Genomic DNA, 72,089 nt, shown 5'->3' with positions numbered 1-72,089 from the left:
GAATCCTTTCAAGAAGGTTTTCAATTTATTTTGCCCAGATTCACCAGAGGAATCATTATCTATGGCAGTTATAGCCTTACAAAATGTATTTCTTAAATAATAAGACTTGACAGTTGAAATTACTCCTTGATCCATTGGCTGCAGAAGGAATGTTGAGTTAGCAGGCATGAAAACAATATTAATCTCATTGTACATCTCCATTAGAGTTCATGGGTGACCAGGTTTCTTGTCAATGAGCAGTAATATTTTGAAAGGAATCTTTTTTCCTTACCAGTAGGTCTCAAAAGTGGATGTAAAATATTCAGTAAACCGCGTTGCAAACAGATGTGCTGTCATGCAGGCTTTGTTGTTCCATTTATAGAGCACAAGCAGAGTGAATTTCGCAAAATTCTTAAGAGCCCTGGGATTTTCAGAATGGTAAATGAGCAGTGGCTTCAGCTTAAAGTCACCAGCTGCGTTAGCCCCTAACAAGAGAGTCAGCTTCTCCATTGAAGCTTTAAACCAGGCATTGAACTCTCCCATCTAGCTATGAAAGTCCTAGATGGCATCTTCTTCCGACATAAGGCTGCTTCAAGTACACTGAGAGTCTGTTGTTTCATGTAACCAACTTCATCAATTATCTTAGATCTTTGAAGTTACAATGACACAATACAAGAATCTGCAATATGTGCATATTTCGAGTCATTGTAGCTTTGAAGACACCTCCCCCCCAAAAAAGGAAAAATGGCATATGTGCTAAATCAAAACTATGTACTTTTTACATGGAAATGGTGAGCAGATGAGCTGCAAGCAGAAGAAACCTCTGAGGGAAACCTTCACCAAATTGGCTCCCCCACTGCCCTGCAGCCACCAGATGTTGAGAGTTGAGGATCCCCACCACCACCATTCCTCTCTGTCCAAGGCGTGCACCAAAGACCATGGCGAGGAGAACCAGCCCCTCTCCCATGCCCTGCAGCCACCACATGTTGAGGCCAGTGAATGTGCCTGGAAGCTTCCTCCTTCTGAGCCCTGCACACTTCCAGGGCCACCCTTGCATAATGACGACTATGGCGGGACACCGTGGGGAGACACATGGAGGGATACTCTCCCACAAATTCTGCTTACCTGACTCCAGAGGGCTTGGAGGAGGGTGAATGTTCGCCTTGTTTTTTGTCGTGAAGAGCTCCTCTGATTTCAGGGTGGGGGGAGCTGAGGACAATAGCCACTCATTCACTCCAAACCATGTGGCTCTCATGATCAGGGGGAACTGATGTTCCTGTCTTCCCCAACCTTTCAAGTGCTTCATAGAAGGGGCAGATCGCCCAGTTGCTACCAGACATCCTATTGTGTTGCACAACATGCTTGAATTCTCACCGCAGTGTCTTGTCCTTGATGCGGCATTCGACGGCAGTCCTGCTGTGACCTCAAGTCTCCATCTCCGCAGCCACCTTCTCGAAAACATCAATGTCCCTGTGGCTCTTGGTAAGGGCCTGCTGGACCGCCCGCTCACCCCAGTTCCCAAGCAGGTCCCTGGTTTCTGCTTCCTTCCAGGCGATACCTCTCTCTGGTCCCTTGGCAGAGCTCCCTCTGTAAACCCGAACAACAGCTTTGCCACATCAGCAGTTGCTGCTGACCCCTTCTTAACACTGAACTCAAACTGGCCATTTCCCACCCAAGGTCAGTTTTGGGTTGTTGCCACCCCCACAAAAAGGCTGCACTTCTGATTGGTCGACCCACAGCAAGTGGAGGAAAATGAAGCCCCCCTTTTTTCAGTAGTGGATAGGGCCTGATGCAAGCCTCAACTCATCAAATGGCAGCAAAAAACCATGGGGCACAGCATCACATCACATTCCCACTCATGTTCTCATATTTTTGTGGAAAACGAGAGACCTCCCCCCTGAATGATATGCCCACTAACATCTGGCCCAAAGTGTACATCTTCCTAGCTATACTCCAAGCAACCAGTACATGTTCGGAAAAGAAAACGGGGACATTTTGGGATTCCCCTCCTGATTAACCCAGGGAAAATTGCACCCGGTCAATACCATGATCAGAAAACATGATTGGGGGAATGTTTCGGGAAGGGCGGGCTGCAATGGTCGGTGGCTCAGCAGAGTTGAAAACTGACATGACATCAGATGCAGAGATCAGGGGGGTGGGCGGGAAAAATAAACTGGTTCTGCTCCCATGGTGTTTGCATGGTAACCCAGGACTTTTGAAAAGAATCACCAAATAGGTGATTTTTGGAAATCCCAGGATAAGGGAAATGTCGTGGGGCAAATCTGCTTTAGGGCTGGGAACCGTGCAGACTTCTTGACCAAACCGGGATATTTCCCTTGCTCAACCCATGTTATTTGGACTATGCAGAAATGACCAAGGATACTCAGAGACAGAGAGAGGCAGGCAGAAAGGGACTGAGGAGGGAGGATATTGTGCGTCAAACAGGCCTACTGAAAGGAGCCAGCCAGATGCTTTAAAAAGCACATGTGAAGGGTTCTGCAAAGTACCTGGCTCACATACTATTTTATCAGGAAAATTCTCCTTAAGCAGGGCTGGAAGAAAGCCAGAAGTAATTCTCATACTCTTTGCGGTACCAGGCAATCCTGCCAATGATCGTAGCTGCCAAGGCAGACTCAGAGCCTACCATACTCACAGGAGCTCAGTTTTATGGTGTGGACTTCTTTAATTCCATTCCCTATTTTGGGGAACAGTTTTATGTGGGTTGAAACAGCCACACTGGCTAAGGAAATATCCTTTTATAATGAAATATGCCTGAATTCCTGTAGCAGCCACTGTGTTACTCTTACAGTTCTGCTGTTACCCTTCAGTCCCAAACCACAGCTTCTTATTTTTCTCTGGATTACTTTCCTGCAAAGATCATCTAATCCCAATCAGTGGTACTCTTCTAAGCAACCCCTCCCTCCTGCACCATTTAGCCCCTAAAACTGCCACCTACCAAAGATCTTTGAAATCCTTCTCCAGCCCTGTGGTTCCAAGTCCTACCCCTCTTTACAGTTCTGAGCCATACCCTTCTTGGAAAGCCTTGAGCACTTTATTTCAGTCTGCCTCTTGTTTTATTTTATTTAGGTTCATTGCAACATAATAGTTAAAGAAAGCCCCCATTAAATGCTGTCTAATCATCCATCTTCTGTGAGCACAGAATTATTTGTTAGGGTATATTCTTAAATACTGCATCAGTCAAATGTTCTGGGGTTTTATCTATTTCTTATGGAAATCCAGTTCCAAAGAAAGCATGGAGCTTTTAAAATGTGCCTGAAACTGATCCACTTTTAGCACCCCACACATTTTATGCTACAGCATTAATCTCTCTCTTCTTTTCAGCAGTTCTTCTGCCCCACTGCTACGTATGCTTTTTTGCAGGCATTTGTAGAGTGTAATTAGCCAGAGGCACAAGGAAGGGAGAGAACAAAGAATATCTGAGCCAGCTAAATAAGACCCAGGCTAAGCACCTTCCCCTGAGTTTGGAGAGAGCCTTTGGTGATCCTCAAAGGACTCTTGTGGCTCTTTCGTGAACCATCCCATCAGCACCAGAACGTCTAGAATGTCCTAATTATTTGCTTTGGGATTCTACTGGAGGTCTCTTGGCTTGTTTCAATTGCAATTTTATGTGCTTTGGTCCTTTAGTGTGCAATAAACATTGGACAAAATATTTAAATTATTAATATATAAATGCTCATTTTTGAGCTGGCTTCATGAAGGGATCAAGGTGTTGCACTTCAGACTGTAGGCTTCAGGCAGAAATTCACATGACTGAATGCTCCTCTACATGGAAAATCTTTCCACATACCGAATGAGATATCAAGGAGGAAGGTCCTGGCTTGGCCTTCTCAACATTGTAGTCGCCTATGTGCAGAGGTTTTCTTGCACAGAAAAGCATTTGACATACAAGCAATACAAAATGGCACAGCCCTAATGGAAGTTTAGTACCTTAGTGAGAACTGAGCTAAAGTCTCCAAGGAAGTAGGCTGGCAGGCACAGCATTTCAGACACAGCAGCTAGTTGAGTAGAAGCTGATAACTACATTGACTCCTCCTTGGTTTTGTGGCATGAGCTAATTGTCTTCTGAAGGCTTTGTGGGCTGCCAGTTCTTTTATTCCATCATGTCAAATGTTAATCCTGCTGCTCTAATCCATCTTCACAGTTCATGAAGTAGAACTCCATTCTGTGGAATTCTGTTCGCAGCAAAAGGCTAAAGGTGATTTCTTCCTATTACGTTATCTCACATCTAGACACTTTCGTGAGCACATGAAGCTCCTTTATATTGAGTCAGAATACCAGCCTTCTAAGGTCCATACTGTCTGCTTTTACTGGCAACAGCTCTCCAGGGTCTCAAGCAGTGGTCTTTCACATTACCTACTTTTTAAAGATCACGCCAGTTAACTGCAACCCTGTCAGGTTTCCAAGGCAAGAGCCAAACAGTAATGGTTTACTATTACCTGGCTCTACATAACAACCATGCACTTCCTTGGTGGTCTCCCATCCAAACTTTAAGAAGGGTTGACCCTGCTTAGCTTCCAAGATGGAATGACATCAGGCTAGCTAGGACAGCTCCTGCTACCTCATCCTTTTCAGTGGAAATTATTGAGATTCAGTGAGGTATCTTCTGCATGCAAAATAGATGCTCTGCCACTTAGCCACAGCCCCTCCCTAAATATTCTGATAAATATAGTAGAGAAACACTTATCCTAAAAACACTCCAAAACTATAGTTTGGGGAGGGTAACCATGTTAGTCTGCAATACAAGATTTTCAGAGTACAACTTTTGACTCTCAAAAGCTTATGCCCTCCAAGTTCCTGCTGATCTCTAAGGTGATTCTGGACTCAAATCTAGCTCTTCCAAAATTACAATCAGCATCTGAAAAGACCCTACCTTAAGAATGGTAGGCATACTTGCTAACCTAGTTCTAGAGTGGTAGCCACACTCTTACTTTATTTTTATTGAAACGTTTGTGTTCTTCCAAAGAAAATTTCAGGGAGGCTTCATTAACACAATAACCACAGTTCAAAACTAAAAATGAGCCTTGTGTCACTTTAAAGGTTTAAGATGTCTCCTACACTGTATGCTGATGTAGAGACCTTAAGATCATTTTCTAAGAGATCTGCCCCTCTGTGCCCGTACACACACCCGAACCTCATGGACTCTGCATGATGTATTGGGCTACTTTGGTTGGTCCTAATAAAAGATATTTCACAGATTTTGGATTTTGCCATGGGCCACCAAAGCTATGTTTTTTTATTTGTCACAGTGTAACTACTTATTCTAAAAGGTCCATAATATTGTTGAGACTGTAGGCACTTTTGAAGTTTTGACAAAAGGACCTAGATGCTATCACAAAATGACTGCCATGGAAGACAATTACAGAAGACTGGGAGATCCCAAGCCAAGCATCTTCTTAGGCTGATTCCACATGGGCCAAAAACAGCAGTGTGAAAATGGTGTGAAAATGGTGTAAAAGGGTTTAAAACGGTGTAAAAGGGTTTATACTGTTTTCACACCGTTTTCACACCGCTGTTTTTGGCCCATGAGGAATCAGCCTTAGTGAATATGTTGTAAGCTGCTTCTGAATGTGTGCTCCCTGTAGATATAAAACTGACATCTTCTGCAGTCTTTTGGATCACTTTGTTTCCAAAAAGATGGAGTGTATTTAGAACTCAGTCTGCTTTGGAGAAGTCTGTTTTGAGAAGAAGTAAATGGTCACCAAGTGGCCCATTGGAGGGCCTTTCTACTTCTGACCTTGAACGGAGGTGGCTCATAATAAAAATTAAAAACATACAAAAATTACTTGCTTACAAATAGTAAATTTTTTTTACTAAGCTATGGAAACTATCAAAATTGTTAAACTTACCTCTTGAAACCTAAATTTCCTCAAAGGATCTGCTGAATGATTCACCTTTGCAACCTTTTCAAGGAAGGTGTCAGTTCTATTTATGCCTTGGGCTACAGTTAAAACGATCAATAAATTGGTTCAACAGGGAGGTTCCCTTTGAACTTCCTTTGTTGAACAATGCTAACTTTTTTCAATCAGCGAATCATAGTACCAGATCTGATCGGTTTTCTTTGCTGCTCAGCTAATAAATGCAAAACAGTTAATGTAAGATGTACCTTCCTTGAATCCATGGAAAACAATATTTTCTTCAAAGGAATCCATTCTAAGGAAACAACTAGAGGCTGCTTTCTACATTACATTTTTCTTACTGTCATGTGTGAAGTGTGCCAACAGTGTTTATTTCAGCTGTGTTATCATTCATGCCACAATATACACAGTGTACTTTGTGCATGATGACTTTCACATAGTATCCTAAGGGGATATTATCTCCACATAGACAGAAAAGACATCAGAAAAGGGACCTGAAGTGGGAGGAAAAATCAAGACCCACACTGTCCTGAGGGAAGTAGTGGTTCCCACCTCCAAAACACCCCATAGGTTTGAAGCCCATATTAGAAAACCAGTTATACTTGTGAGATTGCTGCAACCCATTTGGAAAGATGTGTTTTTTTGTCCCTAGAACCATCCTCTGAGGATCAAGACATTGGCAACAATCCATGAAGGATGGGAAGTTATAAACAAATTTCAGAGCTGGGATCACAAGTTCAGATAACAGAAATGATGACGCTGGGCGAACAAGTAACTGCCACTTCTCCTGTATAAAGAGGTGACAAGTATGCAGAGAAAACTCTTTAAGCATTTTTTTCTCTGAAGAGCTACCTGCCAGGCTCTGCAAAGGAGAGGAATGTTGCTATTTTAACATGAAAACAAGATCATTATTGCAACTGATTATTTCTGCAGGCAAAGTGAAATGTTGACATCCTCACAGATATAGAAGGGGAAAATTGTGAAATGCCACATTTCTGAAATCCCTGAAGATGGTTCTCAAGTTTCACCTTCGACATCCAAACCATCTATGCAGGGATCCAACTTGCAATAGCGTACTAACAGGGCATATCCAGCCTTAGCAGCACAGGAGAGAGCATAGCACATCCAGTGCTGAATACTAATGGTTGGTTGTTGGGCACCACTCACTTCAGAATTATCAACAGATGAATGTCTAAAGTGGAAGATGCATATGACTCTGCCACTAAGCATGCTGAATTCAAAGTAGGTATGTAAACTGCCCCACTTAGGGTTAAACTGGGCCTCTTGACCTTGGGAATAGAGTGTCAGGGTTCACTTCCATTTATATGAAATTCATCCTAGGTAACAATGTGGGAAAGTAATGCTACTTCAGCCAATGCCGACCTGCATAATATCTGTGCTCCAGATCTGGTTGAAGGATCCAGAATTAGATTCAGGAGAAAGCCACTCCACGTGTTTCAGAGACAAACTTGGAAGTTATAAGAAGAAGAATCAGAACTTAGTGCACTGCTGGAATTGTTTTAGGGTATTACTAAATGTTTAGATAAGGCCTATCTAATATCTAGCACTGCAACATTTATAGCATAATCCTAATCATGTGTATTCAGAAAAAAGCTCTTGAGTTCAAAGGAATTTTCTCAGCAATAAGTATGCTTAGGAATGTAGTCTTGATTACTAATAGCATAATCCACAAGGGGGGCCAAGAGTGTTGTGGGAACAGCGTGAACTTGGCACCGGTGCAGGGGCAAATGCACCAGTGCCAGGGAACAGCACCAGAGCATGATAGGGTGCTGATGCAACCACAGCAGGGGCACAGAGCACGCTCCTGGGGCAGGGGCAGAGTTAACTAGCTCCCTAAGCCTTATCAGCTGAGAATGGCCACTTTTGTTGGCACAAAGTTATGCTGGCCAAAGTTTTTTGTGGTAAAATTAGGTTCCTCGACTTATATTCGGGTCAACTTATACTTGAGTATATACGGGTAGGTGTGGCATAAAAGGGAATATTTTACTAGTCAAGAACTTATTTCATGAGAGGACTGCCCTGAGATGAGAAATATAAAGCAGACACTGTGTTCAATAGAACTTTCCCCACTCAGCTGAGAGTGTTCCAGTGAGTAGAATTGGACTTGCTTCTTGGCAGTCAGATTGATTGATTGATGGATGGATGGATGGATGGATGGATGGATGGATGGATGGATGGATGGATGGATGGATGGATGGATGGATGGATGGATGGATGGATGGATGGATGGATGGATGGATGGATGGATGGATGGATGGATGGATGGATGGATGGATGGATGGATGGATGGATGGATTGATTGATTGATTGATTAGCTTTAATATACCGCCCCATCCCAAAGGACTCTGGGCGGTGTACAACCAATCACATTAAATTATGATCAGTAAAACAAACATTTTAAAATACCAGTTAAAACGTAAATAGCAACCAGCTCCACCAGGACCTGACCCGGGTAGAGGCCAGCCATATCATGGACCACCAGCAAATTGGCCTCTGCTGAACACAGCGGTCGCACAGGGACAGATGGGGACAGATGGTCCCTAAAATATGAAGGATTATTAGGGATTATTGTGGACCATTCAACATATTGCAGCCATCAACCAGCAAGAAAGAGCATTGAAGGGGAGGAAACAATACAGAATCTAATGCTTTCTACCATAGATATGGCCAATCCTGGCATATACAGAAAATATTCTGGGGATAGTGGGATAATGAAGGCCTGTTGTCAGACTGTGCCCACTGTTATTGGTGAAAAAATATGGATTACTTTCTCCACACAGAGCTCCTGTCCTTTTAACAGCTGCCAGAGATACACAGAAAGTTAGCCGGAAAAGCTTTTCCCAATATTTTGTCTTCATAATGCACACTCCTACTATATTTCTCCATCTGAAGCAAGAGGTAGCCAAATAAAACTATGATCTTTTCTTTCTGCAGTTGATCCTTCATCACACAAGAAAACATTCTTTTACTCCTTGAAGTGGGGCAGAAGAGTTCAGCAGCTCTTAATATCATATTTCCAAAATCTTCTTTTGACAAAAATCTTTTTGGATTTGAAGTACTGAAGACCTTAGCAGCAAGGAAAATAGAGGGGGCATGGCCAATCAGCTGTCATTATCCAGTTGGATACCTGGATTTACGCACTGTTTGTTAACTCAAAAGTCAATCTTATTTAAAAATAAGTGTACAGAATTGCAGCAAGAGAGGCAGAAAGCAACATAAGAATAGTTGTATGGCCAATCCTCACAAGAATCACTGTGGTCTGTGTAAAGAGGTTATTTATTACACTATTGAACAAAACTTTTCTGCCTATAACCATCTGTGCAGCAATCAGAATTCCAACATGTGAAACCTTCCCAGACACCCAGATGCAGTGATGAAGAAAGCGTCACTTGCTATCAGCGAGCCAGCTACTGGAGCCCTGCCAGGGACAGAGCTGGTGAACATATGTACAAATCTTGTCCTTGATTTTAATGTCCTTTATTCCATCCAACCACACAATCAATAGACATTATCTCAGAAGACTATAATTTCACAAACATACAGTTCTTGTGCCTTTAGCTTCTGCAAAAATCTAGCAAGAGTTCTCTATCAGGGGGGAAAAATCATGTCTTAAATTTCTGTCTGACAGATTGCAAGCAAATCCAGTTTAAATAGTGGCAATTTTAGGAGACTCCACTTGTGACACAATATTAAAGCATCAAAGACTGATAAAATGGCGGGAAATCCCTGCTGATGCCTTGAGATCCTTGGGCAAAGGGCAGGGCAGAAACATGACAAATGTGTGAGCCAGGAGCAAGACTTTTAAAGCCAACCTCAAGGTTTGAGCACAACTTTGACCCCTCTTTGCCAGCAATCCTTACACATTTGGGAGAGTCTAGGCCTGTGAGTCTAGGCTCTTTTGTTTCTGGCCTAACAGTTCATGAAGGGAAATTCTGACAACTTGACACAAAAGTTCACAGAATGTCCATTGCTGAAAAGGCAATGCAATTGGATGTTAATTCATTAACAGGAGGACAAGCTATTCCATCCTCGTCAACAGAGGCCCACATCTGTCACCTGGCCTTTGAGCAGGCACACTGCACCCAGCTGCAAGTCCTTCCTCTGCTGCCCCTCCCTGCCATTTTCAGATCTGTTGCGTGCATACAAAAAATAACAAACACGAGCAAGGCCTGCAAATAATTTCCCGTTGGCTCGCACCAGCTGGGACCGTTTATGATTTTAATGACACGATAAGGGGCATGTCAACAATGACACAGCACGCTTTCTGTCAGGCACATAGAATCACCTGTCCACTTTCAGACATTACCCTCCCCACCTTTGTGTCAGAGGTTGAGTACTGCTATCACCAATGATTTTGGAAAAAATGTGTCAAATGCAGGTGGCTTCCCCAACTAGGGCTGCTGTACACATTGCTCACCAGAGCTGGAGCTTACATTTAAATGGCAAAGACCAATCTTACAGGGTCAGACAGGATGGGAATGTGCATTGCTCTAGTGAGGCTACAACTCGTGTGCTCTGAAGGATTCTGGAGCATGTTAATTAAGATGTCGATGGCTCATGTGGGTTGCCAGCCAGGCCTGTTTAGGCTCTGCTGTCACCTGGTGCAACTGAGCATGTGTCGCAGAGCACTTGGTCAGCCTTGTTTGCTTTCTGCAGAATGTGAACAGTAGTGATAGACAAACAGCCCTTCAAGAAAGTTAGTCCCCCTGTTTTTTTCCTTACATGTATATTCCACCTTCATGTAATTCAAGTTCCTCAGGGGTGTTTCATCCAGGCCCTGACCACACACCAGCTTAGTTTCAGCAAGGCTGATGTCTCTCATGTGTCTCTCATGCTCTCCAACCATACTCTGCTGCTGGTCCCCTCTTGAGGAACACCTGATAAGCTCCCAAAGGAACCCAGTAGCTTATCCCCCAAATGGTTTGAAGTCACTGTTGCAGAGGATTTCTGGATAGCACTCCAGTGCTATTAACATTTAGCAAGAAAAACAGTGAGGAAAATCCCCCCCGCCGCCATGTATCAGAGGTCGTTTCCGTACGGCCAAATAACAATGTCCTAGGGATGGAAAAAATACCGTCCCTAGGGTGCTGTTCACACTGAAGGCACTGCTGCAGCGTCCTCACCCTCCCAGTGGCTTATCAGGTCCTCACCCTCCCAGCGGCGCAAAGATGCCGCTTTCAAACCTCGCTCCTGAGCGCGGTTTTTGAAAAGCAGCGTCTTCCCGCCGGTGTGGTGCGAACAGCACCAGTGGGAAGACGCTGCTTTTCCTGTCCCCTCCACTCACCTTCCTGGGTTTCAATTCCCATTCAGATATGAAACATCCTACTTTGGGCCAGTCATACTCTCAGCTTAAGCTACCTCACTGGATTGTTTTAAGGATAAAACAGAGACAGGAGGAAGGGCAGCCTCAGAACTTAAAAACAGAGAGTGAGGAACCTCTTAGCCATTCTCCCTGTATTCATGAGTTCCTTCCACATAAAAAGACTGTGGTTGAAACTGATGCAGTTGCAGCCATTTCCAGGCTAGTGTTTTAAAGTTTCTCCCAAATGGGATTGTTCAATATGCAACAAATATTTAAGCCACCTTAACATTCAAATAATGTATAATTTTTGTATCCACATAAAAACATGACCCACAAAACAGAAAAGTTCAGCAATACTTTGCAGTGAAAGGGGAGGGGGCGTAATTTATCAGGAAAGTGGTAAATTTCTAAGAGGAAAGGTCAGCCTCAGATGCTTTGGAAACCACATCTCTCTGGCCAGGGAATAGAATCCCCCTCATCCTGTATGAGTGGAGCTGGCAATCGATAGCCTTCTTGTTAACTTTGCTTTCCCAAGAATCGTGCTCTTCTATTGAAACAGGATTCTGGGGTTTAGTTCTGGCTCAGATTTTGCTCTGGTTTGACCCCAAACAGGCCTCACAAAAATGTTTTTTGCTGCGTTCCCAATCTCAATCCACACACTGAGCAGCCCCAGAAATTGTTTTCAGTGGCAAAGCTTAACCCAGCAATGTATGAGATAAGAGAAAATATGGCTCTGAGCTTATACAGAGTGACTTTCCTCCCCTGGTGAGTAAACTAAGCTCCCTTATTTCTATAGGAATTCAGGAAGAAAGAGTGTCACATGACCGAACTTCCAGTCTGGCTTGAACCTGTGCACCTCTCATACATTGAGGTCAGCGTTCAGACCTGTGACCAGGCGAGGGTTCCAGAAAGAGCTGTTGTCAATATCTAAACCAGGATTTCTCCAGAAGCAGCAGAAGCAGGCTACAGCTGGAGGGGGAGGGAGGGGGGGGAGCCAGTTTGCATTCCTAGGAGAAATTAGATCAACAGAGATCTGGGCTCACTGATTTTTGCTTTCTTCACTCCTCTTTCTTTGGTCTTGATTGGGCAGTTTTAACTTGTGAACTCCACTTTTCCAAGTTTTCTGATGTGGGTCACTTCTGATTTATCTTTAAAAAATGTACCTCAAGAGACCCACACATTTAAATATGTAGGAGAAATGTTTTTTGTAGTTTGAAGGTCACTTTTTTCAAGTGTGCCACCTGCCCCTTGCAAAATTAATAATGCCTACTGAAAGGCTTTTGTGCTTTCCTGGGATATATTGTGTGTTCTGTGGATGGTGGAATGCTTCTGCCCAACACATCATTACTAAACTATGCTGTCTACATATTCTGTAAGGATTTATGTACGCGGTTACGTATGCAAATGTTCATATGCACCATCCTTCTTAAACTCAGTAAGCCCGGAGAAGCCAAACAGGAAACTGGAAAAGAAATCTAGTGTGCAGAGCTGGGAGAGTAAAAATGTAAATTTTAACACATGACACTGAAATTGCTTTTGAGCTTCACTTGCCATTTGTAGTTATAAATGGGTAATAGAGAGTGGAAAAGATTCATTTCTAAGTAAGTTGAACATTTCAGCCAGTTTTATATTTGCATTGCAGTGATTCAAAGTGCCTTTTGGGTCATGTGTGAAAATGGTCTAGCTTCTGGGGAACCATATGCAAAATCCAAGTTTGTAATATAATGTTATTGTAATGACCATTACACTTTCCATACGCCCATTCCAATGGATTCAATTTGGAGTGAGAACTTGCCTAACAAAAGCAGTAATATCAATTTCCTTGGGGTTTTTTTTTTTTGAGGGAATGTTCCTTTTTCCATAGTCCAGAAAACCAAGTATTTAGGGTAGACCCACACTAGCTAATACTATGCAGCAGGAGTCAAGTTGCTTCATCTTGTACCCACAGTGATACCTTATGATCATGCCTACAGATTTCTAGATGTTATTTCTCAGCTAAAATGCACAAAACGTTATTCTTTCATGTCATAATGTTGAGGATTTCTATGAGCAGGAATGTAAATGGAGAATTAATGTCTGACTTGAGGTTCCCGGGTGCTAGGATGGAACGAGGGAGGAACTGGTCACCACGTGTTTTCAAGACAGAAGAAGCACTTCAGTAGTACAGCAAGGGACAAATTGAGGGGAAATGGTGGCTGGTGGAAGAAAATGTTGGCAGAGTTTCAATTTGTTTTGGCACCAGTCCAAATGTCTCTGCCTCTGCAGCAACTGTGACAGGGAAGCTGAAAATCTTTCCTCTGTAGATGCAGTCTACATTGTGTAGTACATAATGAAGCTGTTTCAGGTGCCTTTCAGGCTCACTGGTATGGGTATTTGCTTATGATATTCTGGAATATTAATATTAGCAAATAAAACTCACAACATGGTCTACCATTTATTTGATTTAATATCCCGCACTCCCTGGCAAACCATGTTCAGAGCACAGTGAACATGAGCTAATGAAAGTTAAATGTCCTTATTGATTTCAATGGCAAAGTTATAAGCATATGTTAAACTTTCCCGTTTAAATCACTGGGACTTGAAATTTTGGCTGCATGTGCTGAGGCTTTTTGCTTCCAGCATATTGCAATAATTAGTGCATGTGTATGGTTTCAGACTGCAATCTTGGAAGCTAAAAACATGAGCGTATAATGAGCAGGATCATTATCTGAGGAGTGTCATAGGCCAGCTGCCAGAGAGGGTCATGGAGACCTTGGCTTCTACACCCTGTTCTTGGACCAGTTGGCCACTATGTGAGTCAAGCTGCTAGACTAGATGGACCACTGGCCTATCCAGCAGGACTCTTCTTATGGAACCACGGAGTATTTATAGCAGTAAAACTAGCACAAGGCAACATTCAATTGGACCAGATACGCCAAGTCTGTTGCTCAAGATGATTCACATCAATTATGCATGAGCCTTCCAAACTGCTTCCTGCATGTCATGTCTGCATACATTTTTATCAGTGTCTAAATAACTCTGAATACAGTTGTTTCTACAGAATATTCTAGAAAGGGCCATCTTAGTCTGTTGTGCAAATGTAAACAGCAGACTGGTTGCCATAAAAGTTTATGCTAGGATAAAATTTTGCTAGTCTCTAAGGTGCCACAAGACTCCTGCTTGTGGTTTCTGCAGTGACTCTTTCCTTTACTGTGTGCTGGGTGATTACTTTAAATTCTATGAAAATCAGGAGGATGAGATAATTGTCTCACTTCTGTTGCTTAATCACCACACAGATGCTGGTAGAGATGGGGCAGGAATGCATGCATAGAGGAGACCACCACACACTCTGACTGGAGACCACCACAGTCAGCATGCAAAATTTAATGCATGGCATAACTACAGCAACCTGTCCCTGAGGACTCAAAGAGGATCCCCATCAAATGAGTGTCAGGCTCTGGGGTTACACTTTGGAATTGTAATCAGGGTTTGAAGGTTAGCCAGGCTTAGCCTCAAACGTGGTACAACTGGCAAAATTGGCTGAAACAAGTTCTTATTTAAAGAAAACTGTCATGTTGGATCAGAGTCAGCAAAATTCTTCATTTAGCCCATATCCTGTTTCTAACGCCTTTATATGGACCATAATAACTGGCAGTAAACGAATAAACAGTGTGTGTGGGGGGGGGGGTGTCAGCGGAGGGGGGGGGAGACTGATCATGCAAATCCTTTAGCTTAACAGTGCTGTCATAAGTTCTCTCCGTTCAGGGTGCTTAATTACTACTATGCAATAAACCCAGTGGCAATTATGCACACTTAACTTGGGAGCAAGACACACAATTTATTGGCATTTATGTCTGAGCAAATGTGCACAGAAACAGGCTGTGAGCTGTGTTGGTCATGGAATCAGACAATGGCCTCTTAAGTTTTCCAATGGAAGCCAGGGACTAACAGCATGTAGTCCTTTTTGCCTGTAAAACATTAAACATCTAATGCTTGGTGTGTGTGTTACCACTGCTGCTCAGGTAACATTAAGTGATTTCAGCTCAGGCAACAAAGTGAGGCGCAGGAAGCCGGTGTTCTTCAAAAGTAAGTATTTTTATTCGAAAACAACAGCTCAGGCAGGGGAATCACGCCCTCGTAGTCAAACGCAAGAACTTTTAGACACACAGATCAAAGGGGGCAAAGGGGCAGGTAATGGGGCAGGTCCCTTACCTTACAGCAATAAAGAGAACATCAACACATAAGAAAAGATACAATTACAACTTTATAAATGGGACCATGAGATCTCGCTGTCAGGAGTCTTCCCGCAAGACTTTACGAAAGTGCTGAAACAGAGAGTGGAGAGTGTCCATTTATAAAACTGGGTGAGGCTGTAAACCCAGGTATCTGGTTATCAGATGGGCTGCTTCCTTGAGCTATGTCCTGAGGCTCCCGCACTTCAGTCCCGCAACAAAAGAAAGTTCAAATGGTCCAATGGCGATCTTGGCACGTTCTTCAACGGCTGGGATATCTGGGGTGCCGTCATCAGATTCAATTTGTAATCCAAAAAGGGTCTTTGTTCTTGCTAAAGAGATCTACCAGGTGTTGGCCCAAACTAAATTTCAAGGTCAGTTTCCTTGGCTCTTAATATCAGCTGCTACAAGCTATTGCTTTTTCTAACAGATATAAATATCAAAAATAACATTTCCTAATTTAATGAACTTACAATAAAAGGGCATAAGCAAAATATCCTAACCGAGCATTAACAAACCTTAAATCAACTGGAAAACCTAGCTAAGATATAAGTCTAAACATTGGGCAAATAATAAATTCAACACTGAGGGGCACACATTTAAATCCAAAAAGGGATAAAAGCAAGAGGGAAACCATGTAAAACATTGGCACAATTACATATACACGTCCTTTCCAGGCCTTATGGAGACTTTTGGGTAACACTGGTCTCCTTGCTCTAGTCCTTAACCAGTGTAGTTCAGTGACAGGCTCAGGAAAATATTTTTCATATTTTCCTGGCGGTAACATGTGGATTATTACATTCACAATTTGGCGTCAAGTACAGACTAGGAAGATGTTCACACAAACCTAGGAAAATCTCCAGATTTGTAGAAAATCCCCCCCCCCTCATTTTTTTGTCTCAAGATTTCAGTCACCATTTTGCCAAAGGGAGGAGCCAATACCTGCTACCACATGAGCCAGGCAGTCAGAACAGGAAAATAAGCAGGCAGGGAAGGAAAAGAGGGAGCTCCTCCCAACTACTGCATGAGCCAGGTTTGCTGAGAGGAGCAGGAGCTGTGGTGCTGTAAGCAGGCGAGGAAGAGCTGGAGCTGCCACCCCACCACCAATGTGTGAGGCAGGCAGAGGCAGTGATGCTGCAGCTTGGAAAGTAGGAACCCTCCTGCCACCACTGGAGCTGGTATAAAATTCATTCTGTGCGGCTTTTCTTTTCCCTCACACTAGCTGGGGGGTGTCATGTTAACACATTCTGGTGCACATTGCTCTCCAATGAAAAGAGAAAGATTCTGAGCTACCAAGGAACAAATTATCATCTGCTCATCAGTTGCCCATTAACAGTGATGAGCTCATTCACAGTAATCAAGACAGTCAGGCTGGCAATAATATATATCCGCCAAGTTATCTGATGAATTAGGATCTGGTCCTCCAAAGAATATGCCACAATAAGATTGTTTGTCTTTAAGGTGCCACATGGCTAAATTGTTTTTGCTACAGCAGATTAACAGGCGTTTGGAATTTGTAACCACAGATTAGTTACCATTCAATCAGTTGTGCTGTTTTTATAATCAGGATGGTAAAATAGTGGGTACTGTGAAAGTCTTCCTGTAATACTTAATGTGTATAAGTGTTTTTTATTAAAGCAAGGTTGTAAATTAGTTGTAAATTAACAATTGATTAAAACTGTATCATTAATTTTGTTAGTAAATATATTTATTTACTATATATATTACAGAAAGCCTTATTATCACTTAACTAATTCTAAAGATGGCTGCTGTATAGGTAGAAATACCCAAAGAATGGGATCGGGTTCAAATAAATGGTATTCTTCTACAGACCTGGAGAACACCTCCCCACCCCCCTCCAATCTGCAGAAAAATGTCTGCAGTGAAATGTTTGCAGAACCACCACTGCATTAGCCAGGTGGATGGGTGGAGGAGGAGGGAGAGGATGGGAAGTCTCCACAGCCCCCTGCCATGTAAGTCAGGCAGGCATTGTTGGCAACACTGCAGGTGGAAGGGCTCGTTGGTGAATGGACCCATGGATCCACAAGTGACCCATGGATCCACAAGTCTCACAGGTCCCCACTTGTATTGAATAAAGATACTAACGCATTCATCAATATTAATTGAGTTGGATGTGTTTGAGGTGGACACAGAACATTTCTTTCTCTCATTCTTTGTCTCCCCCACCCCCAACATTTAAAACTACAGATGTTCAATAGGGATTGGATCCTGTCAAAAAGATCTGCATGCACAAGGGAGATCAATTTATCCCTTGAGCAGCAGCTTTCCATCTCCCCCCAACCATGGCTGGGGTGGGGGGGGAATGCCCCTTAGTAGCAGTATTTCAGGGGTCATCTTAGGCTGCCTCAGGAAAAGGGGGTTGACCTTTCATTCGGTCTCTGTTATCTGGAGCAGCAGTGGTGTAGGAGGTTAAGAGCTCATGTATCTAATCTGGAGGAACCGGGTTTGATTCCCAGCTCTGCAGCCTGAGCTGTGGAGGCTTATTTGGGGAATTCAGATTAGCCTGTACACTCCCACACACGCAAGCTGGGTGACTTTGGGCTAGTCACAGCTTCTCGGAGCTCTCTCAGCCCCACCTACATCACAGGGTGTTTGTTGTGAGGGGGGAAGGGCAAGGAGATTGTAAGCCCCTTTGAGTCTCCTGCAGGAGAGAAAGGGGGGATATAAATCCAAACTCCAACTCCTCCTCCTCCTCCTCTTCTTCTTCTTCTTCTTCTTCTTCTTCTTCTCCTTCTTCTTCTAGACAATTATCTCTTTCTGTGTGTATGTATTTAAACTTCTAGGCCAGTGAACATATTTCTCCTCATACAATGGGGGAATCATACTACCCTTTGACCATGCAACATTTAGGGTGGTCTGTTCCTTTCTAGGAAGAGCTCCTGGACTTGTAGTTAAAACAACACTGACCTTGGCTCTACACCCAAAGGAGTAGATAGGAGACCTTCACACAGCCTACAGCCTAAACAATACACACAGTGAGAGAGTGAACTGCTGGGAAGTGTTTACATCTCCTTTTTCTCTGGACAGTATAACCTCGTTAGCCACTCCAAATAAGGGAGATAAGCAGCTGCTCTTGCTCATCCTTTCTTTTCTCAGATAAAGCAAGCTGGTACATCAGTATGACTTTTCCATAGGCAGATGAATACTGACTAGAATGATACATTCAGTGGCTATTTGCAGAGCAAAAAATCAACAGTTATAGGGATGGGACTTTTCTACCCCTATTTTCCCCCAGACACTGAATAATCCCACATAGCTTCCACAAGTGCCTAAGTGGTGTCCATATCTACCGCCCCCCATGGGCTACTTCAAAGGAGGATTAGTGGGAAAGCCAGTTAGAAAGGATAGGATGACCATTAACTTGACCAGCATATGGGTTTAATGCCCAACAATACTTTACTGAAGCCATGGACTTGCATCTGATTGTTAAAAAATTGGCCAGTTTGTTTTAGTAATTCTGTTGATATTTTGAATTTTATCATTGGAAGTTAAGTTGCAGCTGTTGAATTACAGTGACTGGATGAAGCCCACTTAGTGAGTCCTTCTCATTCTTCCTAGATGTTATTATATGCCTTTGCCGTTACCCTAAAAACAGATAGATGTACCCAAGCATGCCATAGTAGTTAAGTGCAGATTATAAAGTCTGATTCCCTGCTCCTTCACATGCAGCTTGCTGAGTGACCTTGGGCTAAACACATTTTTCTCAGAACTCTCAGCCCCACCTAACTCACAAGCTGACTGTAGAGTGGAAGGGAGAAGGGAAGATGTTTGTAAGCCACTAAGAGAAAAACCAACTCTTCTTCTAGGTCAGATCAGAACTTATTCTGTGAGATCTAATCTTTGTTCTTCTACAGAGCTTGCCAGCAGGGCGCCAAGTTAATTCTACATATCTTGATAGTATCTTGATAACATCCCCCTCCCCGCCCCCCGGTGTGAATTATAGCATATCAATATTACATATAGGAAATTACCACAGTGAACAAAACTAGATTAAAATGGGCATTGTAAAAGACATGGAAAAAAATTGGAATGCCAGTACATCTTGCAGTTTCATTCTGAATCTCTGAGAACTCTTACTTTTCAGAGGAAGAGAAGAGTCCCTGTTGTATCTTTAATTCTAGGCATCAAAAAAGGAAGCAGACAGGAGCACAGTTTAACATGTCAGATTCTTTCTCTGTGAGATGCTGCATAAATAATTGCTTTTCTCCCTGTTCCTGCCCCCCCAATCATAGATTGGACTAAAAAGTGGAGGTAGTCCCCCTGTGCAAACACCAGGGCATTACTGACCCAGGGGTGACATCACATCGCCATGTTTACTAAGCAGACTGTGTTTTCCGAGTGGTTTGCCATTGCCTTCCCCAGTTGTCTATACTTTATTCCCTCATTTTACCAATCTCCAAGGATGGAAGGTTGAGTCAAGGGACTGTCTCTCCTACTATGCCCCGAAGATTGCTCCACTTGGCAAATGAAAACCTGCTGGTTGTCCCTGGCTCAAAATATATCCAGCTAGCCTCAAACAGGGCCAGGGCATTCTCTGCCCTGGCCACAGCCTGGTAGAACGCTCTTCCTAGTGAGACTCAGGCTGTGAGGGACTTGTAAGACAGAACTGTTCCACCAGGCACATGGTTGAGGCAGCTATAGTTTCCTATCTTGGCCTTCCCTTCTGCCATTCCCCACTATTTTACATCTTTTATAGGACATCATCCCACCTTTTCCCCTTGATGGTTCATAGTAGTCAGCACTGTAGGTTTTAGTAAATTGTGTATTGTGCTTATTGATTCTAAATTGATTTTGTATTTTAAATGTTGTTAGCTGCTTGAACCCATTAGGGGAAGGGCGGGATATAAAACTAATAATAAATAAAATAAAATAAATAAAACTTTGAGCTGGCTATCTGTAAACATCTTCCATCGGGATCGAACTCAGGTTGTGAGACTGCAGCTTACCACTCTACGCCACAGGTTCTAGAACAGTGGTTCTCAACCTTCCTAATGCTGCGACCCTTTAATACAGTTCCTCATGTTGTGGTGACTCCCAACCCTAACATTTATCCATTTTACAGATGGAGGACACTGATGCAGAGAGTCTTAGGCAACCCCTGTGAATGGGTCGTTCGACCCCCAAAGGGGTCCCAACCCCCAGGTTGAGAACCTCTGTTCTAGAACAGTCTAAAACATTGGCCTGGACTAATGGAACTGAATTGTCAACACTACACTACTTTCTCTCTAATCTTGGTTGATTGCATATCTGTTTAGCTGACCATAGAAGCCCTTGTGTCAGTATTGTGCTTGTGATAGTTGGAACAAGGTCAATGCAAAGGTCACTGGTTGACCTCTAATGACTTGGTGTCCTCTTAGCTCTACCGATAACAGAAAGGTGGGAAGCACAAAGCATTATTTGCTTGAAGCTGGAAAGCACTTGCTATTCTTGGCAATGGTAGCTGGAAAATTGGAAGCTTCAAAAGAATTTGATTCATTTGTTTGGGAGGCAGCCAGGCATCTGGGATGCAGCTGAGGAGAAAGTGTGTAAGCAAAGGGAAACCTCTGCAGGTCAATATCTGTACACCATGGATCTGAACAGCCTGTCTTCAGGGGTTATGATATCCCTTGGAAGCCTCTTTGTATCTCCTCCCCAAGAGCTTCTATAGTGTTTTCTCCAACCCATAATCCCACCTGTACAATATAACTCCTACCAAACTGCAGTCTGGGAGACCCAGGTTCAAATCCCCATTCAGTCACAGTTGGGTGACTTTGGGCCAGTCACACGCTCTCAGCCTAACCTACCTCACAGGGTTGTAGTGAGGATAAAATGGAGGAGAGGAGAACAGTTTAAGCTGTTTTAGGTCCCCATCAGGAAAAGGTATGGTATAAATTAAGTACATAAAAATACATGCAGTGTGCATGAATTCCTACTGTGTGTGTCCTGCTTACACCTTGTACTTGCACCAACATACTCAAGATAATAGCTGAGCATTTGATACAGGATACAGAATTATAGTAATTCTAAGAAAGAAACAAAGGCAACTTATAGAAAAACATTGTTGTTCCTGCACTTGTTTTTACTGCCACAACCTAATGATATTCTCCTGACACAATGTATCACTATCACCCAATTGATGTCACTAGAAAACAAGTGCTCCGTTTTTCTTACTCAGACAGGCAAGAGACATCATAACTTGCAGAAAGGAAATTCACAACCTGATAGCTCATCTTGGATGTCTGCTGGGCCAATATTTGTCATGTGCTCTTGTTAAGGCTGCTACACTACAATTAACAACATCTGCATAACAAGTTTCAATATAAAAGTTTCATAATTTTGGCAAATCTTTGAGTAATCTTAAAGTTCCAGTATCTGTTTATTTTCCTTGTTCTTTTCTCTTTGGGTGTAGCAATTTCTGGTGCGTAACTGAATGTACATACCGTGCTGAGTCATGCTGTCCACTGAACCTATTTTGTTGAGCATGATATCAATTGTCAGTGATGCCAGTCCTTAGAAAGAACGTTTTATGGTTCCGAAAATGTTGGCTGCAAATACAGAGTCAAGTGCATTTCATCCCACAGTCGTCTTAGTGCGGTGCTGTGACCATTACTATTGGTATGACTGAATTAACATCATGCAGATCCTACAAAATACTTTACAGCTGTAAAAGAAAACACATTTTCAACCAGTCCTTCAGAAACAATATGGAAGTGGCTGCTGACAATGAAAGGTTTATTATGCTATGTGCTAATTACATAACATAATCACAAAGTTGTCAAAGATTTTTCACATCACTTTCTAGTCTGTTTAACTGTTAGTAACCAGAGCATTTTCTGAGCAAAAAATTTTCAGGGGGTTCTAGAAGTTTGAGCAAAGATTCACTCTTTGCAGATTAGAACAAGCTACTAAGGAATATTTGTTCAATCGTGTCATGTCATTTTAATCCTACCCTTTCAGGAAAGGGAACAACTTCCATGCTCATCTCCTAGTCCTGATCCTGGCCAGTCCAGACCAGCTTGGCAATTTTTAAATCTATGTGCTGTTTTTATCGTTACAGAATTTTATAAAACAGATAGTTTTTAGTTGGACGTTGTGTGTGTATGAAGTGCTATCAGGTCTCAGCTGATTTATGGCAATCAGGTGGGGTTTTCAAGGCAAGAGACTAACAGAAGTGGTTTGCTATTGTCTTCCTCTGCACAGTGACCTTGATTTTCCCTGGTGGTGTCCCATCCGAGTACTCTGCTTCACTTCTGAGACTTGACAAGATCAGGCCACCTTGGGTCATCTGGGTCAGGACCAATTGGATATTAGGCTAGCTGCTAGCATAATCAGTCATGTCCTGTATTTGTCTGTGCACACAGAAAAAGCGCCTGTGCATGCCTGTGCACACAAGAAATGGTGAGTGAACACAACAAGACATTGCTCAATGAAGTATAGTTATCTTTGGCCCTTTCCCCACTTACCTTTCTCGGAGGGTTGCTGCGCGCAATTCCCAGCGTGCCAGCGCAATTGTGGCAGCTTCCTCACGACCTTCCAGCTCTGCGCAGAAGTCAATCAAAAGGCACACATTTGAGAACAGGCGGCAGGGAATTACGCCAAGGCTGGCAGGGGCGCAAGAGAGTGCAGAGTCGGTGGCTGGTTCTCACTGCCTGCCCTGAAAGTGGGGGAGTGCAGCTGGACCCCGCGCCAATTCACTTTTAGGAGAGTAGCCTTGAGGGCTTCTCAAGCACAAGGTAAGTGGGGAAAGGGCCTTTGTTGTCTCTTCTTTAAAAAACAAACAAGAACATTCATTGGACTTACAAAATTTTAAGCCAGTATTAAATATTCTGTATTCAGGCAGGGTTCCTCAGCAAGTGGTGATGTATCATCAGCATATTAAGGACACTCAACTCCCAAACTATGCATGATTTGTTCTAAGGGCTTTACACAAGATAAGTAGCAGAAAGGATGTGCTGCGCCAAACTTCATGCTGCCCTTTCCCTCCTGACCCTACAGCTTTCAAGGCATTCATACGGGCGTCTACTTTCAGGAGAAGGGCAATGAATGAGAGGTGTGGGAAACACATAAGGCAGACAGAGGCCCTGGAGGGTCACTTTGCTTGGATCAGACTCTGCAACTATCGGAAGCATCTGTAGTCATACTTATGCTGCCAAAGCAATTCAGCCCACACACATCCTGGATACGCAAGACAAGCAAGGAGTCAGTGGACAATCTTGGACTCACATCAACATGTCCAAAGGATCCTTGTTGGAAGAACTCTGCTGCAAACAGGCTAGGGTTTTTTTGTGATCCAAATCTTTCCTTGGTAATTTCTTCTTAGTGATCAGGTGTTCTTCCTCCCAATGGATCATACTGGAACTGGGAGGTGTTTGTCTGAAATAAAAAAGAGGAATGGCTAGAATTTGCTACAGTTTTTGTGCTATGCGGCCATGGATGGCTGGGGGTAAGGTATGCCCTATTTTGTGAAGAATCCAGGCCTCAGTAATAGACATATTTTTGTGGTCTCTCCTTCTGGTAACTCTACCCGTGCAACAGTTTGTATGACTTTTCTTCCCACCCAGATCCAGGAAGCTTCCAAACCCCAGTGTTCTGTACTACACACCTATACAGGTTCATGCTTTTGTCCCTAGCAAGGAATATGCACCTGACAAACTGTGGTTGGGCTATTCAGGCCAGTATTCCTGCCTCAAATGTATTGATTTCTGCCCCTTGCTGCCTTGGTACTAATTTTCATGGCCTACATACTTCTTTCTCCTCAAACTGGAGGCTTTATTTATTTACTCAGTTCTCACTCTACAAAATGATACTGGTTTTGCTCTGCTATACACAGATATACCCGGATGAATTAGATGCTGCAAATCAAAAATTTACAGTAAAAGGAAGAGATGGGACGCTTGAATAACTATATGTAACATAGTGTCTGCTCATTGTTTAACTGACACTCAGAAATCAAGGTCAGAGGTGAAAGGTAGAAAAACAGTAGTTCCTCAGTAGTATCTAATGTATTTTAGCCTTGCTTCAGGGTATTTCTAATGGCTCAAATTCAGCAGGTTGTATTCAAATCATCATGAATGGAATTCTGTTCACACAATGGGTTTTTCCCACCTCCTCCTCCCCGCTACACACCTTGTGCTCCCCTCCAAAACCAGATTAATCCTCCGGAGCTGGATGAGATTTGGGGTTTGTAGAGGGTATAGCTGGAGAGGCTGGAATATAGGGGAATCAAGGAGGGATGTACTTGCAGAAGACCTTTGGAAATATATTTTTAAAGGAGCACAGCAAAGAAGAAGGTCAGAACAAAGCCTGGGGACACCAAGAGCCCGGCCTGCACAGAATCTGGGGGTGATGCTCAAGGGCCATCTGTCCAGTCTCCATTCAGGCCATCTTCTGTCATCCCCAGGGCCTGGGGATGCCAGGAGCTGGCCTGCACAGAGGCCAGGGCATGGGGCTCGGAGGCGGCAGATGTCCCAGGTGGGCATTGTGGCCATCCACTGACAAGTTCCACCCCCCTCCTGAGCCGGCCAGCAGGAAGGTGGGGGCGGGGCTTGGTGGCATGTAGCTGGGGTGCACACTATTTGGTCACATAAGGGTGCCTGGCAGCGCCCCATGTGACCAAAACAGCGTTCGCCTCATCTGCATGCCACATAGCCCCGCCCCCTGTGACTAAAAGCCGTGCTCTCGGGGACATGGGTGCCCCGATGTCCTTGTGTAGGCCATATGTCTCAATCTTGCCTCATACCGTTGGGACTTCTGGTTTTCCAGGCTTCTGAAAGAACATACTAAAGGAAGAACTACATGTTACATTATTGCTTTTCCATTCTATAGCAGAAGCTATGATTTAAAAGGGAAGACCAACATGTGGGGAAAGGGGGGAAATTATGATTCCCTATATATTTTCCTTAGTGGGAGTAAAAGCAACTTGAGAGTGGAGATACTCAGCAGGAAAATGGCAACTAATAAATATAAAATATAAATAAAATAAATATGTCTGAACATGTGTAGATCACAATGGGTAGCCATGTTAGTTTGTCTGTAGTAACAGAAAACAGGCAATCGTCTAGCAGCAGTAGCCTAACACAATTTCTGGTAGGGTGCCAGCTTTTATGAGTCACAGCTCACTTCTTCAGATATCATGTGTGTTTCTGTGTTTATGCCAACTAACACTTCGTGGATCTGATGAAATGGGCTACAGCTTGTGAAAGCTAATACTTCAATAAATGTGTTTGTCTTTAAGATGGCACAAGACTCTTTACTCTTTTGGCTACAGCAGACTAACGCAGTTACTCCTCTGGAATCCAAAACATTATATAAAATTTCCAAACCTGATTGCCATGAATGGGATGAGTGTACACATCACAAACAACAATCCCTTTTTGAAAGTGCCTTCTACTCTGGGGGAAGGAATTATTTGTTCTCCGCTGGAAGTGGTTTATGCAGAGGATGACGCATGTCTACCACAGAAGCATAGATGAACTCCCTAAAGACAGAGAACAACATTACCTATTGTGACCCTTTGGTTTGCTGGAGAGTTTTTGCCTTTGCGAAGCCTAATACATGAGGCAGGTTGTGGTCTAGCTGCCAAGAAAGAGGGTTACAAGCCCTGAGGGAAGGAAGAAGGCTGCAGGCCCTTACGGGATCACCAGCTAGTAACCTGAATGGGGGCGGTGGGGGGGGGGGGGAGGCCCTGTCCCAGAGTGGGAGGCAGACTGAATGCCTTACAGTAAGCGTTGGCTGCAGAGGCAGCATCCATGAACTTTCCCAGAACCCTGCGCCAAAGACTGAGCCTCTGTTAGCAGAGTGCGAGGTCAGAAGGGCCCGGCGCCTGTTCCACCCCCATTGCTCTCGCAAAGGACGCCCAAGAATGGACAATGGAAACAGCAAATACTGGGGTCACAGTGCTTTAGCAAAAGGAGGCCCTTCTGGGAGTGATAGTGCTTGGCTGCGTGCATCCCACCTCGCCGGCAGAGGAGAGATGGGCCGGGCCGGAGGACGGGGGGGACCGGTGAGAAACCGGTTGAACCGCATCTGCTCGCCACCATCTCTTGCTCGCTCACTGTTTGCGTTTTTCGGATCTGCCCCAATCCAAGGAGCCCGAGCCCCGAAGAGCCCTTCAGGTACTCTGGCTGCTTCCCCGTCGGCGGAGGCATCAGACTACCTATTAAGCAATAGCTCATCCACATCACCAGGAGCCCCTGTGAAAGGTTCTGGGGGTCGTCACAGCGTGGCCGTGACCTTGGGTAGGGATTTCCGCGTGGGCTGTATGTGTACGTAAACCGGGCTCCCTCTGCAAGGTCAGGTCACTACGAGGATTAATTCCCCGGTTAATGTTACACACCCACCCACTGGGACCAAACCCCGGCAGGGCGCACGCTCTGCCTGCGGCAACTCCCGGCCCCAGGACTCAGCCAGCGAAGAGCCGGGAGGAGATCCCTCTGCTGCTTCGAGAGTCCTGGGCCGCCCAGTACTAGCGTCTCGTGTGCACCTAAATAATGGCAAACGGGGACGGGTGTCTGTCTGTTCCACTTTGCTTTGCTTACGTGGATGCGTAAAGTTGGATCGTGGCTAGCAGTGGCCTGACGATCCGAAGTCCGTGCCGCGTGGCTTTGCCAGGAGCGGCGAATCCCTCTTCCTCCCCTGCGCTCCGCTCCTGCCTTTCCCCTCTGCTGGCTCTGGGCGTGGATCGCCCTCCGCCCCCCCCCCCCCGTCCCGCTCGGCCCCACCCAGGGGCTCTGCAGCGCCTGACGCCTCCGGGAGCCACTTCGGAGCCACCACCCCTTGGGTTGAGTCGCCGGCGCCGCGGGCTGGAGAGCGCACGAGGGAAGAAGGGTCGCGGGAGGGAGAGAGGGAGGGTGAAGGTCGCCAGCAGCACCCACCCCCAGCGACAGCGCCCCGGCGGACCTGACACGCGTCTGCGGGGATCTGGCGCCTGGAACGGAGCAGGATCTTTAAGCTTGCCCGTCGACGGTGGCAGCGGGACGCCGGAGGGGCGGTCCTCGAAAGACCCGGCGACCAGCGTCCTCCTTGGACAGAGGCGCGAAAAGAGAGGGATCGCCCGAGCTGGAGAAGCAGGTGAGCTTCGGCTCCTTCCGCACCTTCTGTTTAGTAGGGACGTCCGACTGGACAGCAGTTGCCAGCCAACTTGCAGGAGAAAGAGTCACGCCAGTCTCAGCACCGGAGGCGGGTTCGAGCTGCCTCTTGAAGAGGGACCATCCTTTGTTGTGTCCCTACATGACACGATCTGCCTCTAAACTGCACGGAGTGGGGGTGAGGTGCTTAGGAGCGACAGACAGGGGCCCCACGTATTGCTGGCCTGGAAATATTTAGGACGTCAAAAAATAATCACCCCCACCCTTCATGGAAGTGGATCAGTTTTGGTTCTGATGCTTGCTTTCATCATCCTTTCAAAGCAGCAAACCCACAGCGCCTAATTTAAATTGGAAATGACAATTTAACAGGTGCTCTGATCCACCTTGGTTGGGTGAATAGAGGGATGATGGAAATGTGCAGTGAAAAAGAGACACTTGTTTCCTTTCAGAACAGAGAGGCAACTTTGCAAGGAATACCTGGTGCCCAGATGAGAGTTTGTGTGGAATGATTATAGGCAGTTTTACAGAAATAAAAGTTGGGTAATACCTGTTGATGAAGGCTAACCAAATACAATGTGCAAGTGGTAGAATTTTTCCTCAGATTGGATGTTGTGGGTGCGGGGAAAATATCTTTTATAAAAGAAAAAGATCTTTTATAGATTCATAAAACTTGAAGGACCTCCAGATCAGAAGGAAACACATTCACACCCACAAACAAAGTATTCTCAAGGTGGCATTTCAGGTGTGAAGAAGCTGGAATGGAAAATAGGGTTCCTCCTGGGTTGTAAGAGCACCTGGAGGGGAACAAGGATTAATGCCTTGAGACAGAAGAGACTAGAAATCCACATTCACTGATTCATTTAATGCGTTTTGGAGGGCTGTTGTTTCTAGTGTTGAATAAAGGAAATGTGAAAATTGGAACTGTGTGTTTCCGCAGGCTAAGAAGACACAGAGGTCTAGTAGTCCAAGGAAAGGAGAGGATGCACCACATTTTCTAGGCTTGGCAGGTGGGGGGGAGCAGGTCTCCTCCTGCAGGTGACTCACTAGCCCTTTAGCTGTCATCAATTTCTGCCACTTGGGGGAAGAAATGGATGGAGAAGCACAAGACAGCAGCCTCCAGTCTGTGGTTCTAATGGCACCCACTTCATAGAAGTTTGTTAGAAGAGCCAGAATGGCAGTATATTCCTCAAATCAGGATTTCTCCCACTGTGCCAGCCCAAATATAAAGAGGTTAGTTCCATGCTGGATGAGAACATATAATTTTAGGATGGGGTGGGGGGGCTGATGAAGACTTAGAGTCTGCTTCTTTCCTTTTCTCAGCTCTGCCTTTAATTTTCTGCACCACTGAATGGAACAGGGTTGGAAAAGGAGTGTGTGTGATTTAGAAGGGCATCGTTTCTGGGTCAAAATGAACTCTTATGGTCACTAGAAAGCTTTCCTGTTTGATTAGGGCATGTAATTATTAAGCCACTGATGTATACACACTGCCAAAATGACAGTTTAAAAATATTTAAATGTGGAGCTCATCCCACCCTAACTTTCTAGTAACTGAAAAAACATTTTCTTAAAAATAAAACTACAATCAAACATGCTGCATTCAAGTCCCTTGCTGGACTAGTCCCAGCCAATAGAATTCAACCTAGTGAAAGTACTAACTGCTTTGGAAGATGCTCTGGTTTTTGTAAGGAGGTCTGTGGATGTGGGGAAACTCTGAGACTCCATTTCTGGTGCCTGTGTGGTATACACTGATCATTGTGTGGATGAAATGCCATAACAGATACTGTGGTCAAGTAATTGATGACAAGGAATATGATGAAAGACAAACAATAGTACATTTCAGAGATTAAGGTGACTTGAAAGTGAAAATACTGCTTGCGCTAGATTCACTCATTTTTCTGCCTGTGGCTAATGGGGTTTTCTGGGTTTTGAATTCTTTCACATGCCTGAAATACTAATTTGTCATTGCAGAAGAGATAGTATGATGAAAGAAATAGGAGGGAAAACTGAGGGAAGGGATGCCTCTTTGAACCTCTTTTATCTGTCTTCAAAACACATTGTTTATCTCAGATTGGCAAGAAACTACTTTCTAGTAACAGCTGAACATCTTCAGAAAGTAGTATCAAGTATTTCCATGCTTAGTGCCAGGCACTAAGGAACAACACCCCTTGCCTGGTTTGTCTCTGTGATCCTGTAAGATACCAGGCAGATATAAATTTGAGGTTAGAAGCCAGTCTGTGTTTGGATACACACAAAGTTGATCTACTCAGGTTGAAGCAGCCTCCATGGGAGAAGTGGGTCTAATATTCAATCTCTGACAACCAATGAAAGGTCCAAAGATGCACGCACACACACACACACCCGTAACTTTTCAGTCTAAACTACTGCCCTAATCTTTGGAAGAAGAGTAAGAAGCCCCTCTGGAAGGAGAGTTGGGAGCATCTCTGACTGTGAAATGGCCAGGCAACTGTATGACGAGGCAACACAGTTGGCTGACACATGCACACATTGTGGCTGAGAAGAAATATCATTTCCTGGACCTGAAAATGTGAGGATTTCAGTGCTGGGTTACATCTGGCACACAGGGTATCTGGTGGGGTTTCTTTCTTGGTATGTTCGTTTTTTACCTTTTAGGGTTAAATCCTTGCATTTAAATAGATGCCTTTGTGGTTGATTTCATCTCATTTAATCAGACTGAACTTGGATTTAGCATGTCTGCAGCATCAGGATTTCATTTTGCATCAGCAAATGCCAGTGAAGCACGTGCCCTTCTGCCTAATATGGGCAAGTTCTTTGGTCCACAGAGTTTCTTTCATTATACAGAACATTGTATAACAGAAGCGGAGCCAGTGTTGTTGCATAGTTTGTTCCACTTCAAGATTTGCTCTGGAAACATCTTTTACTTACTTGCCATGCTACCCTTCCTCTCTAGAGAGGATGGAGGCTGAGCAGGTAAAGAGTATTGCCTTCTATTCTGCTTGTTACCCAGGCCATGTACAGAAATAAACTTTTACAGGCTGAAAGTATGCTCCGTTTTTCTCTGGCTTCATTCCCCAGCACTCCTTCAGCTTTGAATCTTTTACTTAAAGGAACAGTGTGCATATTATTGAGCTGTTAGACAGAAAAGATATGTGACCCATATTGGTAAGGAAGATGTGAAAAGTAGCATTTCAAGACATACAAGTTGTGGAATCTGGAATAGGTTACTTTAAAAGGAGGCAGCTGTCAGACTGTGCCTAATGCCATAGCACTGGAGTTCTCACCAGCTCAGCAAGAGATGAGTCAATTGTATAAAACTGTGAGTTTTTCAGAATTGTGCCCGGTTTGAAACCAAAGTTCAGCTTGTTGGTCTACCTCTAATCTTTCTACCATGTATAGATAAATAAATCATAATGTAACTCATCTTGGAGGATGACCTAGTTCTTGCAGAAGTGCTGGCTATGATTGTGTGGCTTATTTTTGGTACAGAAAAGGATAACTATAGCTTTGCAGGCTCAGCAAATATAAAGACATGAGCTGCAATACAATGCCTCTCACCCATGTAAATGAAGTTGCTAGCAATCTTTGATGTGGCAGTGGGGATGCTGTGATACCCACTGGTGTGTTTCTTCACTTATGTTGGTTTCTTGGGTCTTAGGGATAAAATCCAAAGTGGCTTGCATGGAACAGAAGAAAGGGGGGTTTCTGGTTGTTCCCTACCAGTAGACTGGCTAGCAAAGTGCTGAGATAATTTCATGCTGTTGCTTTTCAGCCACATGCCCTCAAAATGGCCATAGGTTCAGTTTTTCTATTTGTGTGGACTTGGCAACTTCTTTCTGAGACTATACAGGGTGCAACAGAAACCAAAAATAGCATCTCTTCTCAAAAGCCAAAAGTTGATCCTGAGTGCCGAAGTTACTTCTAAAGATACAAGGAGGCTGCATCTATCAGAGGAGGATTCTTGGTTTGGACACTGACAACTTTTTGTGGACATCCTAACATTTGGGGACAATACCTCACTTTCCTGTGGTGGCCCTTTTGCAGTGGAACCCATTACTGCTTTTCAACTGTGCCTGCATGCTTGTTGAAGTTGGAGATGTACTCAAATACCACCTCCCAGGCAAATATAGGAAATTTAACACACACACCTCAGTTATTGAAATCTGTGGGATCTTCTCATTGCCCTCCAGGCTTGTATGAATACATCACAGTTCCATCCTTTAATATACAATGATGGATCTCAGAAACCACTGCCATGGTAGCAACATGAATCCACTAGGAAAAAAACCCAGGTACAACAGCAGTGCAATATTGGGATCAACTATTTAAAAGCTTTCTCTCTACTTTCTATGGTTTTGGCTGCTCCTAATAATTTAAGATACTACTGTTCGTTTTTGGGTACCTCTAGAGAGCAGTACCTCTAGACATCAGATACCCCTTAACACAACTGTGGTTGTAAGTGGGAAGGAGTACCTCTAGACATCAGATACCCCTTAACACAACTGTGGTTGTAAGTGGGAAGGAGTAGCTGTGGTGGGCAGTGTATGGGCCTTTCCCCACTTACCTTAAACCCTGCGCTACTTGAGAAGAGTAGCGCGGGGTCCCCAGGCACTCCCCACGACAGGGGCAGTGACAGCGCAGCCGCCCCGACGCTGCCGCTGTCGCGCCCCCTCAGTGTGCAGCATCCCTGGCGCTCTTCTGAACGGCGCCGTCGTGGGGACGCCCGGGCGCGCGCCTGGGATGCCGCATAGGGGGGATCAAAGAGAGTGGGGAAAATTCAGGACTATTATTGGGCTTTCTCTCAAACCCTTCCGTACCTCGTCACATCACAGGCATCATGTAGTAGGGAAGGGACCCCTATTACAGCCCCAGTTTAGAAACTCTGGCAAGACAATGCCTAGATCATAGGCCAGGGTTTCACCACATTTCATATCACTATAACATCTTGGCTTCCCAAACTTAGTGTCTGCCCTATTGTTAGGGAGCAGTTGGAGCCAAATAATGTGTGGGGGACAGACTTGTACTGGCCATAATTGCACCTGTCTCAGAGGAAGAAGTGACGGCTAAGGCGCTGACACAGCCAAACAGGATTTTTTTTACTCTGCCCAGCCCCATACTCAGGGCCAAATGAGACATCATTGGAATCTGGGTCCTGTGTGCATTTGGTCACATTTCTGCCTGTTCACAGGTTAAACAGAGATAGAATGGGAAGATGTCTTGTTTGTTTTACAGAAATCAGAATACACAAGTGAGGGGAGCTAAACTCTACCCCATCCAATTCCGTACTTCACTGCAGACTGTTGCTTTGTCATCTCTGCTCCTTCAGTCTGGCTTGTTCCTGAGCCTGGCTAGGAAAAAATGCTCCATACCACAAAGTGTGGTGAGATAAGGAGGGAAAGAGGGCACAGTTTAGCTCTCCATCAGCTGTCTGTGGTAAAAAAGAGCGGAACCTAGGAAAAAAATTGATTTAAAAATCAAGAATCAACATGGTATGGCAGTTAGAGTATCAAATTAGTACCGAGAACTCTTTTTTATGTTGCCATTCTGTCATGAAGCTAACTGGGTAACCTGGGACCAGTTATTCTCTCTCAGCCTAATCTTTTGTTGTGAGGCTGAAATGGTGGAGGACAGAACCATTTATCCTACCTTAAGCTTCTTGGAGGGAAGGTGGTATAAAACATAAATATAGATCCTCTCCTCACATCTACTTTGGCCTTCAGTGTGGGAAAATATTGATGCACAATACAATCCTAGGTGAACATTTAACAGCAAGAGGTAATGAATGCATTCTTGAGAATTGTTTTTCTACTTCTTACATCCCATGGCAGTTGGACCTACATTAGGTTTCATTTTTGATTTGAAAAAAAAATGTGTATGAGCATAAAAACAGCCATTCCAGTTCTGACTGATGAGCCATAATAACTTCAGAACCCCCCTACTGGATCAGATCAGATCTAGTCCAGTATCCTGTTTCTCACTGCAACTAGCCAGATGTTCACAAAGGGCCAATAACAGAGGACTCCAGAATAGTGTCTGTGGGCACCATGGCACCTGCCAACACAATGCCCAGTGCCCACCAAGTGTGTTCAGAAAGGGGATGGAGCCAGGTGGTGCTCTTGCTTAGCACAGCTTTTGACAGGCCACTGGAGATCTGATTGGCTGGGCAGATTAAAATCCTGTTGCATTGGTGGCAGTTACCACCAGTGTTGGTTTTAATCTCTCTTCTCACTCCTCTTTTCCAGTTCATTTTTAAAATTATCCCTCTTTCCACCTGCACTTGGGCTTCCTCTGGGTGTATGTATGGCTCCACCTTTTATGGCAACCATTTTGTGGTTGTACCCACCATCCTGTGGTTGTACCCACCATCCTGTACCCACCATCCTCCTGATCTATAAGCAGGGCACAAACCTCCCACCCTCATTGCTGCTTAGTGATTGATATTCAGAGGTACATGTTGCCTCTAAACATGAAAGTTACCCATAATTGCAGCAAAAAGGCATCTAAAGTTGCAGCTATCACAAATGTGTGTTTGGGTGTCTGGGTGGTAGAGGAAGGTTTTCATAATTAGGGCTGTTTATACCCTGTTACTTCTGAGGTGTTCACACAGTTGCCTTGGAATTGGGAAAGAACAGCACTGGCGCTTGTCCTGGGGTCACAGGGCTCTGCTGCCCCAGTAGCCACATTAATCTTATGCCTCCCACTGAGAGAAAACAAAGAGAAGGCAATTTGCCTGCTTGGGGCCTTTCTTCCTAGGATCAGTCCATTCACGCTTCAGCTGGAGCTGGATTCTTGTCAGTGCAGAGGTGCTGATTCCTAGCCCTCCTCTCTTGCTCCCACTTTTATCCCAGGTCAGGGGGAAAGAGATGCTGGATGATCCATACTGTTCCACAGATGGCATCCTTGGCATAAGCCAGCAGACGCCAGTTCACTGCAATGCTAACATCAAGCAGAAAGTGGGGAAGAGTTTACGGCTGCTTGAAGGTTGTGAAGGAAAGTGACTGGTAGTTGGGATTTGGGAGTTCCATACTGCTTAATGGAAATTTGAAAGTGGAACTCTGATCTGGAGAAGATGATCCAGTGGCACCAAAAGGCTTAGGTTGGTTTTGGTTGGGATGCAGTTCTGTAGTCTATGGAAATCCCACTGGGAACAAGAAAAAGGTGTGTGTGTATCCCAGTTTCCTGTGCTAGTGCTTTAAGGCAGCACAGGGGAGGTTGACTTTAAACTTTTCAAGACTTTAAATTTTGCAAGAATCTCCATGGTCTTACTAATTTGCAGTGTGCATTCAGGATCTTGTAAGAGTTAAGACCTGACCAACCTGTGGCAAGTGATCCTGTTTACGAAAAGGGCTTGCTCTACCAGACCAAGGTTAATTCTCTCAACATTCAACAGGCACTAAGTTGTCATCTGGAAATAAAGTAAGTTGTGCCTCCCTAGCTTGTTCTCTCTATTGATAACAATAGCCTCTTCTTCCTTGCAAGAATTTGACGGCCTTTCCAGTCCAAGAGCATATGCATTTTGCAGTCTAGGCTTTCTCACCACACAACAGAGAAAGGTACCCCCTTGCCCAACAGCAGAAGATGATAGCACTGCCTGGCCTCTTTGCATTCTTCCAAGTGCTGTAATGCAATAACTTAAATGCGTTGTAATTAAGCATCTCTTGAGAGGAAAGACTGGCTCATTCAGCAGTCAGAATACAAAGTTCTTCTCTGCTGGAGCCTGGAAGAATTTTCTGTTTGATAAAAATTGGCTTTGGCTGGGACAAACCCAAGAATGCTTGTGCACAGGAAAGGCTGAGCCCATCTCAGTTCTCAGAGATCCAGCCTGGACAATTGTACCTTACTTCGAGTCTTCATATTATTCAAGAGTATTTTCCTACAATGTTCAGGGACTGCAGCCAGAGCCTATGCTAGGCAGCTTAACTAATTTTTTCTTTAATCAAACCACTACAGGAGTGGTGGTCTTCTGCTCCTCTTCCTGATTCTATATAGCATATATCAGACTCCCTAGAAAGGGAGCCCTATGCCCGCCTGCTGTCTGGGCAAGATTCATTAATTGACACACCAACCATAGAGCAAAATCCTTTTTTTCTACATAGGGCTTACATGATATCTCCATAATTGCTTTAGGATGCTGACATCCTCTAATTGCCAGAGATGCAGAGAAATAATTGCAGCAGACAAATGGATTCTGAGATGGCCATCTTTCTGTGAGAAAATAATAGATTGGGGTAGATTCATTCAGGGAGAATGCTAAAAGGATTAAAGTAAATGAAGACATGGGAAAGGGCTGGAAGCTTGGCTGGGAGCCTTGCTTTTTCACAGAAGAAGAAAGCTTGATACGGTAGTTTTGTTTATGGTTTGGGCACAGTAGGGTAGTACTATTGTGGAGTCCATGGATGATGAGATGGATGATGCCTATTGCAATCCCAGTTGACTGGGGGAGGGGGATGATGTTCTGAGAAGGGGGTGATTGGACCTTGCTCATACATCTCACCCATATCATGCATACAAGCCCAAGGACAAAGAATAATAACACAGCTGTGTTAATAACTAGGGGAAAATGTCTAGGAAGGATAATGCCATTGCTTTCAGAGTCATAACTGGATGCTGTCAGAGCTAGCAAGAAACCAGAGATGCAGCCTCCCTTGGTTTTTCTTCGATCCACCCAGAAAACCTGCAAGCTTTGCAGAGGCTGGCACAGAAAGCTTATAGTTCAGCCAGAGGAACAAAGTCAAACTAAGAGAGCTGTCACAATAAATACGCTGTTAAAAGTTCAGTGGTGAAGCACATGCTTAGCATATATGAGTACTCAGACTTCATATCCAGTGAAGGCCTCACAGCCTGCCCTGCTCCTAAAAAGCAAGGTCCAGGTCATGTTGCTGGTCAGAACTTGTGGTACTGGACTGGATGAACCATTGTTCTGGCACCATATATGGCTGTTTCTTATACCTTCACATTCACTTCTCCCTAAACTTGGAATTAGTTCCCCTGCCCCCTCCTTTTCTTTTTCCTCTGGTTTGGCAGCAAAGAATTTCAGTGGAAACTTATTCCCTGGTTAAGATTCATTTACCATTATTTCTGAGGAGAACACAGGAGGGTCTCTGAGTTCAAGAGTCATCGGAGGAGGGAGAAAAGAGGGTCTTCCCTCCTCTTCCCTTTTCTCTTTCACAGACAGCTGCTCTACTTTCATGAAATCCTGTGCTGGTTTCCAATTTATGGCCTTTCTTTCTTTGCCTTTTTTTGGTCACCTCACTGAGTGTTATTTCTGTTTCGCTGCTCCCTGCTCCCTGCAACCCTGCTTTGCTAGTCAGAAGGCCACGTACCTTCACCCTCCCCCTTGCCTTCCCTCCCCAAACACTTCTGAGTTTTACCTCTGTACGCACATCCAAATGGAAAACCTGGTTGACTTGTGACTGATTTCTGCTTTTGTTATTTGTTTTTTTAAAAAAAGATGTATTGCTTTATTGGTAATGCATAATCTGCAATTCTCCTGTCCTGTTTCTGTTCTCCAATCCTGCTTCTGTCATGTCAATATTTAGACTGCAATATAAACTTTGCTTGGGAATATACAATTAATTTTTTGCATGGGGCTTAGTTTATAATAAACACTTTAATATTAGGAAGGACTTGCTGCTCTGCACATTTTCCTCCTGGAACTTTCTTTATCCTTCAAATGTGTCCGTCTTGGTTTTGAACCAGGGCTTTATGGCCATGGTCAGGTGGCTAAGGCAGAAACAACAGACAAGACAGAGGTAATTCTGGTTGGGAAGGCTGATATTCTAGAGCCATTGAATCTGCTTGTCCTAGATGGAATGGAGTTGGCATGTTCAAAGTAGATTAAGAGCTTGTGGGTGCTCATGGATCCTGCCTTGCTCTTTGTAAATTGGCTCAGATCAACTGCATCTGGTTCACCAATCCTCTTGTTACCTAGATTCATGCTTATCCAAGCTTCTGTAGCCTCATGGTTGGATTACTGCAATGCATTCTTGGGTGAGGCTGCTCTTGAAGACCATCTGGAAACTACAATTGGTCCAGAATGTAGCAGTGAGACTGTTTTCAGGGACCAGCTACAGAGAGCATAGGTTTTCAATTTTGAAAAACAATATAGGCTAACAGTCTGTTTCCATGTTCAGTTAGCCCTTGAAGACCTAAGACCCACATATCTGAAGGACTGTCTCCTTCCATAAGTCTCTGTGCACCAACTATAGTTTTCAAGAAGTCCTTTGTTGGCTATGCCACCAACTAGGGTAACCTGGCTGGCATGGACAGAGCATAGGCCATTTCTGACATAGCCTCTGCTCTGTGGAATTGCCTCCCTGAGGAGGTGAGGGGGGCCCCCTCCATGACATCTTCAGGAGACTCTACGAGGCTTGCTTGCTCATCAGGACTTTTGATGGGGTTTAAGTGGCAGGCTTCTTTCAAGAGGAGGAAGGAGAGATATTTCATTTCATTTTCATTTCACATTTAATTTATATCCTGCCCTCCCCTGAAGGGCTTTAATGGAAAGATATGGGGTTTGTTATTTTATTTTGGTTTTAATTGGGAATTTTTTCAACTATTGTTTAATTGCGAAGAAAGGTAGGGTAAAGATGTTTTAATAAATAAATAAACTTTATCCAAATTGGGCTGGGACTTGGTATTGTCAGACTTTTTCGCTTGAGCAAGTATTTTGTATCTGATTGTATGAGTGTATAAACAGGAGATTTCTCATTTCTTTAGGACCTAATCTCATATAATGCTGGGAATCCTTCAATGGATCCCCAGGTGTATATTTTATTTGCCAAAAACAACCAATATGAATTGGCTCCATGGAAATGAAGATGGGTGACTTAACTCTTTCTCTCCCCTCTGCTCCCTTTCGCTGATTGGAACTGCCCTCCCATCTGGTTGAAGCCCTGGGAAGGAAAAGGATAGGCAGAATATGAGTATCCTTCCCACCTGGAGCTTACAGCAGTCTGGAGGGAAATAGTGTGTGTGTGGGGGGGGGGGGAGTGCCACAACCCTGATCCAAAGTGACCCTACCTACTTTGTACAGCTACAGTACACATATGGAGATCTGATCGTGCATGTTTGGCCCATAATTGCACAGTAAAAGGGTAATAACTGTGGGAGCAGGATTTAAGTTTCCTGTGGCTGTTGTATATCAACCAGCACTGTGGCAGTTCACCCCCACCCCCATAAACATTATAGTTGGACAACATTAAAAAAAATGAAAGTCCTCTAGATACAATGCTGGATTCCACCGATCATTTTCTTTCTTTTAAAAAATAATTTTTATTAAAAAATCAAGATATACATAAACAAGAAAGATTCAGTTTTGTTACTTTACATGAAGTCTTTGAAGTTAAAATTTTGTTAAAACTATAGAAACAAGAAATGAGGAGGAGAAAAGACCAGCAAGGAAAAGAAGAGAAAGAAGTCCCCCAATCATTTTCGTGTGTGTGTGTTTAGGAGATGTTTGCCAAGGTTCCGCTCATGTTTTTCCTCCAGGAGTTGGTGGGGAGCATTTTCAGGCTGCAGGAGCAGGGGGGAGGTCGAGAAGATGGGCTCGACTGGCAGAAGAATTTTTCAGCAGAATCCAAGCCACAAATTATACTTGCACATATTCCTCACATTTATTCCAGGCATTTATATTAGCTATTCAGCATGTATTTTTGAAAACATTCTTCTGCCCTACCCCTATATCCCTTCTGGGCAATCTGCAGCTCTGACATATCAGAGCTCTGCTGCAGAGGCTTAACCTCTGTAGTCCCTGCTGGTTTAATGCGTCCTTTTGAATAGACAACTGGTCAAATAGACAACTCAGTTAATGCAGACTGCACAGGAGTAAACCACAGCAGTACTGTGGGATAACCCCCTCCAGACACCTCTGTGAAGTTCCTTTATGGCAGTCTGTTGATGTGCAAAGCTGAGGAGGCTGCCAAGGTTTAATCTGGCTGCTGGCAAATTGAACTGTATTTTAAGTTGGGCTGTGCACTGATGTTGGATATCTGATAAAGAGGAAATGAAAGCCTTATGGACTGTCGGAGTTCTCTGCTGATAGTACTGGAAGCGAGAAGCAAATAGATAGAAATGCAGGCAGTTTTCATCACCGAGCAAACTAATTCTGAAACGGTGTGTTCCTCTTTTGGATCTAGACTAACCTCATACTTCATTAGGATTTTTCTTGGGCCTGCAACTGATTCTCTCTGTTGCACCCTAGGGCATGGCATTGTAAGAAAGGAATGGGGCTAATCTGGAGAGAACAATTTTGAATAAGAGCACCAGGCATGCCAGAGGTGTCAAGGCTGGAGGACTGTACTGGCCGCCAGAACAATACGGAGGAACTGCTGTTATGCCCCCATAGATGACTTACACGTGACATAGCTGCTGTAAGTCACCTATGGGGGCATAACAGAAGTGGCTTCTCCACACAATGGCTTCCCCACACTTACCACAACGGATTCCCCACATCATATAGAGGCTCCATGCCAATACCAGGAACCTCATATGAGGTCATGGAGACTGCAACATTTTGACTAGCCCTGCTGCAAACCCTAACCCAGGGGAGCTGGAGGGGGGGGGGGTGCCATTTTCCATAGATACACCGTTGACTGATTTCCATCTGGGAACCCTCACATGTATACTGGCCCTTATGTGCAGTTCCTGAGTCAGTGAAGTTTGTCTTCTTGGAGATGTAAATGATGCAGCCCCTCTTCAGTAAAGGCTTTCAATGCACACTAAGGGGAACCCTGTTGATTTGGGCTGGTGCTGCTTGAGTTTAGGAGACAGGAAAAGGACACTGGCACCAGATTTCTGTGGGAATTCAGGTAGGGTGCTTCCAGGGATCTGGATCTGGGAAGGTAGCATGGTCTGGTGAGGGCCAGGGGAAAGAATTTTGGAAGAGAAAAGTCATGACAAAGGCAAGTGAAAATGTGGGGATGATCAGGCCGTAGAAGCAGTTGGAGTAGAGTGGGAGGATAGACATCATTTACTAGGAAATCCTTGTACATTTTAGGTTTGGAGGTACCTTGATCACTCCTACTTTATCTAGATATTTGTTGGGTTGGGTTTTTAAACTTTATTTATTACTGTAAATATAGAGTTATTACCTTGACTACTCTGGACTATCTCTTCTGAAAAGACATTTATAGTTGTGTTTGGTTTTATAACGATTGTCAAGGTTTTTGATTGATTACCTCCATGTCCATTCCAATGCCAGCTCTTGTGGGCAAGAAATACTTCTGGTGGCTTGCCTGGTAATCCTAAACAGAATCACGTCCTTCCCAGCCAAGGGTACAACTCTGTTTAGGACTGCGCTATTCAGCTGCTTAATTTACACTGCTACAAAGATTACAGCAGGCAGCAAGTTCAGTTTCTCAAACATTCTTAAACACGCACAAAGTTCTTGTAAAAACTGATTCGTATCTGGATATCCTCAGTGGACAGAATCTCATTTGTATCTCTGGGTGTCTTAAGCTAGCAGAGAGATGAGAGCTAAAGTTCATTACGAAAAATCTTGGCTTCATCTTATCTGAATCACACATTCCCCTGAACAGCATGGTTCTTTATTACATTGGTAGCACATCTCCCCTTCAGTTTTATCCCAACACTTTCCCACCATGTTTTGAAAATGTTGGCTGAAATATCTCTTTGCCATTCATGCTTTGTTGCCACCCACTGCTATTTGGGATCTACAATGGCTTCCTGGCTCATATTTCAGTAAGAGTTACTAAGTTCCTTCCTATCCAACATGGGTGTCTGTTATCACCAAGTCTATAGATTCTACATACAAAAATAGGTCCCAGATGTAAAAATTCCAGGCAAACGGGGTTGGAGCTAAAATAAATAAAAACATCATGTTCCCAAGTGACTAGCTAGAGATCATTTCTTTGTGCTGCTTATCTGTGTTATAATAGAACAGTAAGATAATGGACATATTTCTACCATTCAATAGACAAAGATAATGTGTGCTCATCTGATCACTTGGTAGAGTGAAAATAGCCAAATTGCCTCATGGTCCACTGCTAGTGCTAATCAAAAAGGACACCATTGCTGAGACCCAAAGTAATAAGCAATGCCTCCAAACAAGTGACTAGCCCCCAGTCCCACGGCATACATCCCATCCCAGCTCTGAGGACTCATGCAGTTGTAGCATCCATGCAGAACCAATTGGGTTGCAACTGAAACATGACCTTCCTCCATGGTAATTCTTTGTGCTCCTCTGTTATCAGTGGTGCTGAAGTGCAGACGTGGCATTAGAAGCTTTACCTGGAAGAGGCATGTTGATGTGATGGAAATTTTGGGCTGGGGACAGCATTGACTTGCCAGATAAAAGTAAAAAAAACTTGCTGCAGCATCTGCAGAGTGATGTAGAATTCCATGGAAGTCTTTGAAAAGTAAGGGACCTGAGGGAGAATGTGGGAATGTTTGTTTCTGGATCCCTTGCTTCTCTACCTGACCACCCCACCTGCAGCAGATTTGAGAAGACCAAGTCAAGTCATTTGTTTTGTCTGAGTTGTAACAAGAAGCAGAAAACGGGATGGAAGAGCAGCATGGTGGAGATCAATATTTGTCTAAGGTCTTTTCTCCCCCCCTTCTTAAGCAAGCTGAGTCCCCCCCCACCACCACCATGCCTTCTCCTTTCCCCTCCCATTTATCATGCAAAGGGTTGCTGTAACCTGATCTTTAAGACTGTCTCACTCTTGCCTCTCTGCCGTTCAGCCACCCAAGGTTCAGAGTCCAGCACTTGTAGAGGAGAAGAGGCAGCAGCTGCTATGATCCAGGTGCTGCTGCTGCTATCGCTGGCTGGGAACGGAGTCACGGTCGCTGGCAATAATCCTCGCTTGAAGCTCTCCTTCCAGGGTAAGTGGAAAACAAACAAGTTGGGGCGATAGATAGGAAGGGGTTTGTGGGGGAGAACCTGCTGCATTGTATCAGAAGTGTATCAGATATTTGCAGCCCTCTTGACTGGTATTTTCCTTGGGAAAACTGTAGATACTTGTGTGACAACTGCACCCCCCCCCCCCCCCACATTACTATAAATCAAATAACAGCCGTGTATGTGTGATTCACACTGTGAAAATGGTATCGAGGAAAGAGTTAAATCTCATTTTGCTGCAACTCTAGATTGAATCAGGTTCATATAACTGCAATCTACAGTTTTTTTTAAAAAAAATGGGCACAGATCTGTTCATGGCTGTGCCTGAATCATGTCTAGTGCTCCCCGGGTAACCTTGGACAGTCACTTCCATCATCAAATATTTCAGAGGATAAAATGGGGAAGGAAATCCTATTTATGCTGGCATGAAAGTCGTATAGGGTAGGCAGGATAAAAACCAGACAGTTATCTGTTAGAGGACAGGATTATCGCTACAATGGTGTGGACAATTCATTGGCATGGAACAAATCTCAGGGAGATGGGCTGTGACTTGATAAGTAGATCTAGGGCTAATATGTCTTGGGGTGAGGTGGAAAACGCTGAAGATAAATTGAACACATACCTTTTTTTTCCATGTAGAGTTCCATGTAGAGAATGTTATGGTCCATTTGATATCTGTCACTTGCAGTGCATTCTTCTTTCCTTCTATGACACAACAATTAATCTTTGCGGAGACATGCAAGGTCATGGAGATCTATAGCACCATCCTTGTATAGTTAGGACAGTGACTTTCCAGTCTGTGCTGCAGGGGCAAGGAAGTTTGTGATAGTTAGAAAGGGGAAGGACATGGTTGTAAACTAGAACAATTCTAGTTCTAGTTTTGCCCCCTGACCGCTCCCCCTTCCAGCCGTGGTGCCCTGCCCCCCCCCACGCACACTACTACTACTACTACTACTACTACTACTTCTTAATAATAATAATAATAATAATAATAATAATAATAATAATAATAATAATAATAATAATAATAATAATAATAATAATAATAATAATAGGATTTGGTATACCGCCCAATCCCCAAAGACCTTAGTTTACTTCCCTTGAAACCGGCCCATTCAGTTCCGGTAGCAAAAAGCACCCAGGTGGGAACTACACTACCCAGGAGACCTTGTGAGCACCAGGGCGCTTTTTGCAGCCTGAATGGAATGGGCCAGTTTTTTAGGCTGAACTTTTTCAGGCTGAACTTAGGTAAGTGGGGGGAAGGGGGTGCTGCGTGGACACTGGGGGAAGGGTGGGGGTCAGGGGTTGGAAAACACAGAGTTCACCCCGGGCGTAGTTTGGGCCAGCTACACCTCTGTCCTCACTTGTGTAAAGCTGGAGAACAATTCTCCTAAACTCAGCAATATTAGTGCAAATCTATATGCTGAAATCACTAAATTGATCTCACCTGTTTTGCATGAAAACCACTTCCAACTGAGATAAGAGCAGAGAAGGTGAGGTCAAACAGGTTATGAATATCTGGAAACAGCCAAAATGAAATATTTTTTTAAAAAAATTATTGTATCATTTGAATATTCCATTTTATATTAATACTCTTCTTCATTCGTTTTCAAACAATACATTTCCCCCTTTTCCCCCCTCCCCCCGTATTTCTTCATAATTTTATCGAACAAACAGCAGTAAGTTCGTTCTTTGTAATCTCTTCTCCCATATCTCCTCATTGACTCCAGCTTCTTTCATCCAGTCCACATATGTTGTCCATATCTTCAAAATTTCGCTGTTTATCTTGCCACAGTTTATCGCTCTGTTTATCTTGCCACAGAGTGGGGGGTGATTTTTCCGCCCCCCATGTGACTCCCACAGGTGCACCCAGGGCGTTTGTCCCCGGATGTCCCTGTGGCAGCTACGTCTATGTCTGGAGCATATTTAGCCCTTATCAGGCCTTTTTCTTTTGGTTTATTGAAAATTGTGTATTTTTCTGCTTTATTCTTTCTTCCCGGCTCCATGGTGCTTTGTTATCATCTGGCAATCTGTTAGACCTAATAAAATGTTCAGACCTTATATCTTTGGGATGTTTTCTTCAAGTTGCTTCAGATTGCTCAGATAGCCTGGACAATGTAAGTCCTCAAATGTTCATAACTATGTTCTTCAGAGGCATGTGGTCACAGAGATCACAGAAGAAAGAAATGAGACAAAGGAATGATGTCCATCTGGGAGGGGAAGGGTATTATTGTGAATGGGCAGCAAAAACCATGAGTTGTTTAGGAAGATATATTGCTTCTGTACTGGTATTCCTTCTGAATTGTTTTGTGAGCACTGTCTCAAGTAGAGTTTTAGTCACTCTCCTTTTATACCAGCAACCTTTCTGTGAAATCCAAATATGACTAAGACTGGGCTAAGATCACCAGATTTAATTCTTGCACTTCAATCCTAAAAGGGATGCCACAGATTGGTTCTTTGTTACTCATGTGAACCAGAGATTCACTGGTGAAGTTAGAAAAATCTTTTCCTCATTTTCCTTTGAGTCCATCTTTTTTTTCTTTTGGCTCTTCTTTTGTTAAACTAGTACCTAAATCCAGTCATTATGGATGAGCTAGCTATGTTCAGAATAACCACTGAAAGGAATATTTATGTTCAAGAAGGCTTTTTACTTATGAACAATGGAGATGCAGAAAAAATTAGGTAACTGGAAAAAATTTAGTACATTGGCTTCCCTGGTCTCAGAAGTATGTCAGAATTCATTCCCCTTCTCTAGTTAAATGAAGTTAATTTTCTTTCTATCTGTATAACAAGACAGGAATGTATGGTATTATAGGTGTTATTGTCTCAGGGCTGCAGTATTAGTAAAATATGTTAGCAAAGACTTTTACTGGATCACCAGAGCCTTTCCATTACCTAGCTATAATTTGCGTGTAACCAAAACTATGGCTTGAAGCCAAGTTGTCCATATGTATCCAAAGCATCACAGCTGGGGGAAAATCTCAGTTTTTTCCACTGGTTGGAGAGAATGGGAATAAGGGGGATGGAGGGTGGAGAGAGAGAGAGAGAGAGAGAGAGAGAGAGAGAGAGAGAGAGAGATTGATTTACCTTCCCAGGAGCCAACTTCCCTTAAGTAGACTACCGGCATTAAGACACCACTCCTACAGAGAGTTCTGATGCTGTACTCAAATCTACTCATTCTACCCACTACAGTATTTGAAATGAAAGATAGTAGCCCTGTGTACGTTACAAGCCACTGTTTGGAAAGCTTACGCTGGTTCTAACTGTTTGGAAAGCTTATGCTGTTCCTAACTCCCCCTCAAAGGAAATGAAAAAGTGTTTTCATTTGGTCTCCCCACTACCATACACTGTTGCATTATTTTTAACCTGCTGCTCCCTTCAGAGTCCCTGGAGTCTCTTGTGAGTGATATGGAAAGAGGAGGAAATCCTGCAGATAAGCTTATCAGGAACCAATAAGATAAGAAGCCATTCCCAAGAAGGTACTAGGTATGGCTCCTCCCTCCCTTCTTCCCTGCTGGTCACCTCCTTGCCTTAGCTCTCCTCCGCTCTGAGCATTTTGCATTTCCCTGAAAATCAGTTCAGGACACTAAGAATGTGGAGGAGCTTGTCCTGGAAGGGAAACGTTAGCACACAGGTAGAACGCACAGGCACTTGGGAATCTGTTGGGCTCTCCAGGTTTATAGGAATGTGTAGATTTGGAAGCAGATGCATAGATTGTTAAGGTCAAAGTCAATCTGCTTGTTCAAGTTATATTTGCACTAAGGCTTACCACAATCCTTATACGGTTTGATCAATAGATGCAGGAGCATGAGAATGATACTTCCTTTCAAATCCAGAATAGCATCATAAACAGGGGAATGCTCACTAATTTTTGCTCTGAGCTGATCCACCACTTTGCTATGAGCTCTGGTTTAGCATAGTGTTCTGCTTGCAAGAACTATCCCCATTCATTTCAGGGGGATGCAGCACTTCCATGAATTACATATGATGGAATAGTTAACTGCAATTTGACAGTCATGTAACTAATTCACAATGAGCTGAATGCAGCTAGCAGGCAATATGAATTGCAAAACAAGTACCTTGTCATAGGCCAAGCAATTAATGAGAATCACCACATGTGAGAAGTGGTTAATTTTCTTTTGTTCCTCTCTGAACCAGACACAGTCTAGTAACACCTCACAACCCTGGTTCAGACCTAGAATACAGCCGTTTTTTGTTTAAAGGAGACAAGATATGTAAGGGACAGGAGACTCGGCTGAGGCATGATTGCTGTTCCAGGCTAAATAATTGCAGACTTTTATGTCTTATGTGGTACAGCCAGACCTAGAGAACACCCAACAGAGAAAAAGGTCAAGTCCATGGGTGGTACTATTGGACCAGAAGGGCGATACCAATGAAGTCCAACACTTTGGGGCATATTCGGCCATGGCAGTTCTGCGCACACCATGCAGCACCCCATGCGCCCAACCTGGGCAACAGCTCATTAGTCAGTGGATTGCTCCCCTGCCAGCCACTTTCATTCATTTCCCCACAATGGCTCATTTGTTCCTGCTGCCGCAAGCAGATTAGACTCCGTGGATAGAGAAAGGGCCCTTTCTCTGTGCAGATGCCTGTTGTGCTGGGAGATTAATGTCACGCTGCTGCTGAGGCCACTAACCTGTTAAAGCTGGTGGGACAGATTGGGGGGGCTCCTTCAGAGGTGGGGGGGCCTACAACAGGCTGAAGACCTGGATTTGAGAAGGGAAGGGAAAGAGTGAGGAGGCAAGATCAAGGACACCTCCCAGACACCCAACCTCCTTCCTTCTAACTGCTTTCATGTCAGGCAGAGCATGAGTGTCAACAGGAGTCATGAGATGATGGCATCCTGACCTGGGGGGTACTGAGACTTCTTGTTGAAGAGGTGCTTAGATGCCTTTGCTTCCTGGTCAGGTTGTATTGATTGCAAAGACGTAGTTGTGTTAATTGGTCATTGTAAAATAAAACAAGAGTTTGGTGGCTCCTTAAAGATGAACAACATTTCTTTCAATAAGAGCATTTGCAAGTCATAGACAACTTTGTTAGAGGTCAATTTCAGATAGTGCAGGTGTGTTTGTATGTGTGAATTTAAATACTCTGTTTCAATGCTAAGCCATAAGCAGTTTGAAATGTGCACTTATTTACATTTATCAGCAAAATAGGCCAGTTCATTTTTAGGCATCAGCCCATTACAGGGACTGATAGCACCATTATTGTGACTGTGCTGCATTCAAGGCCAACACTGCCGAGCTCAGCTCAGTGAACTCTGCCTGCTCTGAGGTACTTGTGGGCCATATAAACAAGAGTGTGTGAAGGGCTCAGAGGCTTAGTGAGCAGCCTTGACTTGGCCAAGGTCACACAAAAGTCATTTGAAGAGCAAAGACTTGGACATGGATCTCCTGTTGGCTGTGGCCAGAGTTCAAGCCACAGTGATAGTTCATCTGTTGTGCGAAAGAACGGTCCAGTGTAAACTGCAATTTAGCCAACCAGCCATTTCTTCCTTCATTGTGAAAGAAGTTTGTGCTCTTTTCAGTCTCTAGAAGCTGCACAGATTTACTGTATCCATCAAACAGTAATCAGTATTAACAGAGCAATTAGTACAAGGAAATTGACTTGACTGTACAGCTCTTAACATTTCATGGAATGGGTGTATGGAAACTGTCACTTTAGTTCTGTTTGTTTACTTTAGCAGTTAGGGATCTCTTTTCTGTCTTTGCATACAAGGTAATGTGCAAACCAATTAAAAACAAATTACAAAAACATAAAGCAATCACTTAAGTTTTTGCTTTCCTTTATTTATATTTATTTGTCATCAGTGATCCATTTCTGGTTGTGCTTTGAGACCTCAAATAGCATCTCTTTCCTGTGGCTGTGGTTCTCATTATGCCTCCTTCCCCCCCTTCTCTTCAGATCTACGAATGCGCCATGGCTTGCGTACCTATGAGGTGGAGCGCTCCTGTTGCTATGACTCACTGCTGCTGGACGAAGAGAGAGGACGACTTTTTGTAGGGGGGAAAAACTATCTCGCCTCCCTGAGCCTGGACAACATCAGCAAGCAGGATAAGAAGGTGAGGGACATCTTGGGGCTTGCCACCCCCCCCCCCCAAAAAACAGGGTTCTTTCTCAAAAGAAGTAGAATTATATTGTCTCTCTTCAACTCCCTTCTGAGATCCTTACAAACTCCTTTTCCCATAAAGAAGTATCAGGAGGGGGGCATTTTTCTCATCATGACAACCGATCTAGCATTCCTGACTGCTCTGTGAAATTGCCTTTAATAAACTTTCCTGGTTAATAGAGTTAAATGGGGTGAGACAGAACGTGGGTTGAGTCCTCTGACGCCCTCGCTGCTGGGTGTGGATGAAAGTTTCATTCTCAGCCCAGCAGGAGCAATGCTTTGGGGACACAATATATCTCCTCTGAAAGGCTGCTGCCTGCTTCTCTGCAGCACAGCGAACAGTCTTATCCTGTGAACAGATTTGATTTGTTTAACTTTAAACAGCATTTTGTGCCATGAAGTGACATCTAGTGTGTGATAAATAAACTTCAGGCTGCCCTTCATGACTGGGGGAGCAGTTGTTCTATTGTCCCCTGATAGTAGGGTTGCCAGCTCTGGGCTGGTAAACACCTGGAGATTTTGGGGGAGGGGTTGAGGCTGAGGAAGGGGGGGTTAGGGAAGGGGGGGACTTCAATGGGGTGTAATGCCACAAAGTCAACCTTCCAAAATGGACATTTGCTCCAGAGAAATTGATTTATGTCACCTGGAGATCAGTTGTAATAGCAAGAGATCTCCTGCCATGACCTAGAGGTTGGCAACCCTATCAGATAGGGTACAGCAGATTTGCTCCTTGGCAGGGGCACTTAAAGCAGAGTCTCTGACAATTACTGAAGTAGATGGGTAGGTTCATATGGAAGTGGGCGGTGCATAAAGTGTACTGGCCCCAAGCCTTATAAGGCTGTAAAGTCAATTCCAGCATGTTGAATTGGGCCCAGAAGCAAATTGGGAGTCAGTATAGGTGGACAAGACTGGAGTGATACCGTCCTTGTGACACAATCCAGTCATCATATTGGCTGCAGCATTCTGTACCAACAGTAGCTTCTGGACAGTGTTCAGGGTCAGCCCTACATAGAGTGCACTGCAATAATCTAATATAGATGTTACCAGAGCCTATACCACAGTAGCCAGATCTTTCCCACTGAGGAAAGGCTGCAGCTGACTCACCAGCCGAAGGTGTTGAAAGCCATCCTTGGCCACTGCTGCCACTAGCTTATTTAACAGGACACCTGAGTCCAGCAGCACCCCAAACTCTGAATCTGTTCCTTTAGGGGGAATGCTACCCCATCCAGGACAGGAGATATCCCAATTCATGGGTCAAACTTCCACCTCCAGCAGCATTTCCACTTCAGGATTATATTCAGCTGACTTTGGTCTAAAATACAAAGTTGGTCTAGTCTTTGAGACATATTCATCAACATCAAATACAGTGCCCCCTGAGGTTGTTAGTCACTGTGCCAGAAACTGAATATCAGGAAGACTATCAGCCATGACCAAAGACTACCAGGAGCATTGTGAGGAGGGGATCCTTACAGCTTGTGTTCTGTAATATTTCACTTTCACCCCAAGTTGTGATAAATGACTACACTGAAACACTTCATTTGCTAATTATCTGCCTTATCTCTGTCCCTACAGATTTACTGGCCAGCGCTCGTAGAATGGAGGGAAGAATGTAACTGGGCAGGTAAAGACATCAATGTAAGTGAACCCACATGGGAACTCCTTTGTTCAGGCCTTGTGTTAACAAGGGCACAAAGTTAAGGAGACGGGAGGCACTAGTAGATGTGATGTGAGTCAGGCACTTTCAGACAGAACCCACCAAACAGGTCCTTATGGACCAGAGGTTTAACTAAAATGCAATCCTAGTACTATGTGTTGACAGGACTAACTTGATCTTTCCTGAGCGCGCGCACGCGCGTGCACACACACACACACGCACCCCTTTTATTGCAGCTAGGGATCTCACCACCTTGTAGGAAGGCATTCCTTTCCCCAGGAAACTGTTTTCTCTGTCCCCAGCCCCCCTCTTGTCCCAACCCTGTGAGGCCCTGTGAAGGTTGGAAATCATGTCACTGTGGAAGGACCTGTTGGTGCACTTATTGATTCTTTCTTAGCAATGACCCATCCTGACCTTCAGGGAGATAAGAGGATGGTTCCCACCACTTTTGGCAGGAGGAGAGATGAACCAGGACACGTTCAGATTTGCTCCTTGATAGCATGGAGCAGCAGGAAGAAGGGTCTCAGGCACCTTGGCCGTAACTCACACAGGTTTTCTAGGGAGAGGGCAGTGCTATGTCAAGTCTGGAAATAAGAGTTTTGCAAGCTGCGAGGAGGGGGAAAAGGTTTTCCGCAAGGCTGTTTGGGGTGGGGGTGCTCCAGACAATGGTAGTGCTAATCAGTATCAGAATTCACCATAGCCTGCCTGCTGGTCTCTGTCTACAATGCTGGTCTGGATCTTGGTATGGCTTTACATGCAAGTATTTAGATGATGGCAGGGTTTAAGAAAGGATTCACTAATCCAAATAAGAAAAGATGCTTTATTTGAGGACTTTTCACATTTAGAGGCACAGTGTGGGTTAGTGGATAGGGCAGGTGTTAGAGTACCTCCTTTGCATGCAGAATCTTCGTCATCTCAAGTTAAAAGGATCATGTAAATGACCTCTGCATGAGATTCTGGAAAGCCACTGCAAGTCAAATGCACAATGCTAATCTTGAGAGACCAGTTATCTGACTCAGGAAGGTGGTTTTAAGTAAGTGTTCACCTGTTGGACTGAGACTTGGGGTCAAATCCTCACTCAGCCATAAGTCCTACTGAGTAATATTGGGCCAGTCACTTTCTCTCAGCCTAAGCCTACATTGCAAGGTTGTTGTAAGAATAAAATGGACCAGGGGAGAGCCATGTAAACCACTTTGAATTCCTTGGAGGAAGGATAGGATAAAAATGTAATCGATAGTTGCCTGTAATGTCCTGTTCAAATACTTCTGATACCCGCAGTTCCAATTCCATGGGGAGTGCTTCAGGCAACTTCCGGGACAAATATGTGGGACAAATATGGGCTGTACTGTTCAATGGCTGGATCATCACAAGGCTAGATCATCACAAGACCTACCTTGCTCCAGTGCACTTCTGGTCAGGTGCTGCAGGACATATTACTGCAGCATTACGCATGCTAGTATGAATTGTTGCTGCTTTGACCACCTCCAGAAGCCCTTGAAGAAAGGAAATGAAATTTAGTGTCATGATTTATAATTTGTTTGGTGGACAAGAGAATGAGTCCAAAAATAACATCAAAAATGTGTCTTGTGTAGCAGGAGCAAAGGATGGTTAGTCTGTTTGAGGGGAATGAGGCAAGGAGCAGAGAGTGAGTGGTCTAAGCTCACTGGAGCTTTGTGTGCAAGAATGGCTTTCTAAAGCACCAAGTCAGAAGGGTGGGGCTGTTTGGAATCAGGAGCAGTGCCAGCACAGGAATTGCCCATCGTATCGTCCCTGTTGTAAACAGAACCTACCTGTTTGTTTGTTCTACTAATCCCACTGCTCTGAGAGCCAGCATAATGTAGTGGTTAAGAACAGCACACTCTAATCTGGAGAATCGCCTTTATTACCCCACTCTTCCACATGAAGCTTGCTGGGTGACCTTGGGCTAGTTACAGTTCTCTGAGCCCCACCTACTTCACAAGGTGCTTGTTGTGGGGAGGGGAAGGCAATTGTAAGCCACTTTGAGACTCCTTAGAGAAACACGGGGTATAAAAACCAAAACCAATTCTCTTATAAAAGAGCAGCCAAGCAGTGTGACAGTGCAGAGTTGCCCTCCATGATTCAGTGGCAGGGTCAAGCACTGAATAATGGGCTCAGTGCAGTGCTGAGATACTGATTTTGCCTCAGCAGGACCTGAGCCTGTAGGGGGAGGGGTGCCTCACGCTCTGCTGGACACAAGTAAGTTCTGAGTGGTATGGAAAGCAGCTGGCCAGAGAGCTCAGAGTGCTGGGTGAAAAAAGGCACAAGGTAGGAATTTCTCTCTAAGATAGAGCCCTTGTCTCTTTTTGCTCCCCCTGTCAACAGCTCCTGGTGCTTTTATCCATCTGAGTAAAAGGACTGGACAACAAAGAGCCCCAAGGTTGTTTGTCTTCCTGGACTAGCTCAAGAGTGATGTTAGGGATGTGATAGCCCTGGGCCTGTTTCTTCATTCATTCATTCATCCTTCCATTCATTTATTCAATTTATACCCCTCCCTCCCCTGTAGGGCTCAAGGTGGCGAACAACAAGCAAATAATATCAAAACACTAATCAAATAGCAAAACAGCAAATATCAAACCAACAAATAGCAAAACAGCAAAACAGCAGCATCAATAAACATCCCCAAATATCAAATATCGAAACGCAAGAACATCAGGAATCATGACATAACAGCATAATAACATTTCATAACACAATGAGGTCTTCAAGACCTGCCCAACAGCAGGAGGGAAACTGGACACATGGTTTAGTCCCTAACAGCTGCTTTAGAAAGGACACCTATGTCATGAACGTGCCCCCCCTCAATGAATCCCAGAAATACCCCCAAACTATCCCCTTCATTTACACTGTCACAGTCATACAGGTTTAGACCCACTGACAAAGTGGACATCGGTTCTGTGTAAAAATGAAACACAGATTTTTCCAAGTGTGGGAAGATTTTGGTGGATTCGTTTTCTCCCCAGCAATGAGTGTATTCCTGTTGAGTGCAAGTCCTTCTGCCTTCCTACATAGAAGGCATCTGCAGAGAATGGAAGTGAACAATGGAGACACTCCTTTTGTTGTGCAAATCATTGGGAGGCACAGCATTATCATCACAGGAGTAAAAATCCCGATGTATCTGTAGCGTAAAAAAGGTGTGTGTGTGTTTGTGTATGTTTGTGTGGGCACATGCATGCATCACCAGAGCTTCAGTGAGTAGCAAGCGTTTGTAGGCTGGTGCAGCTTGTAGGGAAGCAGCATATTGGCTTTAATAGATGTGGGAAGGGGTCCAGACTCTTGAGAGCTTAGCTGCCCTTATGGCTGAAGTTCATTTAAATTCAGTGACACAGCTTGACGTCACTGTCTAGGTTAAGCATTACGGGAACATAAGCTGCAAGATCACACTTTCAGCTCTCCATCTGAATAGGCATGCAAATAAAGAAGGGAACTCAGACCAAGAGTTAGGAGGCTGGAGATTTCTGGCTGTGCATTGAAATGAGGGGGGAGGGATGAGGTGGTAGGCCTGAGGCTGGCAGAGGCAGAGGCAGGGGGAGTGTCTTGCAGAAGGTGAGTTAGCCCTTTACTTGGTTATGCATTTACCTAAAGCAGCCTTCTGTGTCGGAGCAGAAGCACACAACCTGTGGCCTTCTTTTGTTCTCATAACTTGGCCTATTTCATGGTGAGCAGCATCAGAGACACCACCCCACCGTTGCTTCCCAGCTCTGTTCTTATATTTCAACTGAATGACATCAGGGCCATTTGCTACATTGTCCCTCCTTGGGACTTGCCGTGCCTGTGATGAATGGCTCAAGGAATACAGGCATAGGGGAGTTTAGCAGAAGCTCAGTGGTGCATGTCCAGCCTCTGGGAGAAACAGCAGTGCAGGAACATCTGGCCTGGGCCTGGTGCACTGATCCATCAGTATTGCATCTGACTCATTTCCCTTTTCCATTTGCTGCACAGCTGGGCAGCCTGACAGAGCAAGGGAGGCCAAACCTGTTCAGTTCATGCAATATTGCCCCCATTCTTGGGTTGCAGCTTCCTTCAACCAAAGTCGGACCACTAACCATTAGGTGTTAGAGGAGTCAGCATCTTTTGTTCCCCGAGGAAGAAAATCAGATGCTTTTTTCCACATGAGAAGTCATGCTTACTCAGTAAGTGCAAAGGCAAGGTGAAGTGCTGTGGGCTGTGTTCTTGCCTAAAGACGATGAGGATTTCCCTCCACAGGAGAGAAAAAGCAGAAATCTGCTGAAGAGAGCTCTGTGATGCTGGTGTCCTTCCTGAGACTGTCTACCTTCTAAAGCTACCTGGTGGAGCTGCTGGATGGAGCCTTGATTGTCTTCCCCTTTCCCACCACAGCCTCTTGCTCCCCCAGCCTCACATTTACTGCCCAATTATCAAGGAGGCTTCACTTCTGCCTGAGTTATCTCAGACTTAAAAAAAAAAATCAGCCCCTTTTTAAGGGGCTGGCCTGGCAGGAGTGATCTGTCAGGGGTAATTGTGCTGAGCAGTAAGTCAAACAGATGTTCAACTCCTGACAGGCCCTGGAGAGGAGGGGCTGCTCGGAAGCTTTGCTTTGCAGGGAAAAGAAAGGAATGTGGAGGGTGAGCTGAGTCTCTGTGTCTGCTTGCGACTAGCACGATCTCTCCCCCAAAATCATTCCTGACCCTCTTGGATGCAGCGAACAGCCCAATCCTCTTTTTCATAACACCTCACTCTGGGAGAAACTGATGGGGAAACATTCAAGAATTCCCGTCAACTGTGGACCTGGAAGCACCACGGTTCCCACCCAGTGAGCAGAAAACAGCACAGTTCTGAATGCAAAGAGAGGCTCCTACGTGCTCTGGAACTTCAGCAATGTCAGGGGAGGAAATCCCAAGGCAAGGAAAGCACCAACACAGCAAATGCCAGCACTGCAGGCCAACAAGTCCTTGCCCTTCATTTTCTACACAGCTGCGTGTGCCTTGCGATGGCCTCTCCTCTGTTTTTGTCTGCCCTGCAAGGGAACCCTTTCCTGCAGGAGGGAAGGCACATCTGCAAAAAAGAGATTGGGTGGGAGTCAGAGCTGCTGGAGAGAATGTAATATATAGGGATAAAGGAAAGCATCTTCCTGTCAGCCCTCCAAGCCCTTGGCTACCACTCCTGCAGCTCTGCTGGTACCTCCCTGTCCCACCTGTAAGTTCTGCTCTCTGATTGTCCCACTCATTTTTGTAGCTTTCCCAGACTTTGAATAAAAAAGATAGCCCTTGAATTTGCTCACCTGGCTCTGTTCTTGCCTTTTAGGCTGAGTGCATGAACTTCGTCAAGATCCTACACCTCTACAACCGCACCCACCTTTACGCCTGTGGCACTGGGGCTTTTCACCCCATCTGTGGCTTCGTAGAGGCGGGGCAGCGTGCAGAGGTGAGTCTGATGGTAGAGCCTGGAGCAGAGGCTGGGCAGCTGGGACTAGAGCTGGGGCAGGAGGAGTGCCCTGCTTGGCCTGTCCTTCTGAAATGCTGTTTCTCCCTCTAGGATGCTGTTTTTAAACTGGACCTCAAGAATGTAGAGGATGGCAAAGGGAAGAGTCCCTACGACCCACGCCACATGGCTGCCTCAGTGCTCATAGGTAAGAGGCTGGACCTGGAAGGTAATAGTAGAGAGGTTTGGTGGTATGATCCTTGTGTGGCCATTACCACAGTTCCCAGTTCCAAGCAGCTGCTGCTTTCTAATACTTGTCTCAGCCAAGAGCCCTTAGACTTTCCAGACATTTGGGGATTGTGTCCCATCTGATGTGATAACAGTTTGCTTCAGCTTGCGCTGTGCCATAAGGATGGAACTGCCCTGCGGCACTTTCCTTCCTGGCTCCGAGCCCCCACTTAGCCAGGTTCTGGTAGCAACAACTGCTGCCTTGTCCCTGGCTTAGAGTCTTTCAATATTTGAGGAAGGGGGGCTTTTGGGGGAAGGCGCACAGGCAAAGACAGCACCTTAGACATGCTCTAGTTTAGATGCCATGTGGTTGGGTTTGGCCTAGTCAAGTCAGCACTCCTTTTAACCCTTTATTGCTTTGCACTATCCAGGTGAAGAACTCTATTCTGGTGTGGCTACTGACCTGATGGGCCGTGACTTCACAATCTTCCGCAGTCTGGGTCCGAGGCCTTCTATCCGTACAGAGCAGCATGATTCTCGATGGCTCAACGGTAAGTGGTGGAAAGGGAGGAGAAGAGCATCCTAGAGCAGAGAGGGGAGAAGAGGTCAACAGTGCGTAAGGGGGCTACAGGGAACAATTATTTCCATGCTCTCAATCTGTTGTTCTCTCCCTGGTCTTGATGGAACACTGTATTGCTGGACCGGGACTAATGTTATTCTCAAAGTGCCATTTTCGTTCAGGCTTTTTTGAATCCTAACAGTCCAGTCCTTCTTCAGTCATCTCACTCTGTGACTTATGAAAGTATGTTGCCATCTTGTGGTCAAAATATAATTGGCAGCTTCTTGAACTATCACTGATCTCCCATAATGGCTAATGAGAACAGTGATATAAATGCTGCAATGGCTAATGAGAACAGTGATATAAATGCTGCAAAGAAAGATTTCAGATTGATACTGGTCAAGCAAGGTAGATCAGAGGGCTGTTGTCATGTTTGGGCAGGAAATCTAAGGCACAGGAGCAGCCAGGGGCTGAATAGCAAATAAATCTTGCACAGTCACTCTTCACCTGCTGCTTCCACTTTAAACTTCCATCCCAAAAAACCACGGCCATTTCTTTGCCCTGCAATGATATTCTCGCATCTATCTGATCCAAGAGCCTAAGTTCATTGATGTCTTCTGGATCCCGGAGAGTGAGAACCCTGATGATGACAAGATTTTCTTCTTCTTCCGGGAGACGGCTGTGGAAGGAGCCCAAGGGTTGGGCAAGAACACGTTTGCCCGTATTGGCCAGATCTGCCGGGTGAGAACCACGAGCCTCTCTGGAGCTGAGGGTGGGCAAGACACTGGGTGTTGGCAAGGTTTAGTCGGATTGATGATAGTCAAGCAAGTCAGATCAGAGGACCAGGTGTCATGCTTTAGCTGAGCAGGAATCAAGGCTCAGAGCATCAAGTTCAACACATGAGCCTACTTGCAGTGGAGCATTTCACCAACTCTGGCTGATGAAACGCACAATAGCTATTCTGCCATCAAAGCCCCAAGGTTCTGTGTTGCCACCATATTGGTGAAGCATTTGAATCCTTTGCTGAACCAAGAGGCAGTTTCCCGTGCAGCCAGATTGGGATCCACATTGGGCAGAGGTGGAGTGGGGATATGCAAACATATGCCTGGCTCTTTGGTAAGTCTCTGCTTCTTTCTTTGCAGAATGACATCGGCGGGCAAAGAAGCCTGGTGAATAAGTGGACAACGTTTCTGAAGGCCCGGCTGGTCTGTGCAGTGACAGGCAATGATGGGAGCCACACCCACTTTGACCAGCTCCGTGAGTGACTGCGCTTGATTGAGAGCTGGCCTTGCCCTGAATGATGCAAGTGCTCCAGGGGCTGTCTGAATGTGTTGCATAATGAGGGGAAAGTGAGAAGGCCTGGCAAGGCTGTCCTCAGGGCTTCTCATTTCAGTTTCAGGATTTCCTCCGTGCCTGGCTTTCCCTGCCTTCGCTTCTCTTATGCCGCAGATATTAGACAAGAGTGCGCCCCCCCCAAAAAATAGCCCCCAAATTTCCTGCATGTTTTTAAAAGCAATATCATAACATTAAAGCAGTAAGCTGTGATTTTGGGAATTTCTTTGGTATTCTTCGCACTCATGAAGCTGCCTTATTGTCAATCAGGCCGTTGGTCCATCAAGGTCTGCCTTGTCTACTCAGGCTGGCGGTGGCTCTCCAGGGTCTCAGGGATGAGGTCTGGCACATCATCTGCTACCTGGTTCTCTGATCTGGAGATGCTGGGGATTGAACCTGGGACTCCTTCACTTAGCCACAGACCCTCCCTAAGGGCCATTAGAACTACTGTAAGGCTAGTTGAGAGCCATTGGCTTCACTACTGTTTGGGGAGTTTTGTGGTGCCTGACTGGGATGGGGAGAGGTCAATTTAGAACAACGCCCATTTCTCATCTGGAGGGGGAAAAGATATTCATGCTCACAGTGGAACATTGTAGGCTGATAATACTGTCTTTTGTCTTCCTTGCTCTCCTCAGGTGATGTCTTTCTGTTGCCAACCAGGGACAAGCGTAACCCGTTGCTGTATGCTGTTTTCACAACTTCCAGGTAAGTGGAAGAGTTTGGATTTATACCCCCCTTTCCCTCCTGTAGAGAGTTCTGAAGAACTGTGGCTAACCCCACGTTACCCAGCCAGCCAGGAGTGGGGAAACAAATCTGGTTCACCAGATAAGACTCTGCAACTCATGTGGAGGAGCAGTGGCATAGTGGGTATCCTCTGTCCCCAGGCATCAATAATCTGATCACATGGGGGGCACAAAATCGGGCCCCCATATGACCAGGAAGACGGCAACTTGTTGTCTTCGGGCACCCTTGGCCTGCCCATGTAATCATTGATGTGGGCGGGGCCAAGGAAACCTGAGGACACCCTCCCAAGCCTTGCTCCCCCCCCCCCACTCCTGGCTCCTGGCTCCCAGCCAGCAGCCAGGAGTCCCTTTTGTCCTCCGCTCTGAGGAGATCAGAAGGGACTGCTGGCTGCCGGCTGGGAGCCATGGGGGCGGGGCAGGGTGGGGCTGTGGGCCCCACTCCCCTGAGCCCCATCCCCCTGAGAACAGCTGTCTCCAAACGCCATTTTCCCACCATATGCCTCTGTGGAGGAGTGGGGAAGCCAACCTGGTTCTCCAGATTAGAGTCCACCTGTTCGTAACTACACAACGTTGGCTCTCCAGAGGTTAGGGCCGAGCTTCTATGTAAACTATGTATGGACTAGGATGAGAGATGTACCTTGTTTTCACTCTTATGTGCTGCCACCTTCCTTCTGTAGCCTTTTCCCATAATGCGTGTTTCTTTGTTCTGCCTCCACAGCACTGTTTTCAAAGGCTCTGCTATCTGTGTTTATCACATGAATGACATCCGCAGAGCTTTTCTGGGACCTTTTGCCCACAAGGAGGGACCCAACTATCAGTGGGTGTCGTATCCAGGCCGTGTCCCTTATCCTCGCCCAGGAATGGTAAGTGATTTGGACTTGGGAGAGTGAAATGAAGCATGATGCTTGTCCCTGTGGCTGGTAGTCATACAGGCACTCATAGAAAAAGGTGCCTTGAGAGCATATGGCTAAAGCAGCAGACAAGGACAAGTTGCACTGAGGAGATGGGAAAGGCACAACAAGGCCAGGAAAGAAGGGGTTTTCTCTATCTGGATTATACGAGACATCAGAATTGAAATAGGCAAGTGAAAAAAGTCAAAGTAGCAGGGCATAAGTACAGCTGCATAGAAAGATGGGAATTAATGCTCAAATGGTGAAGGAGAGCACTGTGTGATGCATGGAAGCAGAGGCGTAGTTGGGCTATACTGCTCCCGGTGTGCACTCTGCGTTTTCCGCCTCCTCCCCACCACACACACACACACACGCACACACTTACCTTAGTTCAGCCTGAAAGTGCAGGCTTTAAAAAGTGGCCTGTTCACTTGAGACTGAAAATAGCCTGGTGGGAACTACACTTCCCAAGAAACCTTGGGGCTCGTCAGGTCTGCTGGGAAGTATAGTTCACACCAGCCCATTTTCAGCCTCAAGTGAACAGGCCTCCTTTCCAGCCTGTACTTTCAGGCTGAACTAAGATAAGTGGGGGGAGGGGCGCTGGGGGGGACAGGGGCAGTGGTGGGATTCATCAGGTTCGCACCACTTAAGCAGAACTAGTTGTTAAAATGCTGGTAGGCTGGGGAGTTTCCAGGACATAGGGTGCTTCTTGATCTCTCAGGAGTTTCCAGGACTTAAGTGCTTCTTGATGTCTCAGCATTTCTTCCTTTTCTGTTCTTCTGCCTTTCACAGTGTCCCAGCAAAACCTTTGGCACTTTTAGTTCCACTAAAGATTTCCCTGATGATGTGATTCAGTTCGCCCGCAACCACCCACTAATGTACAACCCAGTGTTGCCACATCGCCAGCACCCAATCTTCCTGCAAACCAACGTGGACTATACCTTCACCCGCATTGCAGTGGACCGAGTAGCTGCAGCTGATGGTCACTACGATGTCCTCTTCATTGGCACAGGTGGGTTTACTCTCCATCCTTTGTAGTGGAACAACAGGTTCATATATACGTCCTATTTCACACTTGCCTGTCAGCAGATTCAAGGATCAAACAAACACACATGCTTTTTTGAGGCCTTTACAGCTCTGAGTAGCTCATCCTTTGTAGAGCCAACTGTGGGCCAACCATGTAGGCTGCTAATTTGGCAACTGAGCAAAGTCTGCATCTGACAGCCACTGGGAGATTCATTTTCAGTCTGCAGTGTGTTTTTGTGCTAAATTTTTCCACTTCCCCCTTCCTGGCAGACATTGGTACAGTCCTGAAGGTGGTCTCTGTGCCCAAGGACAGCTGGGAAAATATGGAAGAGCTGCTACTGGAAGAGTTACAGGTGTTTAAGGTGAGAGTCATAAAAGGTGGTTTGGCCTAAGCTCAATACAGCTACTCTGGGGAAAGATTGTAACGGTTAAAAATACTACCATGCCTCCATGGGGGACTTGGCGATTTTAGTAGTTCTTTACCTTTTTCACACAAAACTGTGATGTTGGAAGGGGATTTTGGCTCTTCATCTAAATAATGGAGGTAACACTCTGGGTGTCCTGGGAAAGCAACTCCTGAGTTCCTCTCCGTCTTTCAACAATTCCATCACATCACAGTTCCTTTGTCTCTTTTCTGCAGGACTCCTCTCCCGTTACCAGTATGCAGATCTCCTCCAAGCGGGTATGTAGTACAATGGGAATGGGATGTCATTGAGGTTTCTTGCATGCTGCTGGGGAGGGAGATCTAGTACATGAGATTACCTGAGCAAAAACTGGTATCTTCTGTTTTTAATCCACACAATTGTGAAGATGCTTGTGCTGAACATCTTAACGTACCCAACTGTTCCTGTGTTGCTTTGAGCAGCAGAAATACAGATTGTTCCTGAGAAGTGACCCCTGAGTGAATCCAATAGAACTTAGTTCTTGGAGAAGTAACTGTCAAACATATTTCCCATCTGCTCACATCCTCAATTCTATGTTTTCTATTCTTCCCTCCCAATTTTTAAAAGTAGTCCACCTAACTTGCAAGGCTTCCATGGCTCACTGCTGGATCTTTTCTTCATTATTTGAGCACTACTGGCTTGTATTGATTTGCCCATCATTTAGCATATTCAGTAAAGGGGTGTCTAAAAGCCTCAGTAAAAGCCTATGTGAAAAGCCTATGTAAACGAACAAAACAGAGCACATTCAGGAACAGAAGATAGTGTTTCTCTGGAGAGCTGCTTCTGCTGCAAAAGATCATGTCGAATGACTAAAAACAAATGCACTACTTCTGTTCTTTCTGTCAGTCAATGTCATGAAAACCTGAACCGTTCCATACTCTGGCTGCCAGTCCCCATGCTGGTGAGAGGGCTCAGTTTTGTAAACAAACTCCTAATATCTTTTTATATTTAAAAATTGGGCATGCCCATCTTGAGTTGGAATCACAGCATGGGGGATATTAAACTTCCGCTTCTGTATCATGACCTGAAACGGCCCCAGGAAACTGCTGTTTAGCTAACTGGGGTAAACATACAGGTACTTCTTTATGGAATTTCCAATATCCTCTGAGCGAGTGTCCATTAAGATTATTATTGTTTATAAAACAGCTAGGTATTGTACAAAAAGATTATTTTGCAAAAGATAATAGATAATCCTTTACTGCAGGTATGCAGTCTTTAATAAAGAGAGAAATCTACTGGTTCTGTAGATGTGAGCTTTGTTTCTAGCCTGAACTGGGAGATCCTTAGGCAAGCTGGGACAGATACTGAGAGGGTAATACTTAATGAGTTGTGTGGTTTTGTCTCCTAACAGCAACAGCTCTATGTGGGCTCCAGGACTTCAATTTCCCAGCTGCCTTTGCACCGCTGTGGCATCTATGGCAAAGCCTGTGCAGAATGCTGCCTGGCTAGGGACCCCTACTGTGCCTGGGATGGCACCACCTGCACTCGCTACATTCATAACACCAAACGGTATGACTTGACACACTACGATGCCCAGGAGTGACCTCCTCTTGTTGACAGGAATGAAGGGGTGGAGAAAATGTAGAAAGGGAGAGATCTGTTATACAGATTCATTTTTTTTACCATTGCCTCTTGGTATGCCATCACTTGCAACGTGTAGCACCCCAAAGAAAAACTGGAGAGACACAGTCATGGATCGATCCTGTTGTGCAGTTTTGGGGAGACATGGTAACAGTAATTGACATGCCCACTTTCCCTCCTGTCTGACTGAACAGTACCGTGCTGTATTGCTCACAGGGCAGATGTTGCTGGTATCCAAGAAGCAGTCGTCCCCATCCCTCAGCAAACACATGCAGGAGTCCCTGTACTGCTTGCCCACCAAGGCCCTTCAAATAGATCCCAATCCCAGTGATCCCAGTAGTAACAATTCCCTGCTACGGTAAACCTCTGCATCTGTCTGTCCAAGAGCTGTATTGGATGGGTGCAGTGCGGTCTCAACCTTGAGGTACAGTGGCTGAGGTTCAGTTCATCCTCAGTAAACTTCAGTGGATCATTGACTCTTTGCTGCATGCTCACCTTGTGGAGATGTAAATCATGGCCTTATTACGATGCTGAGAAATGTTTCTGCCCCCCCCCCCCCCCCCCCCAAACCCGGCAGGCGGTTCCGGCGGCAAGATGTGAGGAACGGAGACCCCAATACATTGTGTTCTGGAGGTGAGTGTGCTCAAGCCCCCACATATGTCGCATCATTTGAACCCAATACAATGTGTCCACAACTGCTAACCACTTGTGTGCAACCTCTGAATAGCAGGTATATTGCAATGTACGGGTTACTCCAATCATCAACAAGACTCAGGAAAGTTTCAAGAGCTTTATTGGAACTGTGTCATTTCCAGGCTCAGATAGCCGAAACTAGGGGTTTGGCGCTCTGACGCCTGGTATATACATTTACAGTTTAGTTCAACCCCTGGCATCCCCCCACCCTCGCATTCCCATATCAGCATGTGAAAGGACAGTGGGAAAAATGGCATTGCTTAGGCCCGTGGTGGCGAACCTTTGGCACTCCAGATGTTATGGACTACAATTCCCATCAGCCCCTGCCAGCATGGCCAATTGATGGGATTTGGCAAGTGCCAGTCACACAATCCAGTAATGAAGGAGTTAATTGTTGCATGCTAATTAGTTAGTGAGGTCAGAAGTCAGTGACCAGGTAATTGATACCTATTGGTTGGGTGGGCTACATGCAGGTCTGCACGTAGGCTTTAGATATATCTTCTTTGTGTTGCACTCTGCACGTGCTCAGTCAGTCAGTCCGCTCAGCTCAGTTGAGTTCAGTCTATAGCTTAGTAGCCATGTAATAGTCTAAGCAGCAAGCTGGCTGTTGGTGCTAGCTAGTAAGAAAGATGTTTATTGTTTTTCTTCCAAGTTTCCCTTCCCTGTAGTAAGTAAACTTTATTTCAGTAAAGCAACTGGTCTCTGCCTCATTATTGCATTAACTCTGCTAAATAAGTATTTGTCCACACAACACCAATTGGCCATGCTGGCAGGGGCTGATGGGAATTGTAGTCCATAACATCTGGAGTGCCAAAGGTTTGCCACCACTGGCTTAGGCAGACAGTTCACTCCTTCAGGGAGGCAGATAAGAGTGAGTGGCTAAGTTCACTTGAACTAGTTACTTTGCAAGCAGGGAGAGGCCTCCGTAGCCTTAAGCGATGATAATGACTGGGCCATCTGCAGCTGGGGTGTGAACGTGCACACTGCCAAGCCTGGAATGGCGCAGGCCTGACAACTTGGCTGAAATAGTGCTACTCCGAGGAGACAGTTTCTCCTACATACCTACCAGAAACAAATGGAGTAATCTTATGCAGGTCTACTTGGATGTAAGGCCCATATTATTCAGTGGGGCTTATTTCCAGAAAAGCTATTTTAGGATTGCAGGAACACACACATAAATTCTGTCTCACACATGAAATATGTGAGACTTTACACCAGAACCAGAAAGTGCTGGCTGAATGTGTATATTGCATTGTTCTATAGAGGGTACCCTGACCTGAGCTAGATAAAAGGAACGACATTAAATACAGCTGCTGTTAATTGTTGTCGTTTCCACTAAGGCAGGGGTAGGGAACCTTTAACACTCAAAGAGCCATTTGGACCCGTTTTCCACAGGAAAAGAAACACTTGGAAATGCAAATAATGTTTGACATTTAAAATAAAGATAACACTGTATATATTGGGGTTTTTTTACCTTTTACTCCACTGCAGGGTGGGCAAGGATGGGGCCAGCAGCTCAGCCTCGCTCAAACAGGGCGGGCGAGAGGGGAAGCCCGTGGCATGGCGCAGCCCAACCGGCCACGGGCAATTGGTGCGCCCGCCCTGCTGCCTGCAAGGATGAAGCTGGCGGCTCGGCCTCGCCGGCCGCCAGGAAAGCGCCCGCCCCGCTCCAATGGGGTGGGCGAGAGGGGAAGCCCACGGCGCAGCGTGGCGCGGCCCAGCCAGCCATGGGCAATTGATGCGCCTGCCCTGCTGCCTGCAGGGCGGGCAAGAATGGGGCCGGTGGCTTGACTCATGGAGCTGCAATGCAAGGGGCAGAAGAGCCGCATGCGGCTCTCGAGCCGCAGGTTCCCTACCCCTGCACTAAGGGGTTTAAATAATAAGGAACTTTTGCATCATAAGAAAAGGGAGGTGGAGAAGAACAATTCTATTGTGCCACTTAACACAGTCTAAGCCAGGGGTCTGCAACCCGCGGCTCCGGAGCCACATGCAGTTCTTTCAGCCTTATACTGTGGCTCCTCATGGCCTGCTGGTTGGAGGGTAGCATGGGCGTGTCCCTCCAGCCCTCCAGAGCAGCGCTGGAAGGAAAGGTGAGTGGAGGGGCTGAAGCAGAGGCAGCTCCGTGCATGAGGGCGTCGCTTTTCGCGTCCCCTCCACTCACCTCTTGAAGGGTAGCATGAGCATGTCCATCCAGAGCAGCCGCCATCCCTCCTATGCCATCCCCCCTCTGCCCCACGGAGCAGGCGGCTGCCTGCTCCGTTGGGCAGACGGGGTTTCCCTGCCCGGCGCCGCTGCCTCCCGCAGGCACCTCCACCTTCCACTGCTGGAAGGAAAGGTGAGTGGAGGGGCCGAATTGGAGGCGACTCTGTGTGGAGCCGCCTCTCTGGCTCAGTAGATCTTGGGGGCCATGGAAAACAAGTCCAAATGGCTCTTTGGGGGGTAAAGGTTGCCGACCCCTGGTCTAAGCCCACTTAAGGGTGAATCACATTCTGCTCTGTCATCATGGAGAAATATTTACACTCACCCCACCCCACCCTTCCCCAGTTCTGGGCATACAGCAGTGGCATAGCGTCAAGGGGGGTGGGATGCATGATGCACCAGGCATGCGCGAGAGCATGGCCTGGGTGTGGTAGGGACATTCCAGGGTGGGGGTGCAGGGTGCACACGTGCCCCAGGTGCAGTTCCCCCTCACTCCAGCCCTGGCATGCAGCAATGTTCCCTGGCCCTGGCTAAAGAGATGGTTTCCTCCTTCCTCTTGCTCTGATAATAGCGTGTGTTTTTAAACAGGAGTTATTATTTATGTTGTAATTTTCTTTAGGTTGTATTGGGTTTTATGATTTCTATGAGTCTTATGTTGTAACCTGCCCTGAGACGTCCAGGTATAGGGCAGGATAAAAATATAAATAAATAAAATATATCAGAGAGCTTTGGAGGGATATAATCTTAGATCCAAATACTCTTCCATAGATGCCAAGGGAACTCTGTTGTAGTGCTTTGGATACAGGCCTGAGCTGTACTCAAACGTCCATTTCTTCATATCCAGCTTTGCTTTTGCCTGGATATATATGCACATGTTCTTTTCCCTGCTTTTCCTTACTCTGTGTTATCCCTGTGCAGATCCCCAGCAAAGCAGTGTGCCTGAAAAGAAGATTTATGGAGTAGAAGGCAGCAGTGTCTTCCTGGAGTGCCTCCCAAAGTCACTGCAGGCCCAAATTTTATGGACATACCAGAAAACCAGCAGTACCACCTTGAAGGAGGTATGAGCCTAGCTGCTGTGTGCATGTACTGAACGCAGAGGAAATGGGAAGCAAGACTGATACAATCACCTGATTTTTCCTGAAGTCATGTCACCTGTCCTTTTGGAGAGAGGAGCCTTTCCCATTCTTCCTGTCTCTCTGATATCTTCACACTTCAATTCTAGCTAATGATATGCATGCATTACATTATGCTAGATGCTGTGGCGTCCAACCTTCTTTTACATTTCCTTCCTCTCTTTGCCCTCCCTGAATACCTTTGTTGATGGGCAAGTCTCCAAACAGGCACCAAGTAGTGGTGTGAATGGGGCCTTCCTACTCCAGATTCCTCATCCATAGTTTTTGCTTGTCATCTCAAACTTCCAGCCATACTGACATCTGTTCTTCTATTCCCTTCTCGTGTCCATAGGTGTTGCTTGATGATCGAATCATGAAGATGGAGCGGGGAATCCTGTTGCGCAGTGTGCAGCGCAAAGATGCTGGCCTCTACCACTGTCATGCCACAGAACATGGCTTCACACAGAATTTGTTGAACCTTCGGCTTGAAGTTATCCACACCCAGCAGGCTGAGTCCCTCTCCTTTTCCTGGGAAGAGGAACCCACACAGCCCTTCCATCGCAAGCTCTGGTACCAGGATTTTCTGCAGCTGGTGGATCATCCAAATCTCAGCACCATGGACCAGGTATGTGAGCAGTTGTGGAGCCGCAAGAGCCACCAGCCCAAGAAGAAGCCACCACTACCCCCTCCTCTTAGTGTCAAGGCCAAGAATCAAAAGTGGAAGCACCTAGGGGAAAAGCGAAAAGCCCGTAGTCGGAGGATGCATGAAGTGCCCCGTGCTGAACGAGGACCCAGGAGCACTGACATCTGGTGACCTATGAAGGACATAAACTGGACAACCTCTATTCTGGCAGGGGGCCAGGGTGGGAGAAGGGGAGGCAGAGAGAGGAAGATCATTCATAGCTTCTATGGTTGACTGAAGAGGGCTCCCTTCCACACAGGCCTTATCCTTTTGGCTGCTGCTTGTTTAGTTTGTAGGGGAAGGGTTGTTGTCATAGCAATTTTAACTTCCATTCTTTTAGAACCAGGTGCGCAACAACCTGACAGAAGTGGGGAATTCTGCACCCCTTGGCCTCTTCCATAATGCACAACCAAAGATGGAGGCTACCAATCTCCAAATGAACTGATAAGATGGAGGCTACCAATCTCCAAGGGAACTGAGAAGTAGGAAGCAATGCTGGCTACAGTTCTTGCTTTTAAGGATATCCACTGCTAGCCATCAAAGCTTGATCTTGAAACTGAGGAAATCTCCAACTCTGAAGCTTCCCATTATAACTTGGACATCTTCCTCTGAGCAGAGCAGCTCCCTGATACATCTTTCCATAATAGGCAAATATCCTGCCTAGGACTCAATACTCAGGGTGTAAGCCCTCTTCTTTCTCTAGCCAAACCTACTCCACCAGGTGTGCGTAAGTGTAGCAATGTGCTCCTCACCGCCAGAGACATAACAGAACCACTGATATATTTATTAACAGACTATTGCTGATGAATGTAAACCCACCACCAGGTGATCCAACAGGATTTAGTTTCTGACAGAAGGGGACAGAGCTGCTGTTGTCCACAGGACTATGGGTACATTTCTGACTGACATTTCCTGGACAAGTGTATTAAGATGTTGTATGCGATAATGGTGATGATAACAGCAGAGGAAATAGACAAGGGACTGTGCAGTATCTTCTGTTCCATTTCCTCTATCTTTTGAATTATTATTTGTCAACCTCTCAGGACAGTATGGGGAAGATCCTTGCTGCAAGTAGCATGTGAGGGGATATCTTCCAGTTGTGGGAAATCACTGAGTACTGGGGTCACTCGTAAAGTTGAGAATGTGGTCTAGTCATAGCCTGTTCACAAATGTAGGATCACATTGAATTGTGCAAGGGATAACAGCCCCTAGTTAGAACCAATTATTGTATCCATTGGTTCTTGTTAGGTAGAGGACTACTAACCAAGTTTTAGTGGCAGGGTAAAATCTGTTCTTAGGCCAAAGCCAGTAGCCAAAGACCACCTGTTACAAAGTTCAAAAAACCAGTCCCACTCTGGGGGCCTATACAGGAGATAATCACTAAGGGTCAGCTCATTTTGAATCCTCCATTTTAGGAATTCCTGGTGAGGCACTTTTTGCAGAGCCAAGAATGGTGTGGCCACGTCCATGGAGCTAACCATTTCCCAGGCATTTGGGGACACCTGAGCACTCTGTGCTGCTTCTTAATGTTGAAGTAAAAATAAGAAGCTCCAGAACCAAATGGAGCTCTGTGTTTTGTCCCAATAGCATCAATATGTTCATGTACTGGATTGCAGTGTGAGGAGCAAGGCTCTGCCTGCACCCTATTTAATGATTTGAGGCACATGATCAGTTCCACGTGACATGAGGAGATATGGTCACTGCTCCCCAATCCAGTGGAAGGCAGCTGTCCAGTGAGGAACCAATGAGATTGGAGCCCAGACTGTTCATGTAACAAATGGTTAGCTATTCAGTTCATGATAAAGAGGTAATAGGAAAACAAGTCCTTGCAGCATGTTCCCTTCTGCACTCCATGATACGTGTATAACATTCTTGGAAATTACCTGACTAATTCACACCATCAGTGAGAAAAGCTTGACATGCTCAAAATGTGGTTGTCTTATTTCCAACAGATGTTTTAATTAATCCAGACACTACATGAAACTTTAACAAATGGAACAGTTCTCTGCTTTTATTGACCATACTTTAGGTTGCTGAGTTTACATTTTTACTTATGTAGACTCAGGTTTATCTACATAAAATACTTGGAACAACTCTCAAATACTCTACTCATAGACTCCTTATGCATTTTTCAGTTATGAAACTAATTGCTGATCTGAAACAGGACAGATATGAACACTATTTCATGTATTTTTAAGAGTTTCTCTTGCAATACTATAAACCACTGTGAGGGCTCTTTAAAGCTACATAGTAAGGTATAAGCTACCAAAATAAATAAACATGATTTTGGAATTTACAGTCTATTCATGACTAGCCAGAATAGTTAAAACAAGCTCACAGTGTTTATCTTTTGTTGCCAAAAGCTAGGCAACAAAGAACTAGGAATTTTTCTCAGTAGACTATAACTGATCACATGGTAAAACTGTTCCTGGATTTTCTGTTTTGGACAGGTGTAGGATCACATAAGCAAATGTTGTCCAGGGCAAACCTCCTCATCCAATAAGACTAGATTTATTTATTTGCCAAAGTGTATAGGCTACATTTTAGCCATTTCAAAACATACAGCATTAATAAACTATCAACCATTATAAAATATTGTTAAAAAATACACATTCACTCCCATAGCCCATTACCCATGGAAAGCTTACCTCAGGGCTATTCTCTGCACACTGGATTTGCAGAGGACTCTCCTCCCATTTTTCTGTTTACACATGAGGAGGCAGTCCACAGCCTGCATTGCAGCTGCTTGCTGAAATCTTAACCGACTTCTCTTTTTGCTGCTTCTCTTAAACCTGCCCATCAACAGTCTTAAAACCACAGATCTCACTGATATCCTCTCCCCCTCCCACTCACTCTCTCGCTGCAAGAGAGGCTTGTTTTTTAAAATAGAAGGCAAGGAGCCACTGTGTGTGTGTGGGGGGGGGGGTGTTGGTGAGGTTTTCCTTTTCTGTGCTTTGTGTTTCTCTAAAGTGCTACAATATGTTTGGGCTGCTGCTGCTGCTGCTGCTTCTGCTGCTCTAGAGAAATTATTGGCATGTGGCTGGCGATCAGATGGGAGCAGCAGGGTGCATCATGAGCTGCTGGGCTGCTTGGGCAAGAATTCAGCGGAAGAGCCAGAGGAGGGGCCCACAGATGTGGCTGCGGGGGCTTGCACACTGCTCCTTGGGACTCCAGTTGCCCGACTCAATATTCAGCGATGGAGTGGATCCTTCCTACTAGTACTGCAGGTGGTCGTGGTACTAGCATCCCCTCTCCTTCCTAGACAGCATTGCTAATGAAAATGTATACCCTTGTTAGAAGGACAGCCAGGTCTGTTCCAGCTACAGTTGGACCTGGGCGGGGAGAGAAAATTCCATATTTGTGTAAATTGCTGTTCTTTTGAGAAAGCCATATCAATGTATCAATCCAAGCATCTAGAGAAGGGGGAAGGAGTCAGCAACAGGGAGGAGGAGGAGGGGGAAGTGTGCAAAGCTGGGCCAGGGAGTGTGGGGGAAGGGGCTAGACTAGGCGAGCTGGCTGTGGGTGGAGTGAAGAGGTCCAGGGCAAAGCTGTGCTCACTGGTGAATCTGCCAGCTCTGGCTGCAAAGCAAGATCAAATTTGTGCTAGAAGTGGTCTCGCTTGCCACAGGGAGAATAGAAAATGAAAGCGGGGCTTGAGGAAACATGTCCTTACAAGAAATCTTACAGCAATGCACATTTGCCCCCACCGCACAGCAAATGGCTTGTGGTTATTTGGCCAGTAACAATTAAAAGACTAGTAGAAAAAAGATCAATATTCTAGATCTAAACCATATTTGAAAAGGCCATCCTGAATAAATAAATAAACTCTTAAAGGGGAATCTCCCAGGAGAGCATTCACTTCTCAGGCCACTGAAAAGGACCTGTTGCACATGCAACCAATGTGGCCTTCCTGAGCAGTGGAACCTGAAGCAGGCCCTAACTTGCTGATGTCACGTATTTAATATGGCTGAGGATCCTCTCAAAGATTTTCTGGGCTTTTAACTATTTAGGACTTTAAAGGCTAATAATAAAACTACTTTGAGGGGGAATCTAGCCTCCAAAGAGATGAAGTCAGCATAACTGTTCCAGTACCAAGGAAATATGATTCTTCTGTCCTTGCCAAAGTCTGGCTGCAACACTATTCATCAGAGGCGTAGATAGACCAGAATGCGCCTGGTGTACACTCTGGCTTTTGCGCCCACCCCCCAGCAGCAACCCCCCACCCCACTTACTTTTAGGAAAGGAGCAGGCTGGAGAAGAAGGCCGGAAGCCTGCCTGTGTTGCCTGGGCCTGGTGGGAACTATATTTCCCAGGAGCCCCTGGGAAATGTAGTTCTCACCAGGCCCAGGCAGGCTTCCGGCCTGCTCCATTCCTAAAAGTAAGTGGGGTGGTGTGCCGCGGGGGAGGGAATTTTTTTTGCCCCCCACATGACTAGAAATGATGTGCCTGGTGTGTCATGCACCCCCCTTCCCCTGGTGGCTTAGCCACTGCTATTCATCAGCTAAAGTTTCCAAACTGTACTGAAGAACGAGTCTACTTTTTTTTTTTTTGGCTGTCAAGTCACATCTGACTTATGGTGCTCCCTGATGGGGTTTTCAAGGCAAGAGACATTCAGGGGTGGCTTGTCATTGCCTACCTCTGCATCACAACCCCGGTATCTCTTGGAGGTCTCCTGTCCAAATACTTGCCAGGGTCAATCCTGCTTGGCTTCAGAGATCTGACAAGATCAGGCTAGCCTAGTTAGCCAGGTCACAATAAGTACACATTACAATAGTCTAATTAATATGTTGGCCTAGTGCACAGCGGAAGGACTAGGTGCCAACTCACCCTTGCTAGAACAGGAGGTAACTGCTTGCAGTATAAGAAAAAGAAACACTCAGACAGTAGATTTAGTTCCAACAGGAATACTTTATCTTTTCTTTCTCAAAGGAACAAAATAACAATGTTTTACTCATCTAACTATCCACTCTCTACTCTAACAACAATCTGAGCCCGAACCTGAAGGTGAAGGAGAGGTACTGAATTGGGTATGCAGTTTTCTTATATAGTTTTGTCCAGCAAATCATTAGCTAGATGATCTAATCATCCTGGCCTGTGACCTTTTCTAAT

General features: G+C 45.1%; 1 protein-coding gene across 2 annotated transcripts; it reads left to right on the top strand.

Moving 5' to 3' along the window:
- The first annotated feature begins 27,161 nt into the window (after positions 1-27,161).
- Positions 27,162-69,272, top strand: SEMA3B (semaphorin 3B). 2 transcript variants are annotated; one of them, XM_048489773.1, is made up of 18 exons: positions 27,162-27,458; positions 42,155-42,295; positions 48,237-48,394; positions 50,014-50,076; positions 55,376-55,495; positions 55,607-55,700; positions 56,152-56,271; positions 56,875-57,020; positions 57,422-57,536; positions 58,247-58,316; positions 59,073-59,217; positions 60,037-60,256; positions 60,541-60,632; positions 60,911-60,952; positions 62,065-62,222; positions 62,872-62,927; positions 66,105-66,244; positions 66,651-69,272. In XM_048489773.1, exons 2-18 carry the CDS (start codon positions 42,208-42,210, stop codon positions 67,110-67,112), a joined length of 2,289 nt encoding a protein of 762 aa, XP_048345730.1. In that variant the 5' UTR covers positions 27,162-27,458; positions 42,155-42,207; the 3' UTR covers positions 67,113-69,272. The 2 variants fall into 2 exon arrangements, with proteins under 2 accessions (XP_048345730.1, XP_048345729.1); XM_048489772.1 differs by lacking the exons at positions 27,162-27,458; positions 42,155-42,295; positions 48,237-48,394; positions 50,014-50,076 and adding an exon at positions 54,644-55,267.
- Positions 69,273-72,089: the final 2,817 nt, after the last annotated feature.

This window comes from Sphaerodactylus townsendi, linkage group LG03, assembly GCF_021028975.2.
Source record: "Sphaerodactylus townsendi isolate TG3544 linkage group LG03, MPM_Stown_v2.3, whole genome shotgun sequence".
Lineage (NCBI taxonomy): Eukaryota > Metazoa > Chordata > Lepidosauria > Squamata > Sphaerodactylidae > Sphaerodactylus > Sphaerodactylus townsendi.
This window is presented reverse-complemented; position numbering and strand designations above follow the sequence as displayed.

Coding starts and splice junctions, on each gene's coding strand:
- SEMA3B (XM_048489772.1), top strand. CDS start 54,911: ATGCAAAGAGAGGCTCCTACGTGCTCTGGAACTTCAGCAATGTCAGGG. Junction 60,953..62,064: donor TGCAGATCTCCTCCAAGCGG/GTATGTAGTACA, acceptor GTCTCCTAACAG/CAACAGCTCTATGTGGGCTC. Junction 66,245..66,650: donor GCAGTACCACCTTGAAGGAG/GTATGAGCCTAG, acceptor TCGTGTCCATAG/GTGTTGCTTGATGATCGAAT.